Raw genomic sequence first — 71,767 nt, 5'->3', positions numbered from 1 at the left:
TAAGTGCAAGACAGAAACTATCCTTTTTATGACCGAGCTTCCCAAGTCACAAAGCATTTCTCCTGACATATGCATCAGAAGTGAGTCCTAAGTTGTGAAGCCATAGCTGCCTGGGACCCCCCTCCAAAGGACCTCTTAAATAATCATTTGTAGGGCTTGGTCGGTACACTTGAATGTTTTTAAGCTCCCCAGATGTTTCTGAGACGCATCCTATATATAGAACCACCCCCTCCGTGCCTGATAATTTTGTATTATTATTATGGGCAGCTGACTCCAGCTGGACAGTCAGTGCCCTGGGGGCAGGGCCCCCACCTCCAGCTCCCTCGTGACTGCCACTGTGACAGCACAATGTCTGCCTACACGAGGCAGGAGCTCAGGAGCTTTCATTGGACAGAAGGATTCAGAGCAACTGCCACCTAGAATGTCCGCTGCCAAGGAGTTCACAGGGAGGTAAGGGGAGCACAGTTTGTGCCTGAGAGCTGGTCACCCTGGCCACTCTCACCAGCAGGCAGGAAGGTTGCTGGGCCCACTTGGTGGGCAGCCCCTGCTGCCAACTGGGGCACCTCAGCTCAGCCTAGAACGGAGGTGTCAGGAAATAACACTCTCCTCAAGCTTCCTCTCCCAGTTCTCAAACGTAGAGACCCAGCCTAGGGCCTAGAATTCACTGAGGCTTGGTGGCTGTCCAGCGGTCAGCATGGATCACCGAAGCCGACCTCGGGGCATAGGCCTGAGCCGAATCCCTGGGGCTCAGTCCCGAACCTCTCGGATCCCGTTCCCCTTCCACGTGGAACAGGAGGCCAGGGAAGGAGAAGAATGGGAACAACGAGAGCAACCTCGTCAGAGGACACCTGTCTACGGCCCCCCGGAAAGTGAAGAATTGTCAGACAATGTTATGGGTAAGAACAAGCTTCTCCCCCCCTCCCCGCCTCAGAAAAGAGAGGTAGCTTCATATTTTCCTTCTCTGCCCACAAGAAAGAGGTGTCAGGAAACAAAAATCAGAGCATAAAATGGGCAGAACTGGGGTGAGAGATGAGTCTGAAAGGGCAGATTTCCTATTGCCTCAAAGGGCTGTCACAAGGACCAAGGATGTAATTTGTGAAAGCAACTGGAAGCTAAGACAGGCTGTTGGGAACATTAGGTGTCATATAGAAAATCAAGTGCTTACCATAGCAAATGCTCACAGAGTGCCAGGTGCCTTGGGAAACAAAGATGAATTACACATCGATTTCAACCCCAGGGAGCTGTCTAGTAGAAGAAAGACAAACTGTTAGGACGGCTTCTGCAGAATTCAGAAAAATGACAAGAGCTCAGGGGAAGATAGAAAGGATGGGGGCGGGGCATAAGGGCTGTCAGTGGCCGCTGTCCTTCTGGTGTGTGTTGTACCTCTCCCCCCAATTCTCACCTGCCATCCTAACAAATGGGTGAGTGAGGGGGTTAACTGCTGGGAGAAAGGATTCTCCGGGAACTTATCAAGTCTTAATTTTTTAAAAATTATACATACCTTTAGACAGTCTTAAGTCATCAAACTGACTTTACGGCTGGAAGAGTCCTTTCTCACTGGATGAGAATAAATGGTCTCCAGATAATGCTTTTCAGGTTAGACCTTTCTTCAAGTTTTCCCGGACGTAAAAGGGATCCAACGGGAGGGGGAGTCATCGCTGTTGACCCGCTCACTGCAAGGAAAAGGAGAGTAAATGTTAAAGGTATAAAATGCAATCCTTTCTAAGGCAGAATGGTTTGTTTCAGCTTTCGGTGGGTAGGAAGACTGGCTTGCGGAAGCGAGGCTTCCGGCAAGAGGTGGGCACCGAAGGGTGAGAGGATCTAAAACAGTGCTGAGTGCAGAAGACCAATCACCAGCAAGGGCCGGAGGCCATCTCCAGCTAAGCTTTGTAGAAGAGATGGGCCTGCAAGGATGAGCAGCGTCTAAAACAATGCTGAGGGCGGACGGGACACGGTGCCACAAATTGGTCTTCCGGAGGTTAGGAACCACCTGGCCGCTGGGGTCTGGCCCCAGAGCGCAGGCGCAAATACCCGCGGGGTGAGGGAGGAGGTGAGGGCCTGAGGGAGCAAAAGAGGGGGTAGGGAGCCAGGGACCTTCAGCCCTCTTCCCATCAAAGTGTTCCAAGGTATACAATGGGCTGGACTGGGGTAAGGGTTGAGGCTGGAAAAAATCAGGTTTCCTATCTGCTTCAAAGGGTTGTCACAAGGAGCAAGGACATAATATGTGAAAGCAACTGGAAGCTAAGACAGGCTGTTGGGAACATTAGGTGTCATTTAGAAAATCAAGTTCTTATGATAGCAAATGCTCACAGAGTGCCAGGTGCCTTGGGAAACAAAGATGAATTACGCAACGATTTCAACCCCAGGGAGCTGACAGTCTAATGGAGGAAACAGGATGACTTTTGCGGGATTCAGAAAGAAGACAAGAGCCCACAGGAAGCTAGAAGGGATCCTGGGGAGCTTAAGGGCTGCCTAAGACTCCTGTAATGTGATGGGGTAATTATCAGAAGATGGAACAACGCTGTGTTGGGAGAAAGTCTGGTTTTCTGGTAACTTATCAAGTTTTAAGTTAAAAAAAAAAAACTTTGAGACAGGCTTAAGTCACCAAACTGTCTGTTTGCTCTTGCCTGCTTGAGAAGAGTAAATGGTTAGACCTTTCTTCTCCAAGTTTTCCAGGGACTTAAAAGGGCTGCAGCTTGAGCAAGTAGTCCTGGCACTTTTCACAAACATCGCTTCAAGGAAAAACCGAGTAACTGTGAGAAGTACAAAATTTAAGCCATTCAAAGGCAGATAGGTTAGTTTCACTTTGGGGTTGGTGTGCGGTGGTGAGGCTTTGTCGAAGAGATAGGCGTGGAAGGATATCTAAATCTGTACAGAGGGTTGGCGCGCTTCGACCCACTCGCGCGACGCCACTGGGCGGCTTCCGTTCGCAGAGTTCGGCTAAACTCCCCGGCCCTGGCCCGCCCAGGGCGCAGGCGCAAACTCCGGCTGGGGGCGCGCAGGCGGGGCTGGAGTCCACGTGGCGGGGGGAGGGGGAGTGGGTGGAGCAGGGAATAAGGGGGGGCCGGGGCGGGGTGGGGGCGGAGCAAGTCTCGCGAGGCCGCGCCCCGGCTCACGCGGACTCCGGGCGCGCGGTTGTAGCTCCCTGACGGCGGGAGAAGTCGCGCTCGCGCCAAGGGACGTGTGTTTGCGCTCGCGTGGTCATGGAGGCGTCGCTGCAGCAGCCAGCCGCGACGACTCCGGCCTGTGGCCGGAGCCGAAGGCTGCTGCTGCTGCTGTCGCTGCTGTTCTTCTTGCTGCCAGCCGGAGCTCTGCGAGGCTGGGAGGCAGAAGAGAGGCCCCGAACCCGCGAAGAGGAGTGCCACTTCTACGCGGGTGGACAGGTGTACCCAGGGGAGGCGTCCCGGGTTTCGGTCGCCGACCACTCCCTGCACCTCAGCAAAGCCAAGAGTAGGTGGTGCCCCGCCAAGAGGGAGGGTGGGGGGTAGCAGAGGGAGGCGGGAGGTGGAGAGGGCCGGAGACACGTGCACCCTGGTAGTACCTGGGAGCCTGGCTTGGGCGGCACCCTCTGGGCGGCCTTAGGTCCCTGGGCGGGCCTGCCTGGGGGGCGGGGTAGGGGGGTGGAGAGGGGTTCCAGCTGTGAAGGGATGGGTTCCACGAATCAGATTTTGGAAAAAGTAGTGGTTACCCCAAAGCCGCAGATGAGGGAAAGAGGGTGGCCCTGGCCCAGAGTTTGTAGGCATCAGGATGTTGTGCAAACTGAAGCACTTCCTCAAACATTAAAAAAGTACCAGCAGCACATCGCGTCTGTTTTCAAGTACTATTTCAGGGAAGAATACATTGAAAAGTTGAATAATGGTTCACAGAAAGTTGAATTAAACAGAAAAGTGGCTAACCAAAATGCTCAGGAAGGCAAACCTTTCGTTTTCCTTTCTTTCTTTATTTTTTTTATTGCATCTTATAAAGACTATTAAAAGCCACCTTCCCCAAAACCTGTATAGTTAGTGGGTATTCTTTGTGTTTCTCAAAAAATGAAGAATTTGTTACAGGCTGTACTTGGGAGGCTCCTTGTAAGAAAATGGGGGGGAAAATGGTTGGAAGTAATGCATTTGGGTTGATGATAAACCTTGTGGCAAATTTGTGTCCTGCCAATTTGGCTTTCTGTTATTTGCATTTCTGTCCAGTGTACACAGCTAATGGCCACTTTCAGGAAGGACACGTCAGACTAGATACTGAGAAACTTGTGGCCTACTGCATCTGGATGTTAAGATTGGCCAAAAAGAAGTGGCCAGGGGCTAAAGGATAAAGATTATCTCTTGCTTGCTTTTAAGTAATCAGCTTTTCCTGTGATTATTTGGCATTCTGTGGATACATATTTGGTTCAGTTATAGCATGTTCCCTGCCTGTATTCAGTAACAAAAGTAATGCTTCACAATTATGAATCCTCAGTCTTAAATGGGATGTTGTTATAACTTAGGATGGAGTGGGAGCCATAAATGAGAAAAACTGTTTTGCCTCCTTACACATTTGCAGTTCTTTCCTACTGAAAGTTAACTGAAAGTTACTTTTAGATTTTTGTTTTTAAAGAGCCAGTCTTGCACTTTTAAAATCATAGTATTTCCAAGTCCTTTTGCTTTTACTTGGCTTGGGGAGTTATTTTGAAATATGGCAGCCTGTTAAGTATTTACTGGCATCACATAAATTTCCCATAAGAAACGAATCCCATCCAAGTCTGCTCATGGAAGCAAAAAAATGGTAATAATAGATTTCCCTTTACCAGTAAACCTTTTCAGAGTTTAGATACCTGCTACATTTCTGTGTCATATGTAGGCTTATCTAGAATTAAAGATAGGAGGACTTTTATTCATAAAATGGAATATTCTAGAACCATTAAATTTTAAATTTTAGTAACATGAAAAACTGTTAATGATTTACTTTCCCCCCCTTTTTCAATTTTAATTCCAGTGTAGTTAACATATAGTGTTATATTAGTTTCAGGTGTACAATACAGTCATTTGACAGTTCCATATATTACTCAGTTCTCATTACTGTTCCCTTTTTAAAAATGGGTGCAACATGATCCAAATTTATGTGTTTAAAAAAGAATGGAAGGAAAGACATCAAAATGTTAACAGTAGTTAAATTGATGGGGGGGCAGATATGGGAAGAAGGTATTTAAACATTCTTCTTTACTGCTCTGCATTTGCCAGAATCTCTGTTAACTCTGCTATTTATATTTGGGACAGTTGTTATTTTGTAACAGATGCAGGGGGTTGCTTTGGGAATTCCATTTATAGATCTTAATAAAGTAATTGCAGTCTGCCTTAAAAATTGATGAGTTTTTTTCTTTGAACAACACTTACAGTATTTGCAGATGACATGATACCATATATAGAAAACCCTAAAGACTCCATTAAAAAAACTATTAGAACACTGCAGTTCTTAAGTCAAAAACCCCAAATTTCCAAAATCACAATTTTCAGAAAAAAAATTATTTTTCGGATTTGGTTTTCCCTGTATGCTAAAATCATTAAGGAGTGTCATTTTAACAGATCATTACAATTATAACCTCACACTTGAGTAGCATTTTCAGTAATGTATATAAAGCATATACAGTTAAGTTCCCTTCTGTCCAATTCTCCCTCATAGCCTTTACCTAACTAGATGAGGATATTTATATGAGGTAGCCTGCTGGCTCAAGATAAATAATCATGTGTTATATATTAGCTTCACAGAGAAATTCATCTTAAGTTTGTCTTCATTTTCAGAGTGATCAAAAATGCTAGCTATTGTAAGCCTCACTTTCTAGGAACCTTAGTCAAACTTGGAATCAAGTATTGACTTCAATGTATGTAATGATTCTGAAAGTTTAAGTGCCATGTGAACGTGTTAACAGAAGATCAAGGTACATTATTATGAAAGTGTGTTGGCTAGAATTACAGCATGCCCTTACAGGAGAGCAGCATGAACTATTCAATTTCCATCAGTCACTTGAAACCTGTTCAGAGCCCTCTGGGAAAATAATCCCATGGTCTGGGATTTTAAACTTCTCACCTGACATTTGCAGATTTCCTACTCCTTGAGTGTGGCAGCAGGTCTTCTGTGTGAATGTGAGAAACTGGACAAACATTTAAAAAATGAATACATCTAGAAGACTGCCATTAAAGAAGGAAAATCTAATTATTTGAACTGTAGGAAGTTGATTAACTTGGAGGGGCTATAATGAAGTATCCAGTAGGATTTAGTGCAGGGATGGAATGTAGGGGGTCTGTGAGCATGCATAGAAAAACAAAGTATTTTCACTAACCTACAACTGAAATTTAGAATTTCCTTTATGAACATCAGCAACAAATCGCACTAGCTTCAGCAGTACTTGCTTGTACCTGTTGCCAAGAGAATCACAAATATTTTTATGCCCCATAATTGCAGGTATCCTGCAACAAAATTTACACTCATCACTGTCTTGGACAGTTATTAGACCACTTCTAGATCTTGCAGTTTAAAGATTTTATTTATTTATTTATTTAAGCGGGAGAGGGGGGAATCGCACGCTCTCACGTGCTTGCCCAGAGAGCCAAGGGAGGGTCAGAGCGAGAGGGACAAGCCGACTCTGCGCTGAGGGCGCAGCATGAGTGGAGTGGGGGGGGGGGGGGGGGCAGAGATCATGACCTGAGCCGAAATCAATAGTCAACAATCGGCTGCTCAACTCAGCAACCCAGGCGCCCCATAGATCTTGCAGTCTTAAAGTGTTAATAAAAGGGTATATGTATTACTATATCACCAGTTTGTTTTCTATTATTTTGATAATTACATTTCAATATACTCAGCTTCCTTTGTAAATCCATATATTTTGTTTTATGCATTCAATAACACTATCCATAGAAAAAGTCCATAAGCTTCACCAGACTGCTAAAGAGATCCAAAGGTTTAGAATCCTTAATTTTCAGTGATTTCCTAAAGATGTCTTTCTGTCATCCCACCAATTTTCTCAGTGTTGTAAAGCATCATGTATTTCTCTTTCTTAGTTTCCAAGCCAGCACCTTATTGGGAAGGAACAGCTGTGATAGATGGAGAATTCAAGGAGCTCAAGTTGACTGATTATCGTGGGAAATACCTGGTTTTTTTCTTCTACCCACTTGATTTGTAAGTAATACATGTACAGGTCCTAAAATGTCAGTCATTATCAATCATTATTCAAGAACATCAAGTACAAATTATTTTATTTAGCTCTTGGTTCTTAAAAGGCAAGCTGAGATGAATTTTTTCAAGAAGGTAACATCTACCATGTATTTCAGAACCAAAACCCATTGGTTTTTTTTATCCTTAAATCTACATGATTATGTTATAATATAATCATCAAAGAAAGGAAAGCTACAATTATAGTAAGCTATACCTACTAAGGCAAGAAAATGGATATTTTAGAAAGCATTTAATAGCAAGACTTATGCCACAAATCTGTTTAATGTATCTCTTTTAACTAGAAAATTAACCCTCTACAATGATGATGCCACTTAACTATGGTTTTATCATTTTTATTCTTTGCTGCATCTCTTGCTTTCCTGTGGTTTGAACATTTTCCTGAAAATACTGCATATGCTTAAGAAATAATGCCTATTAATATAAATTATGGTTATTGGGGGAATTTTCTCTTTAACTCTGATGGTAAGCACTTTAGATAAAAAGTTGACTCAAATAAATACTTTTGCAGCTTCATTCTTATCAAGGATATAGTTTTATCTGGAGTGTTTTTCAAATTCCACAAAAGTGAAAAGGAGACTTATCCTGACTTTTATCTTTTTTCTATTTGAATATGTTTTTTGGTTATAAAAAAGAGAACTTCTATTTTGCCACTGTATATTAAGGTCTTTTTTCCATTAGGACTAACCTAGAACTGTGTAAATAAAACCTTAAACTTGCAGGGAGAATATACTTAAGCTCATCTCTATAGATTGTCTCTAGGCCAGAGGTCAGCAAATTTTTCTGTACAGGGCCACATAGTAAATATTTTTTGCCTTGAAATCTCTATTGCAACTACTCAACTTTGCCATCGTAGCATAGAAACAGCCATAGACTATACACGAATGAATACTGTTTTCTATTGAAAGTTTATTTACAAAAAATAAGGTAGGCTGGGTTTGACCTGTGGACTGAAGTTTGCTGACCCCTACTCTAATCTAAATAGGAAAAATTCTCAGAAAAATTAGTTCACTGAGACTAAACCAAGTCATAAATGTGGATAATACATAATCTTTTAAATTAGTATGAACTTCCTTCTTTCTAATCAACTTGTACTGTGGCCTGACTAGCTAAAATGTATGATATAACTTATTTTCTAATAGAAACTAGAAGTCCAGTTTTTTTAAAAGATTTTATTTATTTATTTGACACAGAGAGAGACAGCGAGAGAGGGAACACAAGCAGGGGGAGCGGGAGAGGGAGAAGCAGGCTTCCCGCCGAGCAGAGAGCCCAAAGCAGGGTTCGAACCCAGGACCCTGGGATCATGACCTGAGCCAAAGGCAGACACTTAACGACTGAGCCACCCAGGTGCCCCCAGAAGTACAAATTTTAATATATAAAAATGATAGGCCTTCTAAATTCATGTTGTTACAAAACCAAAAAGTTAACACATCTGTCAAGTAAATAGGACGCTAAACATGAGTTTTGAAATTAGTCTAATATAGCAGACAAATATCCTGTTTCTTCCAGTGTTACTTAAAACTCCGTAATGAATAAGACATATCTAAAGCATGATGTCACCAGTGGCCTCCTAGGGCAAGAAGCTAAGATCGCTTCTTTCTGTTTCCATGTGATGCCAGATTAGGCCTGGTTAGAAAGGAAGAATTCTGAGACATTTGTCACGGTCTGCAAGTGTGAAAGTCAAAAACATAACCCTTTAGTTTTTTGCCAGAACTTTTTCTCTGTCTTCACTAAGAAGTTGAATAAATGTATCTCTAGGTAGCATTTGTTGGAATAATAGGAAGGCAGGCAGGGGCTGACCATTCCTACCTTTGGGAAAGTATTAAAAATACATATCATAGCCCAGGTTTCCAGGGATATAATCTAGATTAGAACTGTCTGCCTGCATGCGGCAGTCCTACATTTGAACAACCGAAATCTCTGAAAAGCCTGTATTGGGCTTCAGTAGGAATTTGTCCCCTCAGTCTGTGTTCTTCTGACTTTCTTGACCATGACCTGAACACAGTACAAAATCCATTTTTCATTGCCACCCAATACATTTACATATACATACAGGGTAACATTCAGTCTATAAGCACCAGTACAGCCGTGCTCATTAAAATCCTGAAACACTTCCATACCAAATGGTAAATAGCCACTTTCCCAACCTCCTCCCCAAGTTGCCCCTCCCATCTGGTCCCTTTCAGAAACCTCCAGAGCTAAAGCCAACTTTGAGTTAAGGTTGTTCAGTATTTTTAGTATCAATCCTGAACACACACACACACACACAGATATGTATGTGTATGTACATATATGTTTCATGACTTACCCTTCCTGTATATAAAGTATTCTCATATTTTCTATTCCACTTGTTTAAAATGTTAGTTAGAACTCCATAAACTGGCTTAAGGAGTCCCTACCATGGTTCAGAAAATACTACCCTAAGGTAATCTCTAAACGTGCCTTTCTGACAGGACTGGGAGACAAGGTAGAAGAGAACCTTTCAAGAAAGGGAGGGGGGACGCCTGGGTGGCTCAGTCGGTTGGGCGTCTGCCTTAGGCTCGGGTCATGATCCCGGAGTCCTGGCATCGAGTCCCGCATCGGGCTCCTTGCTCAGCGGGGAGCCTGCTTCACCCTCTGCTGCTCTTCCTGCTTGTGCTCTCTCTCACTATGTCAAATAAATAAATAAAATCTTTAAAAAAAAAAAGGGAGGGGGATGGAAGAGCATTTTCTCATCTCTGAAATAAAGATCAGTGCATCTAGCTCATAGAAGTGGAACGATGGAAAATTTGTATAGATCCTTTGAAAGCTGTAAAGCACTATATAAATATAAAGCATTGTCAAATAAAAGCTAATGAAATAGGACGAGGTGCTGCCGTAATGGAGAAGGGAACATTGGTTGACCACGGATCCATTAAGTTATAAAAATAACATTTATTGAGATGTAACTGGGAACTCTGTAATATATATTTTTTAATTAAATGATATTTGATCAAATAATCTTCTAGACACCTGCATTGTGACAATGTTCATATATAAAATTGTTCTTAATATGCATTTTTATATATTAAAGGTGTTTGTAAAAACTAAGTCATTTGAAACTTAAAGTGTATGCATATTTTGAGAATACTGAAATTTTTTTTAACTTTCAGCACTTTCGTGTGTCCAACTGAAATCATCGCCTTTGGTGATAGGATTGAAGAATTTAGATCCATAAACACTGAAGTGGTAGCATGCTCTGTCGATTCACAGTTTACCCACTTGGCCTGGTCAGTATCTTACACTTAGTTTTGTAGGGAAAAAAAAATGAATTTACTTTTCAGTTATAGGTAGACAACTCTCATTGTGATAGGAATATAGGGGGTTTTTTTTTAATTTTATTTTAATTATGCTTCACACCCAATGTGGGGCTTGAACTCATGACCCTGAGATTAAGACTTACACGCTCTACCAACTGAGCCAGCCCAGCACCCTGGAATATAGTTATCAAACAGTTTGGGAATAGATATATTTGAGAGCTACCAGTTCAATGAAGTTATGGTAAAAATGCTTAAGGATTTTGTAGGACATTTCCAAATTGGGGAAAAAAGCTCAGTGCAAAAGACATAATATCCATAGTAAACACCATAATATCCATAGTAAACACCACTGAGTTGTATGATTCTTTTATTATGATAAATTGGGTAGCCTTAATCTGGAGGGAAAAAATTCTTTAAAATTCCATTTCTCTGTTACATAGTTGTCTAGTATTAAGTCAAACTCAAAATAGCTTTTGTAATTATTTTTCAAGAAGCATTGATTTTCTTAATTTTTAAATGTTTTTTTAACTCATTAAATGTGAAAAGATGTTTCACCTGATTAATTGCCAAGAACTGCAAATTAAAATGACAAGAGATGCCATTTTTTCCCCTGTCTGATTGGCTAAGATTTCAAATATTGAAAAATTTCATCCAGTGATGACAAAGGTGTGAAGAAATGGTCCTCTCATACATACAGTTGGTTGAGCATTTCTGGAGAGCAGTTAGGCAGTATGTTTCAGAATCTGAAATGTGTGTGTTGATGTAAATTTTTCATGTCCACAATTCTGTGTGCAAGATTTTATGTACAATAAAGATGGTTCACAATTATCTTAGTTTTAGAAGTTAATATTCATTTCATTAAAGTAAATTCAAAACAACTTTTTATCCATTTACAATTATATAGAGACATATATATACAACTAAAATTTTAAAATTTTAACTGGTGAAGAGCTACAATTTAATTTATATTCTCTTAAGTAATTAATTCTTTCAAGTATTTTTAAATGCAGTTATATATTTATTTGATTTCCTTTAAGTGTCTCAATTTTCAGATAAAACTTCCAAGAACTTAAGTAATTCTTGCAAATCTAATAGACAAATATGGCACGCCTTAAGTTCTTTAAAAAATGTTTCTTTACTATATTTATAAACAATAAAATTTCACATTATACATTTTAAATTGGAATCACAAAGTGAAAACAATGGGTTTAATTTGCGTCGTCACTTCTATAGTAATTCTAAATCTTTGTAGGATTACAACATAAATCCACTAAGGAAAAAGTTATATCCTCCCAAATAATTTGGGATTGGCTTCTCAAGGAATCTGAGGGGGATGCATTCTGAGCTGGATAGGTTTCATATCAACCAGAGATTTCTACTTGGATGTCAGAACTGGGGCTGCAGACATCTGGAGCAGTATTTCCCTGTTTGCTAGCTGCTCTGTCAGTCCCCTCCCACTGGGACACTGACATTCCCTGGTTTCAAGTAAAAGAATGCTTGTATCTGAAGACTGATGTGTCTGAGATTATAATTAACTTCCTTCCCTGCTTCAAATGGACTTTGCATTCCTTTGTCTCAGAATATTAAAATATCCAGTTGTATTCTGTCTCTCAAGGCTTTGTCTTGTGATCACAATTCTAAGGTTATGGTTATGACAGTGCATATCCTTTGATCCATCAATTCCTCTTCTAGGAATTAATCAAATAAATGTGCAAAGTTGAGAATACATAGATGTTTCCAGCAGTGTTGATAAAAGCAAAAGAAAAATGGAAATAGTTTAAATGTCTAGCAATAGAGATTGGTAAAATACAGTATGTCAATACTTTAAAAATGTGATACGTATCTCCATATTTATTGTTTAAAGGAAATGAATATATTAGGTCTGGCGTAAAGGCAAAAAATAGAGTGTGTATTAGCCTGTTTTTAGAGAGAGAATGTGTGTGTTGTGTGTTCATTCATATGTGTGTGATGGAGACAAACAGTGCTGTTTGAATACATTTACTTCGCTCTGAGTGGTAAATGTTTTGTGTGTTATAGGATTAATACCCCTCGCAGACAAGGAGGACTCGGGCCAATAAGGATTCCACTTCTTTCAGATCTGACCCATCAAATCTCAAAGGACTATGGCGTATATCTGGAGGACTCAGGCCATACCCTTAGGTACCTTTCAGTGGTTTTATATTATGACAGATCCAAATATATTTGTAATCATCCCTGAAATGGAGTTAGAAGATACAAGGTTTGATCAAGAAGATTTATTTGCTCTATTTGCAAAAATGTTGTAGATACTGTTTAAAATAATTGGTAAGTGCCCTACTTAAATTATGTGAGTATCATAGTCTGTTAAAGCTTGAAGATTATTTGGAGGTCTTTGACCAACCCTGTCATTTTACAGATAAACAGATTCATAGAATTCCATGAATTTAGCCAAAGTTATATAATCAGTTAATGATAGAGCCCACACTTGAACCCAGGTACCCAGACTCCTTGCCTATTTCTTTCTCCTCTTTTCTAAAATGACTCCAGTAATGGTTTTTCCAAATGCAAGTATCCTAGTATTTAGCAAACTTGTGCCTTAGGGAGTGGGACAAATTAAGGAAGTGCCACTAGAAGTCTTTGGTAAAAGGACAACTTTAGCTTAAAAGAGTTGTAATTTTATTATAATTATATTGTCAATTTGCTTTACTGTGCTAGTAGTTTTTTTAAAATGTTTTATGTGAAGGTGCCAGTATTTTATAATCCTATGTTTTTTAATAACAGCTTTATTGAGATATAATTCACATACAACTCACCCATTTAAAGCATACAACTCAGTGGTTTCTAGTATAGCCAGAGAATTGTGCAACCATCACCACAATCAATTTTAGAACATTTTCATTACTCTAAAAAGAAACCCCATACCCATTAGCAGTTACTCTCCCTTTCCCCCAATCCCCCTCCCCTGGCCCTGGACAACCACTTACCTACTTTATGTCTCTCTGGTTGCCTATTGTGGACATTTCATGTAAATGGAATCCTACAATATATACTTTTTTTATGACGAGCCTCTTTCACTTAGCATATGTTTTCAAGGTTCATTCATATTGTATCATGTGTCACTACCAATAGTTTCTTTTTTTGTACTTGCCGAGTCTTTAATGTTTTCTCCTTTCATAGAGTTTATGACTAAGTTAATTCCCAAAAAGTAAATATGCCACTATAAAGACTGAAGCTATTAAGCTATTTTAAAGTTTGGAATTATTTGAACATTAACCAGGTAACCCCAAGATCATGACCTGAGCTGAAATCAAGAGTTACCTGCTTACCCGACTGAGCCACCCAGGCACCCAAGGCATATTTGTTTTTGTGTGCTGTGTGTTGGTATGATGTATGTTACCAAAAAGTAAGTTCAAAATTTCACATTAGACTCACTCCAGAACAAACTTCATCACCAATGACAACCGTTTTCTACTGTAAAAGTAGCTACATAAAAGAACACCCATATGAATAATAATTAAAAGTTTTACCCGAGTTTAGCCAAGTTGACCTAGTCAAAGGGGAGTGAGCTGTAGTTGGTTCAGACATCATGGTGCTCATTAAAAATATATATTGCGGGGCACCTGGGTGGCTCAGTCATCAAGCGTCTGCCTTCGGCTCAGGTCATGATCGCAGGGTTCTGGGATCGAAGTCGGGCTCCCTGCTCAGCGGAGAGCCTGCTTCTCCCTCTCCCACTCCCTCTGCTTGTGTTCCCTCTCTCACTGTGTCTCTCTCTCTGTGAAAATAAATAAATAAAATCTTTAAAACATATATATATATATATAGTAAGATAAGCAGGAACATTTTAGTAATGTTTAATATGATTATAAAACAAAATTTCATGTAATAGATAAGTAATTCCATGTATTTCTATCAAAAATAAATTTCATTATTATTTATAATACTTGTATGCAAGCAATTAGCCCTAGTACCTGAGATCTTTTTCTAAACCAAATATTGGGTTGAAATCCATATTGACTGAAATAAAGACAGTAAAGTCCTTTAGAGATTTTTGTTTTTCTCTGGTCTGCTTTAACTCTTGCAATGCCACTCCATCTCAACAGCAGGTCTTTTAGGTGAAACTACTCCGTTATTCCCTAGGCCAAAAAAGTGAATCACATACACAGATTTAGAGGGAAAGGTAACTTTGCTTGTATTGGGACTTTGTCTTTTCCACCTCTGAAAAAGGAAATACAAAGGTGTTCTAAACAGTCAGTGATAAGAAAGATGGATCACTCTTTCACCCAGAGGAAGACTTTGCTGTGTAGATGCATCATTTCATTAACAGTGCAGTAAAATCCCAAACCTAGTACTCGTGAAGATTTAAATGGAAGTACAAGAGTACATTGCATAGAAAAAAACAAATTTTTTAAAGCTACCATTTGACAGTGATAATCCCAAATTATACAGCAGGTAAGCTTGGGTATGGGGACAGGGGTGTATTTGTGCGCACGCGCATGTGTATGTGTGTGTGTGTGTACACCAGTCAAGCAGGTAGGTAGTGTGTTGTTGGTTGTGTAGGACATCCTTCCATGTGGACGGCATAGGGATCAGATTAACTAATGTTTGTCTTAATTGAGTTGAAATGACCTCACCTGTACCACTCTTGTGTTTTACAGGGGTCTCTTCATTATTGATGACAAAGGAGTCCTAAGGCAGATTACTCTGAATGACCTTCCTGTCGGTAGATCAGTGGATGAGACACTGCGTTTGGTTCAAGCATTCCAGTACACTGACAAACATGGAGAAGGTACCCTTTCCTTTTAAGCATCTTAGCCTTTTGATTTTTTCATTTGAGAGATGATAGCATGATTAATTTGGTTTCTTAGTCAAAAAGTAATTTGGATGGTTCCAAAGTCCTCTGATTATTTTCAAATTATTACCTGATCTTCTTAGCAGATCCAATTATTACTTAAAGTGCTTTTAACAAAATATCACTAATATATCCTACTTACAGAACAAGATGCAAAAATATTCATTATTTGCACAGTCCACAGAGAAAAGTTTCTGCTACTGTAATTTTTCAAATTATGTTTCTGTAAACTTAAAACATGCCAGTCTGGCAATATTTAGTGATGCAGGTTTATTTGCATGTGTACATTATTTGACTTAGCTTTTTCCCTCACAGCTGTCCGGTGTCACACTGGTAATCTATCAGTTCATCCTTTTACTCCAAGTTTTTGCAGTAGCTAAATGGAAGAGGTCAGATTTTGCTAAAACAGAACATACATTATATATTCCTTTCAAAAGTGTAACTCAGTGCCTGAGTAAGGGTGCATTCTAAATAAAGGGGAAATGCCACTTTCCTAGTAATTTGGCATACTGTGGCATCAGTACACAGTACTGCAGAAAACAGAAGATAAGCTAATACTGGAAGTTTTTGTAAATTCAGAGAAGTTTTTGCCATGCCCCGACCTGTCAGTACACCAGATTCCCAAACCTTCCAACTTTATTAGGGGAACACTCAACTTGGTTTCTTATGTTGTAAGTGTAACTAGACATAATTGGCAAAAATGGACATAGATTAGCTGCTTGCTGATAAACTCCATGACTGGAATTCTTGGTGCAAGCGGGCAGGCGAACAGTAGTCAAGTGTTTGGTGGCCTAGAAATGTTCTCATTGTTATAGGCTCTTTTCAGTTTCATTTTGGAAAAAGAAAAACCAAGAGTTGCTGAAGACAACTGAAATCTGTTCTTAAACTGTCTTTTTGCCCATTTTTGTTCATTTCAGTCTGTCCTGCTGGTTGGAAACCTGGTAGTGAAACAGTAAGTCAAACTGATTTTTAAAATGTCAACCTTAGAATAATCTTTCTTTGTAATAGAACTATCTTGATTTTTGTAAATGAAGCAAACATTACTAGACAGAAATCATAAGAGTACAGGCATTCTTTGGACCGTAGAGAGAGTAGCTGAAACTGGAGAAAGCAGAATATGAGACTTAATGCTGTGAATTTTAAAGCCAAGCATCCAGAGAAATATACCATCAAAAAAAAAAAAAAAAAAAAACCCCAAAGGGAACAGTAGAGGTCTGAGAGAATAAAGTCAAAGGTCTTAGGGATCATGTATGGCATTTCTTCCTATATTATGGGCCAAGAAAATAGTCACAAGCAAAACCTTTCTGTATATAGTAAACTTTTAAGAAAATCTGGCTTAATTAACATTGCAGCTAATGATTCTCTCCTTATCAGTTGAAGGAAGATTGAAACAGGTTTATCTTTTCATTTAGGGAGGCTGTATAATTTATAGGCAATCCCTGAAGTAGTCTCTGGCCAAAATACAATTTGGAAACTCGCTTGAACCTTTTTTAAATAACATGTTTATCTTCTAAAAATCAACACTTCTATACAAACTGTAGTTAGGAAATTGACAAATACTAGAGCATCAGAGGAAGAAATCATTATCTTAGGATAAAAGAAAAATACAGATTCCTAAGACTTTCTTCTTTAGCAAATCAACAAAAAGTACCATTAATCATAGACAATGAGAGGTAGAAAGTCACTCTGTAACCTAACTCAGATTGGGGATTGGGTAAAGTAACATTTCACTGATTTTGAACCAGTTTTTGACGAGTTTGCAAAACAGCTTTGCCTTTGTGGGTCAAAGTTAAGTTTACAGTACAAATTTATTTACCTCTACATATATCTGATGGATCTCCAAGATAAATATGAAGGTAGGTGTTAAAGGTACTTTGAGCACTAGGTACTTTAAATCATACATGAGGCATTAGGTTAGCTTACAATTATTGACTGAGGCTTCCAGATAGAAATAGGAATCAGAAGCTGCAGAGGCATCGCCTGAGAAGCCTTAGAAGGCATTTCTGGATGGGTCTTCAAAGTAGGGGGCATGTTCTGCAGGAGCTGTAGCAAAACCAGCAGTGAGTGATGAATAACCTCACCATCGATCACATGCTTGTATTGAGAGATCAGCAAGAGCTTGCAAGAGGTACAAATTAACTACACAGGGTATTAGGGGATGAGTGTTTTACATTTCAGAAAACATGTTGACTATCCACTTGACTAATTTTTGGAGGGGCCACAAACCCCTTTGAGAATCTGATGAAAACCATGAATTCTCCCACCAAAAACATTCACATATGTATACTGTGTTTGGGCATTCCTTTTCTTGTTGTCAGCTTTACTGAGGTATAAGTAGATAAACAGAATTGTAGATATTTAAACTATACCATGTGACGATTTGATATATGTATACATTGTGAAATGATCACAATCTGATTAACAAATCCATCACCTCATATGGTTACATTCTTTTGTGTGTGTGGAGAACACTTAAGATCTACTCTCTAAGCAAATTCCAAGTACCCAAAACAGTATTGTTAACTATAGTCACCATGCTGTACATGACATCCTCAGAACTCACCCGTCTTAAAACTAAAGGCTTGTACCCTTTGACTGACATCTCCCCATTTCTCCCACCCCCAGTCCCTGACAACCACAATTCTTCTCTGTTTCTATGGGCCTTCCTTCAACAGACATTTCTTGACCACCTGCTATATGGCAACTATTCAAACTATTATGATAGGCAGATGGTACTTATTAGTGAGTACCACAGGCCGAGGTCCCTACTCTCGGGGTTATATTCTAATTCTATCTTCCCCTTCCCTAAATTCTACTCATCTTTCAAGACTAACTTAAATGCCACCTCCACTCTGAGGCCTTCCTTGATGCCATCTCAGCCTCCATTCAGACACAGCCTGCGTTATACATGATCACCCTGTGCATTGCGTCAAAAACTTGTGTACACACACATCTTCCCCACATGCTTGGACAAGTCTCAAAGACAGGGACTTGAGTGGAGTTATCCTCGTACCCCTCACTGCCCAGCACACTGCTGGCACACAGTGCCATATTATTCCATAAGTATTTAAAAATTGAATTTCAATGCAGAGAGATTATAAATTGGCAAAGACAGAATACTTCTTGAAGTGATACCTGAAAAATTATGTAATATTTATTATAGGCTGATGAAAAATTCTGAAGAAAATGAATATAGAACTATTGTAAACTGATTACAGTGGGTTACTTTTTATATATAGGGCCAGATGTACTTTACCTATAACTATCACATAATATAGTTAATAGGAGGTCAAATCATATAGGAAGTGTCAAAAAAAATATAATAGGGTTCTAAGGCTGTGATCCTGTTAAGGAGGGAGCATTTTTTTTCTTTCAGAATGTTTGTTCGTTCACTAAATAGTTATTGAACATACTGCTTCATATATTTGAGTAGTTTTTTACTCTGCAGTTTGAGATTAAAAGGTTGCATTCTGGACCTCCAAAAAGTCCATTTAATGGATAAAGAAGATGTAGTATTTATACAGTGGAGTAGGGCTCAGCCATAGAAAGAGTGAAATCTTGCCATCTGCGGCAACATGGGTAGCCCCAGAGGGTATCATGCTAAGTGAGAGAAGTCAGAGAAAGACAAATACCATGTGATTCCATATATATATATCTCCTTAAAAAAACAAGACAAAATGGAAACGGAGTCATAGATACAGAGAACTGATGGGGGGAGGGGGATAGACAAAATATGTGAAGGGATTTAAGTGGTACAGTCTTCCAGTTATAAAATGAATTAAGTCATGGGGGTGAAGAGTACAGCACAGGGAAAATAGTCAAGAATACTGTAACAACTTGGTATGGTGACAGATGCTGACTGGACTTATTGTGGTGACATTTTATAATGTATATAAATACTGAATCACTATCATATATACCTGAAACTAACATAATATTGTATGACAATTATTTTTAAATAAATAAATAAAAATTTAAAAATCCACTTGAACACACTGCCGCCTCTCAGGTTATTTTGGCATACCAACATTTCATCAGCAGATAACTTTAAAAATACATTAACATCTGTAGCCACGCTCTCTTAATGTGTTCAACTTAATTAGATCAAACCTGAAGATGTCATGAAAGCCTGGTGGCCAAGAGAAGAGCTGTAAGTAAATTTTGGGATGCTTGAATACAGATGTTAATTTATTAACAAATTTGCCTTTTGGGATAGGTGAGATTAGTAGGTAGGACAAATCCAGTCTTCCTATATATAATTTGGGACACAAAAATCATCTTTATCTTCTTTAGTCAAGAGATGAGCAACTGATATCAGACTACTACCAATGTACTTTGGCTTTTAAAATAAATAATTTGCAAACATCAATTTGAAGAGATATGTGTACCCCTATGTTCAGTGCAGCATTATTTATTATAGCCAAGATATGAAAGCAACCCAAGTGTCCATCAAGAGATGAATAGATAAAGAAAATGTGGTGTATATACCCGATGCAATACTACTCGGCTTAAAAATGGTCTTTTTCCATTTGCAACAACATGGATGGTCCTAGTGGGTACTATGCTAAGTGAAATAAGTCAGACAGGGACAAATACTATATGATTTTACTTATATGTGGACTCTAAAAAACAAAACAAATGAACAAAACCAAACAGTATTAAATATAAAAAACAAACTGGTGGTTGCCAGAGGGGAGGTGGGTTGGGAAAGGGCAAAACAGATGAAGGGGATTAAGAGGTACAAACTTCCAGTTATCCAATTAATTACAGAGATGAAAAGTATGACGTAAGGAATATAGTCAATATTGTAATAACTTTGTATGATGACAGATGAGAACTAGACCTGTTATGGGAGTCATTTCATAATGTATAAAAATATCAAATCACTATGATGTATACCTGAAACTAATAAGATATTGTATGTCAATTATACTTTAATAAAAATTAACATTTTTAAAAAATGAATAATTTGTTTTTTTAACAGATAATTCCAGATCCAGCTGGAAAACTGAAGTATTTTGATAAACTCAACTAAAAAATACTTCCTCAGGTTTCAATGCTTGAAAGTTCTCAATAAAGTTCACCGTTTTAGTACCATATTGTGTTACAGTGGTTATTTTTTGAAGAATATAGAACTCCCTAAGGTATTTAGTGTTCAAGTTAAATACTGATGCCAAAAGATAAGCAGTTACTCTCTATCTTCCCAAAGCAAGAAATGTCAGATTGAATCAAACTGGTAACAAGAGTAACTAATATTTATATAATACATGTCATGTGCTGGAGCCTGCGGGCTCCATCCCATGACCCCAAGATCACAACCTGAGCTGAAACCAAGAGTCAGATGTTTTACTGACTGAGCCACCCAGGCTCCCCAGGCTGTATCTTCTTGATTAATAATTTCCATTCCATTCCATCAATAGTTTTCTAGCCTCTGGTTCAATTTAGGTATGTTTACAAGGAAGACAGTTATGGGTTCAGGTCTGTTCCAAAAAGCCAGTCATTAATGTTTCATTCAGTATTCAGCGGCTTTTGATCGTCTAAATACCTGGCATTTATCAAGTAACCAAAGATAAATTTCTGCCTTCAAGGAGCTTAGTATTTGATGACTGAGGCAGGTGCTGATAGTGTAGTAATTGGGGGGGTACCTAAAAAATACATCCTAAGTCACCCCTTTCATATTAACTGGATAATGTAAGCAGCCTATGAATAAAATGGCATTAAATGCACTCCTTCTCAATGCCTTTTACAAAGTATCCCTTTAAACAGTTTACTTTTGAAAGTCTACAGATCCAAAATTGTATCCTAAAAATGATCTCATGTGGCCATTTACAGAAGACAGGAAAAGTAGTGTTCAGAAAGGAGAGTCCTGTGTCCTGCTGGAGAGGGTGGGCCCTGGGCCTGACTGGGGTCAGCTGCAGGAGACCTATTCCCAGAACACACTGACCTCCCATAATCTAGAGCAGGGCTTCTCAACTGGGGACAATTTGCCCCCAGGGGACATGGTAATGTGTACAGATATTTTTGGTTGTCATAACTGTAGGAGTGCTACTGGTGTCTAGTGGGAAGAGGCCGGGGTGGTGCTACACATACTACAAAGACTTCCCCGGCCCAAGAAGTCAGTAGTGGTAAGGTTCAGAGACCCTTCTCTACAGACAGCTCCCGAGTACTTGCGGAAAGAAGGCCAGTGCGGTTTAGCAGCTGCTTGCGCCGCAGAACAGACTGTGCCCCCACAGCAGCAGCTTCTCCAAAGTAATACATCAAGAGGTAACTTCAAGCTTCTACGAAGTACACTAGGCAATGTCTTTCAGGGCACTGGTACATAGATGACATCTGTAATTCCCTGCATCTCCCTCTTCTGCTGAATATTTCCCAGCTAAGCCTTAGCAGTGTTCGGAACTTTACAATGACAGTGGCGGACTGCTCTGTCAGAGATTTTAGTCTCCAGAATCTCATGCAAGGACTCCTTCCCCACCCCCATCATTTCTTCTCTGTCCAAGGACATCTCTAATCCTACATCCTAAACTTCCCATCTGTCAGTAAACTTCCAGGTTGTATATTTTATTGTCAAATACATTAACCACTATTTTATTATTTCATGATATTTTGTACCCTAACGCACCTATCTGATAGCATGGAATGGCATCCTTGTATTTTGTTACCCATGAACTTGCTGACAACACGATGTCAATGAAATGTCTTTGATAGAGTCGCTAATATATGAATGTGATGAAATGTGTATTTGAGGTAAATAGCTCTACAAAGGTCTCCATGTCAGGGGAGTTATATGCATATATACATACATACATATGCAGACATACACATACACATATACACACACACACACACACCTTTAATTAAATTTGTAACTAGCTTTTAAAAGGAAAGAAAATGTTTATCATAGTTATGTATTTAGTCTTAGATAGCAAAGCAACTTTTACCAATTCCATTATTAACATAATAACACAATTTTGGCATAATGTTATACACATATAAAATCCTGAAAATATATTTTTAAAGATCCACATTCCTAAGGCTTAAGCTTACAATTTTTTAAATTAAAATCTAAAGCCAAGTCAAAACCCAAATTTACGGGGCACCTGGGTGGCTCAGTCGTTAAGCATCTGCTTTCAGCTCAGGTCATGATCCCAGGGTCCTAGGATCAAGCCCCGCATCGGGCTCCCCGCTCTGCGGGAAGCCTGCTTCTCCCTCTCCCACTCCCCCTGCTTGTGTTCCCTCTCTCACTGTCTCTGTCTCTGTCAAATAAATAAAATCTTTTTTAAAAACCCAAATTTACCTAAAGCATGCATTTGTTCATATAGAAAATATGACCTACACATGTGCAAGGTACTGTGCTGGCGATGTGGATAAGAACACATGAAACAATCCCATCAAGAAGCCCACAGTCTCCCAAATGAAAGCCTACGAAAAGAGCAGCACAATGTGATAAATACTAAAAACACCAACACTGGTCGTAGCACTAAGGGGAGCATGAGCAACTACAAGGAAAGACAGGGATCAGAGAAGGTGTCCCATAGGCAGGGAGTTCACATTTCCTACTCCTCCACTGAAGGCCATACCACCTACAAGTACTGTCCTTTAAAAAAAAAAATAAAAAAAAAAAAAACAGTATTTGTGACCCAAACTCAAGAGACAAAGCACTAACTGGTTTCCCTCACTCATGATAATCTATTGGGAGATAGCATGTACTTTAGACTTGATTGGTTAGGGTTAGAGGTGTGTGGCCAAGGTTACATGGAAGTAAAAATTGAATCTCATGAACTTCAAGCTCTGGCCATTTGTACAGCTCAGTCAGGACATCACAAACTGGGTTTACAAGTTTTCTATTAAAGGTAGTATGCTGCACTGTAACCCAAAGCCACAAGATGGCACCAGGCAAACCGAAATGACGTAGTAACTTGCTGCGTCCTAGAACCCTGTAACGCTAAACTGAAAGAGCAATGACTCTCAAATGGTTTTTTGTTATTGTTGTTTGGGTTTTTTACAACTCTAATTTAAAAACAAAACTTGAGCACTGGGTGTTATACGCAACTGATGAATCCTTGAACACTACATCTGAAACTAATGATTAGCCAACTATGTTGGCTAATGGAATTTAAATTAAAACAAACAAAAATTCTGACCAATTCAACCTAAGTACAGCTGAAGTAGGCATCTTAATGCGTACTAAGTGTACTCCTTCCATCAATTACCCTGACCCAGTGAATACATTTTACAGTGTGACCGAGTGCATCCATAAATGTATGCACCATGAACGTGCAGAAAAAGTTTCACATGATACTTAACCATTACTTGGCATGATGCATTCTGATCTTTTATTTTTGTAATGTTGGTCACAACCCACTAAATGTCATGACCCACAGTTTAAAAATTAAATAAATAAATAAATAAATATACAGTTTTCTTATATATGATATAGATATAGGTACATATAAAATCAGGATAAAATAAATGCCTGGTATATCAATACCTTGTCACATGTAACTTTCATTTTACTTCCATTAGGGTTTTTTGTTCATTTGTTTTAGTCTTACTATTCCCTCTATTAAAGGTGTACAATTTCTGTGACACAAACCAAAATATCCTACCCTTTTTTTTTTTTTGGTTACTCTAATCCTTTCTCTGAGGTATTAATTTCTCAAAGCCTCTGGATTACTGAATGGTTTTTAGAAGGGCCTGTTTTATTCTGAGGCTCCATATTTTTTTAGCATACGCATCTTAAATAGAACTTGATTTTTAAGATGATATGCAATATATTCATTAAAATAGTTCACTAACTGAAAAGCTGAATCATGTGAAGAATAGAGGCCTAAATCAGGGGACCGTGGAATGAGGAGAGCACCCCTCCTTTACAGAGTAGGAAATAGAACTCAAAGACATGAATCCCCTAGCCCGCTCCCAGAAAAAAACCAGTTGCAGACCTATAGGCAAGAGCTCACAGGAATGGACATTCAGGCCAACACTGCTTTACCCACGTCACAACACACTGCCTTCCGAAACCCATGCAATGGATGTAGGGGCCCCCAAATCCCCCTCAGATTGATCCCCTTGGATCAAAATAATTTTATGACAACAGTTTCATCTGGAAGCAATGTGATGAGTCAAAGTCCCTTAAATCCATTTTGAACTTGCTAAATCCTTATTTTTAATTCCTCTTTCCTGTTACCTATTTTACAGTAATTTGTTATTTATTGCCGGCAGTAGGCGGCGGGGGGGGGGGGGGGGGGGGGGGGCGGAATTCACAAGTCCATTTAGAGAATCAATCACAAATGTAGTAAAAATTTATTCTATAAGGGAATTAAATGCCAAAAATATTTCAGCAATCCTCATCTCTCATGGTTGGAGACCTGACTGTATCCTGAGATTATATATTTATATATATATATTATTATGTTATATATAATACATATACATAAATATAGAATCAGTACTTAAACCTTTATCATAACAGCTGTATGAAATGTGTAAAAGGGCAGGACTCTAGACCAGTTACAGGAGGGCTTTGGGAACTCACTTTCATCTGCAAAATGTGGGTAACAATGACAGTGACCTCAAAAGGAGACTATAGGGATTCACTGAGAAACTACACTTGAATGTCATTAGTACAGTGCCTGACCCATAGCAAGACTCCAATGTTAGCCATATATAAAAATTCTTATTTTATGATGATTACATCTTATCACCGATTTTTTGCAGCACTTTGCCAACATACAAGTTGCCATGGGGTTCTGTAACCAAATAAAGAATCCCTAATTACTCCCAAATGTTTATATGAAAGCATAAAACCTTGAATTTGAGCTTGAGACTCTGGCCCAGAAACAGAAATTGGTAACAAACTTGGACTGTTGGTATTAAAATGGAGGCAAATGTAAATTAACCTTCACTGTCCCCCTCTGGCACTTCCTTTTGCTTCCCTCTTCCCATCTGTAAGGAGGTACAATGCTATAAGGTTATTGTTCAGAATTTGCTGTAAAGTTAAACACATGTTCCTACAAGTTAACATTTTCTACCACATCAGCAGTGACAACAAGCAATTACACTCCCATTAAAAGCAAGACTGCCAATAGTTGAAAGCTGGAAATGTCACTCAGATCTAACATGAGATCCTACATTTGGTTTTCAGAAACATAACACTAATATTTGATTCTTCCTAGCAAAAGAGGGCATAAAGATTTACTCTTTGGACAACATACTACACTGCTTTTTCACAGTACAAAATAGAATAGAGAGTAGGACCCCAACTTTGTAAGTTATAAAAACTCTTCGTGTGTGCAATTTGTTAAAAGCTATTTTTTAAGATTTTATTTATTTATTTGATAGAGAGAGAGCGAGTGAGCACAAGCAGGGGGAGGGGCAGAGGAAGAAGCAGGCTCTCTGCCCTGGGATCATGACCTGAGCCAAAAGCAGATGCTTAACCGACTGAGCCACCCAGGCGCCCCTGTTAAAAGGTTTTAATAAGAGAAAAGGTCCATGGTCAAATGAGTTTCATGAAAGCTGATTAAATAAAGTTAAACAGGTGTTCTTATGGGCCTACTTTTCAAAGTGTCTTTTGTAACCTAATATGCATTAAAAACTACCAGAGGAGGGGTATCTGATGTAGTGTTTCCCAATGGGACTTGTTGATAAAATGTTTTTAAAAGAGTATCTCATTGGGCTCCTGGGTGGCTCAGTCGGTTAAGCGGCTCATTGGGCTCCTGGGTGGCTCAGTCGGTTAAGCGGCTGCCTTCGGCTCAGGCCATGATCTCAGGGTCCCAAGATCAAGCCCCACATCGAGCTCCTTGCTCCGTGGAGTCTGCTTCTCCTTCTCTCTCTGCTGCTCCCCCTACTTCGGCTCTATCTCTCAAATAAATAAATAAAATCTTTAAAAAAATAAAAGAGTATCTCATTAGCACTACCATCCGAGGAATTCACTCAGGAAAGAGAGAACACTTGGAATGACTCAGCCCTTTCCCACCCAGCTCACATTTTGAAACTTTTCTTTTTTTTTAATTTTTATTGTTATGTTAATCACCATATATTACATCATTTGTTTTGTGTAGTGTTCCATGATTCATTGTTTGTTCATAACACCCAGTGCTCCATGCAGAATGTGCCCTCTTTAATACCCATCACCAGGCTAACCCATCCCCCTACCCTCCTCCCCTCTAGAACCCTCAGTTTGTTTTTCAGAGTCCATCATCTCTCATGGTTCGTCTCCCCCTCTGACTTACTCCCCTTCATTCTTCCTCTCCTGCTATCTTCTTTTTCTTTTTTCTTAAAATATGTTGCATTATTTGTTTCAGAAGTACTGATCCGTGATTCAACAGTCTTACACAATTCACAGCGCTCACCGTAGCACATACCCTCCCCAATGTCTATCACCCAGCCACCCCATCCCTCCCACCCCCGACCTCTCCAGCAACCCTCAGTTTGTTCCTGAGATTAAGAATTCCTCATATCAGTGAGGTCATACAATACATGTCTTTCTCTGATTGACTTATTTCACTAAGCATAACACCCTCCAGTTCCATCCACGTCGTTGCAAATGGCAAGATCTCATTCCTTTTGATGGCTGCATAATATTCCATTGTGTATATATACCACTTCTTCTTTATCCATTCATCTGTCGATGGACATCTTGGCTCTTTCCACAGTTTGGCTATTGTGGACATTGCTGCTATAAACATTGGGGTGCACGTACCCCTTCGGGTCCCTACATTTGTATCTTTGGGGTAAATACCCAGTAGTGCAATTGCTGGATCGAATGGTAGCTCTAATTTCAACTGTTTGAGGAACCTCCATACTGTTTTCCAGAGGGGTTGCACCAGCTTGCATTCCCACCAACAGTGTAGGAGGGTTCCCCTTTCTCCACATCCCCGCCAACATCTGTCGTTCCCTGACTTGTTAATTTTAGCCATTCTGATGGGTGTGAGGTGGTATCTCATTGAGGTTTTGATTTGGATTTCCCTGATGCCGAGCGATGTTGAGCACTTTTTCATGTGCCTGTTGGCCATTTGGATGTCTTCTTTGGAAAAATGTCTGTTCATGTCTTCTGCCCATTTCTTGATTGGATTATTTGTTCTTTGGGTGTTGAGTTTGATAAGTTCTTTATAGATTTTGGATACTAGCCCTTTATCTAATATGTCATTTGCAAATATTTTCTCCCATTCTGTCGGTTGTCTTTTGGTTTTGAGGACTGTTTCTTTTGCTGTGCAAAAGCTTTTATCTTGATGAAATCCCAATAGTTCATTTTTGCCCTGGCTTCCCATGCCTTTGGTGATGTTTCTAGGAAGAAGTTGCTGCGGCTGAGGTCGAAGAGGTTGCTACCTGTGTTCTCCTTTAGGATTTTGATGGACTCCTGTCTCACGTTTAGGTCTTTCAACCATTTGGAGTGTATTTTTGTGTGTGGTGTAAGGAAATGGTCCAGTTTCATTCTTCTGCATGTGGCTGTCCAATTTTCCCAACACCATTTGTTGAAGAGACTGTCTTTTTTCCATTGGGCATTCTTTCCTGCTTTGTCAAAGATAAGTTGACCATAGAGTTGAGGGTCCATTTCTGGGCTCTCGATTCTGTTCCATTGATCTATGTGTCTGTTTTTGTGCCAGTACCATACTGTCTTGATGATGACAGCTTTGTAATAGAGCTGGAAGTCCGGAATTGTGATGCCGCCATCTTTGCTTTTCTTTTTCGATATTCCTCTGGCTATTCGGGGTCTCTTCTGGTTCCATACAAATTTTAGGATTATTTGTTCCATTTCTTTGAAAAAAGTGGATGGTATTTTGATGGGGATTGCATTGAATGTGTAGATTGCTCTAGGTAGCATTGACATCTTCACAATGTTGGTTCTCCCAATCCATGAGCATGGAACGTTTTTCCATTTCTTTGTGTCTTCTTCAATTTCTTTCCTGAGTATTTTATAGTTTTCTGAGTACAGATCCTTTGCCTCTTTGGTTAAATTTACTCCTAGGTATCTTATGGTTTTGGGTGCAATTGTGAATGGGATCGACTCCTTGATTTGTCTCTCTTCTGTCTTGTTGTTGGTGTATAGGAATGCCACTGATTTCTGTGCATTGATTTTATAGCCTGCTACTTGACTGAATTCCTGTATGAGTTCTTACCAGTGACCTCTCAGTCACCCCACTGTTGGCCTTTACCCAGTGCTCATCTTTGTCAACTCCCATGACACCACTGATCATTCCCTCCACGGAAATGGCTTTGAGAGGCAGGAAGATGGCATAGTTAGGATCTGAAAATCTGGCTGGCTGCTCTTGGAGCCCTCAAGCCACCATTTAAAAAATCCAACCCGCCTAGTACAGGCCTGGTCAGCCCCCAGCAATTCCAGCCACCCCAGCTGAGGTGCAAGATGTTCCAGTCCCAGACATGCTCCCAGCTGCACACAGCTGCCTAAGTGATCACAACCAGCACCACGTGGAAAAGAACCTCCCGGGTGGGCCCACCATCCCGTGGAATCAAATATGCCTTTAGGGGGCACCTGGGTGGCTCAGTCCGTTAAGCATCCAACTCTTGATTTCAGCTCAGGTCATGATCTCAGGGTCACGGGATCAAGCCCTGCATTGGGCTCCACGCCCAGCTTAAGAGTCTCTCTCTCTCCCTCTGCCTCTCCCCCTCCGCCCGCGCTCTTGTGCATGCTCTCTCTCTCTCAAAAAAAAAAAAATGCCTTTAGAAAGATAAAAGGTCTTTCTCTGCACAAACTTACAAAAAGAAAAATAAAATGTTGAACTCTCTGGGGTGACAGTGTGGGGAAGACTTCAGTTCTTCAACAGTCAAGCTCCTGGCCCTATTCAAAGAGATGAGAGAAAGCAGATCATATCACAGAGAACACAGGGAGCGAAGGGAACATGCGGAGTGTTCAGATGCCACAAGAAGTGGATCCACAGCATCACATGGGTACACACAACACAGTGCAAAGCATACTAGCATGAACTCTTCCAAAAAACCAGTGTCAAAGACACCATCCTCAGAGATTGCCCACTGAAGAAATACTTAAGCAAAAACAAAGAACGTGGTAATAAACAAGTAAATTTGGGCTATCTCAGCATGGACAATTCAGTACAAAACTATGTCCAGCCCATACTAGGAAATTCCATGCTAAACACATAACAATGCTGGGTCTACTTAAAAACTCGCTATTTTTTTTAAGATTTTATTTATTTGAGAGAGAGAGAATGAGAGCGAGAGAGACACAGCATGAGAGCGGGGAGGGTCAGAGGAAGAAGCACACTCCCTGCTGAGCAGGGAAGCCAATGCAGGACTCCAGGATCATGACCTGAGCCGAAGGCAGTCACTCAACCAACTGAGCCACCCAGGCGCCCAAAACTCACTAGTCTTTAAAGAGGGACAAAACACTAAATTAGAATCTAGAGCCTCCTGTATGCCCTTTGTAGTTTGCTTCATCTTATCTTCTTAAAGTCCTGTATTAAAAATGAAAATCTCTTTTTATTTTCATGTGCCTATTGGCCATCTGGATGTCTTCTTTGGAAAAATGTCTGCTCGTGTCTCCCACCCATTTTTTTGACTGGATTATTTGCTTTTTGGGTGTTGAGTTGCATAAGTTCTTCATATATTTTGGATACTAACCCTTTACCAGATATGTCATTTGCAAATATCTTCTCCCATTCTGTAGGCTGCCCTTTAGTTTCGTTGTTTCCTTCGCTGTGCAGGTTTTTATCTTGAAGTCCCAATACTTTTTGCTTTTGTTTCCCTTGCCTCAGGAGACATGTTTAGTAAGAAGTTGTTATAGCCGAGGGTCAAAGAGGTTGCTGCCTGTGTTCTCTTCTAGGATTTTGATGGATTCCTGTCTCACACTTAGGTCTTTTATCCATTTTGAGTTTATTTTTCTGTAGGGTGTTAAGAAAGTGGTCCAGTTTCATTCTTCTGCATGTAGCTGTCCGGTTTTCCCAACACCATTTGTTGAAGAGACTTCTTCCTACTGGATATCCTTCTCTCTTTGTCGAAGATTAATTGACCACAGAGTTGTGGGTTCATTTCTGGGCTCTCTATTCTGTTCCACTGATCTATGTGTCTGTTTTTGTGCCAGTACCATACTGTCTTGATGATTACAGCTTTGTAATAGAGCTTAAAGTCTGGAATTGTGATGCCTCCAGCTTTGCTTTTCTTTTTCAAGATTGCTTTGGCTATTTGAGGTCTTTTCTGGTTCCATACAAATTTTAGAATTGTTTATTCTAGCTCTGAGAATTGTTCTTACCATATGAAAATCCATATTGGCAGGTAACAGATTTTGAGTTAAGATTCTGATATATAAAATTACTTGAACTAGTAATTTGAAAAGATAATAAGCAATTTTTTAAAGTTCAATCTCAGCAGAATTCAAAGAAAGGCCATTAACAAATGTCATTTTTCACCTATCAAAATGACAAAGATGTTTAAAAAGGATAAAATTTGGCAAATTTTAGGGAAATTTATTCGTAAATGAAGGTGTCCAACTGTTCTGGAAGATTATGTGAAATGGATATTCAAAGCCTTCAACATGTGCATACTATTTGGAACCAGACATCACTTCTCTACAGTTTTCCTAAGGAAGGCATTTCAAGGTTATGTATTTCAGCTATTTCGGATATTTAGTGCAAAACTGCTTAGAATAGCAAGAAAAGTTCTAGAAAGACCTTCAGTGAATAGAGCAATAATTGCTCAAATGTATAATCTATACAAGAGCATACAGTAGTCTCTTAACTGCCCTGCATTTACCACATTCGCACAACTCCCAGGGTCACCGAGTCACAGGTGAATATGCAAAATGCTGTACCGAAGAGCCCAGACAGAGCAGCTCAGGACGGTAGCACAGGCAGTGCAGGGAAACAAAACGCAGAGCGAGCAAGCTACAGCAGTGCAGCACGGACTGTTCTCCAAGAGTCAACAGGACGCCTCCTGGGGACCTGGGTCTGTTCCCCTGACTACGCCAGAAGTGCCTGCTCATATACACTGTGACTCCAGGAAATATTATAATAATGTGAACATTTTTTAAAGATTTATTTATTTGAGAGAGAGAGTGCGAGCAGGGGCCGAGCCAGAGGGAGAGACAGAATCTCAAGCAGACTCCCCGCTGAGCGCAGAGCCTGACACAGGGCTCAATCTCACAACCCTGAGATCACAACCTGAGCTGAAATGAAGAGCTGAGATGTTCAACCGATTGAGCCACCCAGGCGCCCCAATATGAAATTTGTTTCTTCAAAGAAAGCTCTCCAGCTAATTCTGTAGCAGAACCAAGTCTGTGATCGCTGATCTAGAACCAAGACTAAGGATCGCTTCCTTCCCAGGAGCACCTGCTCTGGGATGACTCTTCTTCTGTACAGCCTGGGTTTTGTCTCTTGCGGACTCAACCAACCTCCCATCCCATCAAGAAAGACACTGTCTCGGCAACACTCATGGGAATACCTCCCTTTGGGTTCCTAGGTGACCCTGTGATACTGGACACAGCCTCCCTTGCTAGATTCCCAGGAAGCAGTACAGTGTTCTGGTAAGAATGCCCACCGCCTGGCTCTGAGTGCTAGCACCACCACTTACCAGCTGTGGGACCATGAGCAAGTTACTTAACCTCTCTGTGCTTCCGTTTCCTGAGTGGACTAACCTGAGGGGGTTTCAGAACCTACCTCTAGTGTACATGTCAAGGGCTTAGGACTGTGTTCAGTAAGCATCCACAGCTGTCATGATTACTGTTCCTGTTTTTGGATCAGATATATCCTGGCCAGCCCCTAGCCGAGTGTGCTGAAGAGTTGTCCGGCGAACAAAAGAATGAACACTTGGCTCCTGTGTGCCCTCATCTGGATCATCTCTGAACACCTCCTCTTAGTATGGCTTTAGATCTAAAGCTTCCCACAAATCATTCCAAATGCCTTACCTTTTGTTGGATCCCTTTACCCTGACTTTTCATCTTCCCTCTGCTAACAACAAAAGCTGGGAAGCAGGAGCACCTGGGTGGCTCAGTTGGTTAAGCATCTGCCTTCGGCTCAGGTCATGATCCCAGGGTCCTGGGATCGAGCCCCACATCGGGCTCCTTGCTCAGCGGGGAGCCTGCTTCTCCCTCTGCTGCTCCCCCTGTTTGTGCTCTTTCTCTGTCTCTCTCTGTGTGTCAAATAAATCAATAAAATCTTAAAAAAAAAAAAAAAGGCTGGGAAGCAGAGGGAGGCAAAACACAGAGGAATCACGTCGGGTTGATGGGCTTAGCACAGGGGAACTGCCACCAAGGTGAGGCTTAAGGAGCGCCCTCCAAATACCTTGGCAGGAAAGCGCACATCCGGACAGTTTGGGAGAAGTGTAGGAAAAGAACTGTTTCCAAGTGCGTACCAAGGCCTTCTGCCCCCATTTCTCGACCACACAGGAGGCAACACGGTAGGGTCACAATTTAAATTGTCTTGAGACTATTTATTGTTTCATAACTCCTCCTCCCTCTGCCCCACCCAGCTACCCTCTCAGTCTGCTTTTGTGATCATCCTAAAGGCTGAAAACATTCTTCTCTCTGGAGGACAAGTATAAACACTGCAGCCAGGGCACGTGACCAGGCCTCCCTCAGGTTCTATGTCAGTGTGGAGAGCTGCTCTTCAACAGCATGCTTTTCCTAGGGCTCCTAGTCCTTTCTCAGGTTCACTGGTACGCTCATGGAACTGAAATGCCGCTTCCCATCTAAATACAACATGGACTCTGAAACACAGAAGAGAGAACTGTGAAGAAACCCGCGGAACCTTACAAAATCATCATACGGACACAAGACTACTTGGGAACACAAAGACAGCAACGAGCATGCAAAACGCACTGGGCATGCCCTGTGGGGCCGGGGCCGGGGCCTCGCCAGGCTCCTGAGGGAGTGGGCCTTGACTCTCGCCCCTCTCCTCGGGCCGGGCCAGTCTCTGACCACCAGTGGCTGCTTGCAGTTGGCCCCAACCCCTCCGACAACAGGCAGGTCGGGCAGTGCAGTGACAGGCACCTGCAGGCCAGGAGGCATCCGGGCCTGCAGGGCTACTGCCCCTCAAAAGCACAATCTTCTAAGGACATGCTCTTGCACTAACAGGCATCGGTATACTTCCTACAACAATTTAAAAGAAGAAAAATATCTTTGAAAGTTCTTCCATTCATTAGGTACAAGCAGACATTTCTGCTCACCTCCGTACGTTCTGGGGAAAACCAAGGGCACCTCTTTTTCCGACATGAACGTGAAATGAAAGACATTGGTGGTCATATGCTCTTTACTCTCAAGAGAGGCCACTTCACTGTGTACTCGGACTTGAATGTAATTGTCCTGAGTAAAGCAAACCTAGGAGATTTAGACATGACAGTTAGTCAAGGGCACTGGCAAGTGGGGGGAGGCAGTCTTAAGAGAAACAGTGGCTTTAGCAAAAAAACTTCTCTTCTAGGCCTAAATGATAAAAAATTGTCTTTCATCTCTCATCGCACACCTACCTGCGAAGAAAGAAACAGCAAGGATCCAACATCTACGGGTTTCTGAAACATGATATCATCCACTGCTACTACAAACGGTCGGGAGCCACTAACAGACATAAGGCAGAATTGGGGTCAAGCACAAAATGCAGATGATCTCTTTTTCTCCCCTAACAATCAGCTGCAGCAAAATTTAAATGATCAAAGAATAAACCTAGGGAAGGGGGAAATAACCCTACCGGTGAGAAATGGTAAGTGATACCCCTGGGACCAGATCACCCCCTCTACCTTTTCCCTCCTGTCTATCATCACCTCTTCTCAGGTCATTAACGTACTGACAAAGGCAGAGCAACAGCCTTTGAAAAGTAACATCAAAGGCAGCTGGTATCACTGTAATATTTATTTAATAGCAGAGCATATGCCCCAACACACACAGACTGGTCCAAAATGCTTCAATTCAATGGGGTAGTACACATTGCTTCTCAGAAGTTAAAACCACCTTCAATCTAACTCACCCAAAGTTACAAGCAGTAGCCCATCCAAGCTCATATGCTTTCCTCATCAGGAAACCACCAAAGATCCGATTGAAAATGTTGCGCTCCTATTGGACATAAAATAAGATTAACAGACACAAGCTCACGGCCACCCTCAAAGCCAGAAGGAAGGAATTCACAGTGCTGCAGAACGGAGGTCAGTTTCACAGTGTGTCCGATTTTACGTGAGAACCACGAAAGCGAGCTATCCTATTTAAAAGATTTTTCACTAACTGACAATACCTGTGGGTGGCAAACTTCCAAGCTCTTCAGTTTTGAATCCTCCATCCACACCGCATTGGGGGGCAAAACTCGACTTTGAAAACTTACAGTCCTGTACAAATGGAGATTGAGTAAACCTTGTCAATGCCATGGTTTTGCTGCCGAAAAGTAAAATATTTGCAAACAACTACCAGTATGCTGAGGCAGGCGTAACTGTGGAGAGGGCCGAGGTGTACATGCTTTTGCAACCTGCAATCTCACCGTGCTAACTTACTTCGGATCCAGCGTGTGAAGAAACATCTCATGGATAGTACTCCTTTCCTCAGCACTGGGAGCCATTTTCAGTAATGACTTGGCACTGAAGGCAACCCTTCTCCCCTTGTTCACTGGAACACAGGACAATAAGGAGCTACAATTAGTGTGTGTGGCGGGGGGGGGGGGGGGTCACCGAACAGCACTAGGGTTCCTGACCTGGGCTGCCTAGGACCCTACAAAGGCAGCATTTCTAGATTTTGAAAAGCCCACGGGAAATTCCACATATATCCCAGAGAAGGCTGCTGAGGCTTCATAATGTGACTGGCGATTCTTTGCCTCCAGATGGAAATTATACTGGCTCAGTGTGGGAGCACTTAAAAGACCACACGTAAAGACCATCCTGACCTACAGCCCTGACCAGCAGTTATTTCACTGATCCATTTCCCATTTTATTAAAAATGAGAAAGCAAATTATTTTACTTAATGAATATTTTCTAATTGATAAAACTGTTCCAACTACGGACTCCAGTGGAAAAAAAATAAGATATTTTTAATTTCAATAAATTCTTGGCATGAGTAAGACACGTGACTGGCATGAGGCGTCCATCCATACTCTTCCACAACCTCCTCTGCAGTACAGGTAATGGGCTTTTTAAACTGTAACTTTACATTATAAACAAATTAATATACATTCTCCTTGTCTAAAGAGCTCTTCTTCCTCTGGGCTTTCAGGGATGAGTGGATTTACAAACGCCGGCCTAAAGAGAAGAAAAGAAAAGATTACAGCTTAAGAGGTGTCATTCCCCAGTAAATATGGAAGGTGAACAATTACCCACTCATTTCAAGAAGTCCTTGCTGCTGGTCTTGGGTAATGCTGCCTGACTGCTTCCCATAATAACCCTGGAACAACTGGGGAGCTTTCCAGTTACGGACCAGTCTGTACACTAGAAAGTTCACATTTATAAAAAGGATACTGCCTTTCACCAAAAAATTTCACCTGATCGCGGTAACGAGGAAACAGTCAAAAATAGGCCATAGAACATTCTACAGGACACCTGGCCTGGACTCTTCAAAAAATGTCCACATCTTAAAAGACAGAAAACGGCAGGGGGACTCTTTTTAAAACACATGCTAACTACATGCAGTACATGATCCTTGATCAGATCCTGACTCAGGGGAAAGGGCTATAAAAGACATCCTAGGGACAAGTGGCAAAGTTTGAATATGGATAGTATATTAGATAGTATCACTATATCACTTAAATTTCTTGGCTACAATAAAGGCATCGAGTTTGTGTAGTGGAATGACCTTATTATCAGGAGGTACATGCTGAACCGTCTATGGGTGAAGTAGTCTCAAAATTTACTTTCAAATGATTCAAGGAAAGAGCATCCATATGTGTACTTACAGAGAGAGGGCCAGAGAATAAGGCTGGAGGCAAAATGGTAATCGGTGAATGTAGGTGAAGCCTTTATGAGTGCTCACTGCATTATTCTACCTCTCCATAGATGGCAAAGTTTTCAAAACGGAAATGATAGAAACAAACATACTGAAATGGCAGCTCGGAAAATTCAAAAGCATCAGCTGTGAGAGAACCTTTAAATTCCGCCCTTTCCAGGGCTGGCAAGGAGCCCCAGGCCAGCCAGCAGCAGCAGGTCAGCTGGGCTGGCAGCAGGAGTGAAGAGTGGGTGGCTGCATTCTACGCTCACATCAGTCACCAAAGGATGGTTTGATCCTAACTTGCTCTTCCACATCAGCTCCCCATGAAGCAGGAGAGACTTCTCATTGCAGACTCCTCCTTCAAGGTTCTAATCCAAATTAGACTCCCCACAGGCCCCTAGACTGTCCTGTACCAACAGCAATCCTGTTCCATTGCCTCCCACCCAGCGCCACCCCAACAGTTTGACAAGATTTCTCCATTTCGACGCCTTGGGCATGACTGCTGGTTAGGAACCAAAAACACAACTTAAGAGGAAAAAAGTAGAGAGCCAAAGCAGTCAAAATCTGTAAAGTTCAATCTGACTTGGAATTGATGGTATAAACTCATGAGGTTGGGTGTGTGTTTGTTGCTTTTTAACAGACATCCTAGCTCTGTCCACTGAAAAGGCTTAGAGACAGTGACAAACGAGTAACAACGTACAGTTCTGGTGCCTGGATTCTGGTCTCTAAACACCAGTGCTCGCTAAGGGGAACCCCAGGGCTCTGTGGAGAAATGGCTGATTCCAGGCCTCAGGAGGGAAATGTATAAGATGAGCCCAAGATATCCCACTGTACCAGAGAACAGGAAGACTAGTGGGGAAATATCAAAAGAGCTTTTCACAGAAGCAAGCTTAAAGGGGCTCCCACTGCCCAAAGATGGTACACTCTGAGCACCAGGAAGAACAAGGGCTGCAATTTACTGAAATACATACCATTAAAATCCAGGAATTCACAATGACACTTTTAAAAAAGCCAAAAAGTAGACAAACCATGTCATCACTAGCTAGTCAAACAACTGATTATTAGGAAAATGTGTAAATAAAGGGCAAGAATGAAACATTAATCCTCACTTTCCTTTACAAACCAAATTGCCCTAGCTAATAAAGGAAAGCTCTTCTTTCCAGAACTCCAGGTAGTAAATATAGAAGAAAGGACAGGATTTAAGAATCGTTTACACCCCTTAATGATTAAAGCAATGATTAGCAATGGCGTTCAAAGCACTGGAGAAAGACTGACAGGGAGCTAGCTATTCACAGGGTGACAAAGTATACTCGGGGTACACCCTGTACCCTACTAGGGTATAGTAGAATAATCTGCCTGCAGATTATTGCTGATCATACGAGGACTGAGTAAACCCTATAATGAGAAGACCAGTTTAGTCACTACTGAACTGCCATGCACCAATCTTGGCATCGCTATGAGTGGGACAATCCGTACCTCCTGATGTGATACAACATGAGATACATTACAATTTGAGATACGCAGATCTCATCACCTACAAGATGCTCTCATCAAGTAAGTTGAACCTGAATCTAATCAAGGCTTTAGATCTAACTTCAGTTTAGAGAAAATACTAGGGATAGAGAAACAAGTAAAAAAAATACCATGAGGAAGCCATGAGACAAATCCAGAAAGTTGGACACCGTACGGAGGACTCCACCTGGCCTTTCAACAAATTGATATAAAACACTAAGGGGGCAGCAGGGACACACAACTATTTTGGATTAAAAAGCCTTAAGAGGGCACCTGGGTGGCTCAGTTGGTTAAGCGACTGCCTTCGGCTCAGGTCATGATCCTGGAGTCCCGGGATCGAGTCCCACATCGGGCTCCCTGCTCGGCAGGGAGTCTGCTTCTCCCTCTGACCCTCCCCCCTTTCATGTGCTCTCTCTCTCTCTCTCTCTCTCTCATTCTCTCTCCCTCAAATAAATAAAATCTTAAAAAAAAAAGCCTTAAGAGATCATACAATTCTGTGAATACACTAAAAGTCATTGAATTGCACACTTTCAATAGGTGAATTGTATAGTATGTGAATTATAGCTCAATAAAGCTATTAATAAAACAACAGGCTTAAGGGACATAAAAATCAAATGTAATATGTGAATTTTGTTTGGATCCTGATTCGAACAGATCATTAAAATAATATCTGGGGAAAACTGAATATGAATTGACCATGAGAATATATTACGAACTTACTCTTATTTTTGTTAGGCACGCTAATGGTAATGTATTTATTTAGGAAGATATCCGCATCTTTAAAGAGATGCCTACACAAAAGTATTCAGAGATGAAAGGTCATTATGTCTGGGATTTGCTTTAAAATATAACAAAGAAAATAATATAGTATGAAGAAACAGATGAAGCAAATATGGCAATAAAAAATGTTAAAAATTCTAAGTCTGATGGGTATATGGAAATTCTTTACGGTCTTCTCTCTAGTTTTGCTTTAAAATATAACAAAGAAAATAATACAGTATGAAAAAACAGATGAAGCAAATGTGGCAATAAAAAAGGTTAAAAATTCTAAGTCTGATAGGTATATGGAAATTCTTTATAGTCTTCTCTCTAGTTTTAGGTCTCTTTGAAATTTTCAAAATAAAGAATTAGGAAAAAAGAGCAGTTACCCTTTATTTTCAGAATCACGAGCCACCATTACAAATGTTGCATCCAAAACAGGACAAAATTCATTGCCATGTAACTAAAGAACAATGGAAAGAAAATACAGATGTAAGAAATGCATTTACTGGGAAGACCTACTACAATTCTAACAGCTAGCATGCATGCTTTGAGAAAGGCTGCAATTAGGAAAAGAAAAGTGCATTCATTAACCACCATCTGCAGAATTAAGCTCTGGGGAAACGGCAGCGTGACCAAGGAGCCTGTGGTGTGGAAGAGGAGACAGACTTCCTAAAGTTCAAACAGCATCCAGGTGAGAAGGGCTGGGGTGGCCACGACCGATGGGCTTTGGAACCGCGCATGACTGAGATTCAAGGGCAAGGGTCACAGAGGGACCCTCTGCATCAGCATCATTTAACTGTCCGGCAGCGTGCAGGACCCCGGTGTTCTTCACGCCCGCTGGTCCTCACGACAGCACACGGAGCCAGCCGAACGGACCACTGGTCTCACAGACATTAGTGTTTTCCGTGTGCCAACGCCGAGGTGAGGATCATGATAATCCTGTGGGTTGAGTGACATATTTACAGTTGCACAAGGCTTTGAGGTTTTAAGGGATTTCTTATCCTCTAGGAGTCTGTACTTCCAGAGAAGCTATACTGTGAAGTCCCGTCATCAGCTGGGGGCACACCAGGCTCACTTGTCCACAGACCTCATCCCTCGTCCTCCTCCCTGCTACCCATTCAGGCCCCTATCACCCTCCTGCTCGACCTTCCTCCCGCATCCGCTCTAAGCCTGCGGGCACTACATATAAAGCCTTCCACAACACAGCCCAGATTCCTCTCCGGTTGTTCACCGAGCACCCCCCTCACACCTGCACCTTTCGCCCCAGCCACAGCTGACAACTCGGAGGTCCTGGAAGTACCCTCATCCTGTCCGGGCCTGTGCCTGATGCCTTCCTCACAATCGCCCTCCACAGGACACTCCTCCCCACCCCTGCCCCATCCCTCCTCCCCAGGCAGAGGCCATCATTCCCTCCTTGGTTTGCCATGAGAATGGGAACGAAATCCTCCCCAGAAAGTGGCTCTCAATATAACAGAGATGGACAGCACCCTTATTGGGAGCATTTGGGTATGTGTCGAAGAGGTTTTGGTTGTCACATGACTTGAGGGACGTCGCTAGGGGGGCAGAGGTAACCTAGACACCTCACAATGCAGGGGACTGTCCTGCATCACTAAGAATCTTCCTACAGGCAATGCCGATTGTGTCTCTGTGGAGAAATGCTGCACGATGCTTAAATACTACAGACCTCCTTTGACTTACAATGAGATTACACGCCAACACACCCATCATAAACTGAAAATATCATTAAGCTGAATGTGTTTAATACATGGAACCTGGAGAACATCACAGCTTAGCCTAGCCTACTGTACACGTGCTCAGTAACACTGACATTAGCCTACAGTTGGGCAAAACCATCCAACACAAAGCCTATTTTATAACAAAGCATTGAGTACCTCAGGTAATTTATTGAATACAGTTCTTTCAGAATGGCTGAATGGGGACAGGCGGGTTGCAAGCTATGAGTCAGCTACCCTCACAATCATGTGGCTGCCTGGGGGCCGCAGCCGCTGGTGTGCTGCGTATCACTCGCCCAGGAAGAGATCAAAATTCAAACTTCAAGGTACAGTTTCTACTGAACACTCCCTCACACATCGTAAAGCTGAAAAATCAGAAGTCAAACCACCCTAAGTTGGGGGACTGTGTGTATATCACAGTCATTTAGATACGTCACTGACTCCCTATTGAGGACAAAGACCGTTTTTGCTCACATTTGCATCCCTAGCCCTTAGCACAAAGACCGGCAGATAGCAGATAATTGCTGATAGATGAATTAAGACAGAAAATGATTGAGCACTACTAGAATGTAAACTCTAAGAGAACGAAACTTCATGTAGCTCACTGCTGTATGCCCAGCACAGAATAGGCACTCAAGGAACAATGGCTAAGTGAATGATAAATGAATGGATGTCCGGAAGTGGGCTAAGCGACTCACACCCAGATGCTGTTGTTAAGACATGTATAGCCTGGTAGAAGACAAAAAGATATGTTCATACGCAGCTTGGTGGAGAAGAGGTTCACAGGTGCCAGGAGAAAGGGTCAGAGCAAGGGTACTGAGGAAGGAGTCATGGGGAAGGAACAGGAGCTGTGAGCTAGAAGGATGAGGGAGGCATCCGAGCATGAGGGGATCTGGAAGCACAGGTGGAATGTGGATATGTGGAGCCAGAGCATAAGCATTTCAGGCAAAGAAAAAAGCATAAGCAATGATACTCATCCAACTCACTGTTTAAATTATGGTTTATTATAATGAACACCTAATAGTGTCAAGCATGCAAAAACGAACAACTCTCTACTCCTGGAATGTTCAAAATGTCCAGCAGCAAGCTCTAGGAAGGTATATAAATGATAAGTTCGCGGGAATACAGTTGGAAAGGTAGGTGGGAGCTAGTTTATGGAGCACCCTGGATCCTAACTAGTCAAAAGAGTTTAGGCTTTAATGCACAGAGAATGGTCACAGAAGGTTTTTGAGAAGGAAAGCAATGTAATTTAAGGTCGGCTCTGAAATGTCTAACTGGTAAAAATCTGTACAGTTAACAGAGAGACAACAGACTAGAGGCAGGCAGACTCGCTAACTAGGCCCCTGTGTTTCATTCAAGGCCTTACTGCTTCTTGTGTGACAAGAAAGAACTCTGGTGAGTTGTCCTGGGTGATGAATTTGCAAGACTTGGCAAAAGGCTGTGTAGGCAAAGGGGAAAATGGAGCAGGATCAGGACTGGAAAAGAAGCTAATGTACTCAGTTTGTAACACACTGGATTTGAGGTAGCAAGAGCACATGTAAGGGGAGAGATGGCACAGGCGCTCGGAAGATAGGTGTGAACATCAATCCCAGAAAAGATTTGGGACCACGTCCATAGTAATGATAATAAATTAACATTGCCAACATGTGATTAGCGGTCATTGTGTGACAGGCAATTGTACCAAGTGATTAAAACGGTTGGGTTGTTTTTTCATTCATCCTTACCAAATATAACATGGTACTATTTCTGCGTCCATGTTACACTTGAGAAAACAGAAGCTCAGAGAAGGTAAGTAATTTACCCACAGTCACATGGCCAATAAGCAGCAGAGCTGGGATTTAAACCTACGGGTACCCAAACCAAAGGCAAAACACCTACCACCAACCTTCCTCTCTGGAATAGAAAGGATCACTCAGGTCTTGCATTATTCGTCAAAATGGCCAGTGAGAAACACAAACTTAAAACAGGAGTTTGTACTTGTCTGATATTAATTTTCATTGACTCTCTCCTTGAAATAACTCCTGCATCTCTTTTTTTTTTTAAAGATTTTATTTATTTAGTTATTTGAGAGAGAGAGAATGAGAGATAGAGAGCACGAGAGGGAGGAGGGTCAGAGGGAGAAGCAGACTCACTGCTGAGCAGGGAGCCTGATGTGGGACTCAATCCCGGGACTCCAGGATCATGACCTGAGCCAAAGGCAGTCGCTTAACCGACTGAGCCACCCAGGCGCCCTCCTGCATCTCTTTTCAACCTATTTGGCCAAGATTCAAATTACTAAGATTCCCCAGAAAGCAGGTCCTATGGCAGGAATCAGAGCAGGGTAGGAATCAACCATGAAGGCTCAGTAGGTTAGGTGTCCAACTCTTGGTTTCAGCTCAGGTCATGATCTCAGGGTCCTGGGATCGAGCCCCGTGTCAGGCTCTGCGCTCAGCGTGCAATCTGCTTGAGATTCTCTCTCCCTCTCTCTCTGTCCCCATCCCGCTCTCTCTCTCAAAAACAAATAAATAGATCTTAAAAAAAAAAAAAAACAATGTGCACAAATCATAGCAGCATCCCCTACAACCTTAGTGTGTTTTGTTCTAAAAACGGTGTTACTGTCAGTTACAGCAACATGGGAGTTAAAGAATCCAACTGCTTGTATATAGCATCAAATAAAAAACTACCTAACCGTCCTGACAAAAAACTTTAATTACTGCAGAGCAAGCTTCAGACTTTTTCCAAAAGGTGAAATGCTTCATCATTCCGGAAAATAAAAAATGTTTCTGAATAATGGTCCTACTGAATACCCTGGCATAAGTGAAGCCATTCTTTTTCTCCCTTTTTTATTATTCATTTATTTTTTGAGTAAAGTTGACACACAGTGTTTCATTAGCATCAGGTGTACAACACAGTGATTCAACAAGTTTATCCATTATGCTATGCTCACCATTTGTACTCTGAATTATCTGATTTCTGTGCTATTATCCTCTTTGAGGAAACTTTTCCTGTCAAATTTCTTGATTTCTTTATAACACCTACTCTGAGTTCTGCTCATTAGAGAGGCTGTTCCTAACTGCTGTACTGGTCTAAGTGACTGCTACGGGTTGAACAGTGAACAGTGTCCAGCAAAAAGATATGAAGCCCTACTTGGAAATAGGACGAGGCCATACTGGATATTAGTGATGTTCTTATAAGAAGAGAAGAGGGGCGCCTGGCTGGCTCAGTCAGTAGAGCATGTGACTCTCGATCTCGGGGTCCTGAGTTCGAGCCCCATGCTGGGCATAGAGATTACTTAATAAAAAAAAAGAAGAAGAAGAAGAAGAGAAGAGACACAGAGACGCAAGAGGAAAAGAGCATGTGGCAGTAGAGGCAGAGATTGAAGTGTTAGAGCTGCAAGCCAAGGAATGCCAAGGACTGCCAGCAAACCACCAGAAGCTAGGAAGAAGCAAGGAAGGATTCTCGCCCTACAAATTTTAGGGGGGTCATGGTCCTGCTGAGGCCTTGATTTTGGACTTCTAGCTGCCAAACTGTGAGACAATTTGTTTTAAGCCACCTACTTTGTGGTACTTCTTTACAGCAACCCCAGGAAACTAAGAGTGACGAGTACCATTCATGCCTAATGTAACTCAGACTCTTGTGAAATTCTCTGGGGCAAAACCAGAAACAAGAACCTTAATATGTAGCTATATACGATTTGAAAGTAATAAACACAGAACATAAATATCAAATAATATATCAGTCTTTATACAGGAGGAAGACGTTACTAACCTACCGTTTACGGGGTGCCTGGGTGGCTCAGTCAGCTGAGTGTCCGACTCTTGATTTTGGCTCAGGTCATGATCTCAGGGTCCTGAGACTGAAGCCCTGGTTGGGCTCCCAGCTCAGCAGGGAGTCTGCTTGAGATTCTCTCTCTCCCTCTGCCCCTCCCCCGACTCGCTTTCTCTGTCTCACTCTCTCTAAAAATAAATAAATAAAGCTAAAAAAATAACCCACTATCTGCATGAAATGATCTTTTTTTTTTAAAGGTTTTATTTATTTGACAGAGAGAGACACAATGAGAGAGGGAACACAAGCAGGGGGAGTGACAGAGGGAGAAGCAGGCTTCCCGTGGAGCAGGGAGCCCGATGCAGGGCTCGATTCCAGGACCCTGGGACCATGACCTGAGCTGAAGGCAGACGCTTAATGACTGAGTCACCCACGCGCCCCATGAAATGAACTTTCAATTCTTTTTCTAGAAGTGGTGAGCTATATACCTGTCTATTGATAGATAGGTAAATATGCTGCTCTTCCACTAGGCTTAGCTGGCTATATTGGAACAAGCAGGCAAAATTTAGATGAATACACACCTGAAACATTTGCATCTTCACTTCCATGGATGTTTTCCCAACCCAGCTAACATGGCCACTGAACTTAATGTCTTGTTCTGGGCTTAAGCTCATCTTCTGCATATCTGCAAAACAAAAAAATCAATCTGAGTTCACACCATACCCAAAATTTTCTGTATTACAACTGGAAAATTTCACTTGAAATTCTAGCAAATTCCACCATATTTCCTCTTTTCTTTTTTTTAGTCTTCAAAACTAAAAACAACTTTTTAGACATAGAAGTTTGTTTATCTTTTTGAAAACTGCAGACAATGCAAAGAATATAAAAAATAAAACTGGAATCATGCAAAACCCTTCCACTCAAAGATTATTATAATAAATATGTATCTTGGTATACAGCATTCTAGATGCCCCCATAAAAGGAAAATACTTCCTCTAATTTCAATAATCTCTTATAATTACTGAGAACTCTAATGACATATAGAAAATAATATCGCTTACCAATCTTGTCTACCAGGGCTGTAACTATTGACAAAGGAGACATCTTAGCTTCATGAATTCTGGTGTGCATGTAGCAGATAAGAACTGTAAGAGAAGAGAACCAAATAAAGGAAAAGCAAAATGATTTCTCATCATTTACAACTGACTCCCTGAAATTATCTTGTTCTGAAGACCCAACCCCCCATATCCCCCTAGCGGTCTTATCTGAGGACCAAAGACTTTTCATACACTGAAGAGATTTGGGGATTCTCTAATCTGACTGCCCACTCAATTTTAGATTTGGTGAAGAAACCAAAGCCTAAAGCCCAAGCCCACCAGGCGGCCTGTCACCATTGCACAGAGACGCAGTGCCTCAATTACAGAAAGACCCCAGCACATGAGTCTGACAGCGTCAGACACCTTCAGAAAAGAGAAACAAATCACAAGGACCCGGCTATTTTCCCTCTCTTTCCTAATCATAAAGCAATTATTTCGCTTAAGTTATTCCTCCTTCCCCATAACACCCTGGGGGAATGAGAGGCTGAAGGCAAGAAAGACCATTTAAAAGCCTCTGTGGTACCCATAAAATAAATAAAACAAATTGTATGTGGCTGATCTATGGCAGTATCAATGGAAATGAAAAGATCCTAGAGTTAAGAAGAAGGTACACTTGACAATACTGTAATAACCCCAGTGAAGTGGTGAAGATGGTACATCATTCACTGAAAAAGAGAATATGAGAAGAGCAGAATGGACTATTTTCAACATGTTAAATTTGAGAAGCCTATGGCGTATCCAAATGGAGATGTCCAGGAGGACAAATTGGTCTGGAACTCAGAAAAGCATACTGAGAACAGGTGAAGCATTGGGAGTAATTGAGATTACTTATAGTAAGTGTACAAATAAGCAAAAAAGGGCAGAAAACAAAACCCTAGGGGATAACTAACATTCAAAAGATCACCAGAGAAAGAGAAACCCACAAAGGAGACTGGGAAGGAACAGCCAGAGAGGCAGGAGGAAATGTCCCCAAAGCCCAAGGATGAGTTTGACAATATTAGGAGCCACAAAGGGGTCAGGTAAACCTTGAAGAGCACCCATTAGATCATGAAACAAGGGGGCCAATGGAGAGCTTGGCAAGAGCACTTCAGTGGCACAGAGGAGCAGAAGTCAAAACACGTGAGACTGGGAAGGAAACAGGACGTCAAGATAGAGAGGAAATAAGAGCAAATTACTTTTTCCAACTCCTTCCAGAAAGTTAGCTCTGAAGTGAGGGAGCAAGTTCAACAGTGTTGTAAGGGAAAGGGATTTTACCTACTTTTCCTTATAAGATGGAAGAGCCTTGAACATGTTCATAAGTTAAAGGAAATGTGAAGTTGAAAAAAGGCTTGAGATATGAGAGAGAAAGCATAGGTGATAAGGCAAGTTGCTGGAAGAACTGGAAAGAACGGAATCCAAGTGAACAGGTGAAAGGAATTTAACAGGAGCCAATGAGGAAAAAAACAGGGTAGAGGCAGACGAGTTTGTGCATTTAGGGACACCTAAGTAAACCAAAGTCAACAGTGTGGGGGGGGTTTAAAGGTCAGTGAGAATGTTTACCCAAGTTTATTTATTTTTTAAAAATTTTATTTATTTATTTGAGAGAGAGAACAAGCGAGAGAGAGAGCATGAGCTGGGGGAGGGGGGGCAGAGGGAGAGGAAGAAGCAGGCTCCCTGCTGAGCAGGGAACCCAATGTGGGGCTCAATCACAGGACTCTGGGATCACGACCTGAGCCGAAGGCAGATGCTCAACCGACTGAGCCACCCAGGCGCCCCTAACCAAGTTTATTTAATCTGAAGAAACAAGCAGCTGGGTGTTAAGCCTAACAATGGACTCATATCTATATTGTAGAAGTCATTAGAGCCTTTCTTTAAACCCTTTCCAATAGTTCAGTCCAAAAGTCATTAGTAAGAGCAAGCAAGGTGGCCCAGAGTAGGATGTTGGAGCCCAAATAGGGTCAGGAGGACATAAAGAGAGGAGGCAACAAGAGCAATGGCCCAGCATGTTGCAGGCTGAGCACAATGAGGACGGTGACCCTGCAAAAGGGAACCTACTATGAATCCCAGTGAGATGAGGGGAGCATCCAGGAGGGGTCCATGAGGGGACAGGGGTGGCAGAGATATGAAATTAGCTTCATGCCAGGGAAACCGATAAGTAAATGGATTTAGGATAATGGAGCCAGCTGGAAAAGGAATTACAAACATGAAAAGGGGAAGAAATGAATGAACCTGTGGTGCTGAACCAGACTTGGAACTGTCAGCGTGAACCCATCATTTTCATAGAGGGATAAACATAGATGGATAAACAGACAGAAAGACAAACATGGAAGTAAATGTATGTGCATGTGCATAGATGCCCCACCTCGTCCACTGAAAGGGCATGGGAGCAGTGACACCCCATCAGCAGGGACCACTCTCAACACAGATATCTTGGTTTCCAATGACCGTTCTCCATCAAAAAGAACCAGAGCTCCTTGGAGATTTGGATGATTCTAAGACTGAGCCAGGGAAAGTACAAATAAGCCTAGAACGTCTTCCTGTGCCAGAAAGTGAGGAAGTGCTCAAAGAATGATAGGGACACATAAAAAAAACAAACAAACAACAACAACAAAAAAAAAAAAATAGGCCAGTCTTAAGGGATTGGGACAGTCCTGGCACAAAGTGAGCAGCACAAGAGATGAAAGTGACATTATAATCCATTCAATGAAATAGAAATCCTTGAGTCCATACTGATTTTAAAATAATAAATTAGGGGGGCGCCTGGGTGGCTCAGTTGTTAAACGTCTGCCTTCAGCTCAGGTCATGATCTCAGGGTCCTGGGATCAAGCCCCACATCGGGCTCCCTGCTCAGCGGGAAGCCTGCTTCTCCCTCTCCCACTCCCCCTGCTTGTGTTCCCTCTCTCATTGTGTCTCTCTCTGTCAAATAAATAAAATCTTTAAAAATAATAATAATAACAATAATAAATTAGGGGCGCCTTGGTGGCTCAGTCAGTTAAGCGGCTGCCTTCAGGTTCAGGTCAGGATCCCAGGGTCCTGGGATCAAGCCCAGCATCAGGCTCCCTGCTCCGCGGAGAGCCTGCTTCTCCCTCTCCCTCTGCATGCCACCCTGCCAATCTGTGCTCTCTCTATGTCTCTGTCAAATAAACAAATTTTTTTTAAAAATTAAATAAAATAATAAATTGGAGGTCTGACAAGAAATGGACTGTTTATAAGGTCTGAATTTACCTGCCTACAAGGTACTTATTCATTACAAAGGGGGAAAGAGTAACTCTACAGAGAAGAAGCCTGGCAGATACCACCTTCATCAAGGAATCAAAGTTAACATCCCAGTAATGGGACAAATGAGAATTATGCACCAGTTGATGAGAGGCAGTAAGAACACATCATCCTTTCTGTGATGTTCCTGCCAAAGATGCATGTCTCAAATCTAATCTTAGGAAAGCATCAAATAAACCCAAATTGAGAGAAATTCGACAAAAGAACTGGCCTATAACCTTCAAAAGTATCAAGGTCATGGAAGTCAGAGACACACTGAGGAGCTATTCCTCACACAACAACTAAATGCAACATTTGATTCAGAACTGGATCCCCTCTGCTACAAAGGACCACTGGGGAAAGTTGAATGGGGTCCGAGGATTAAAGAGTCTAAAGTAGCAGGGTTAATTTCCGGATTCTGATGGCTGTATTGTGGCTATGGAGGAGAATGTCCTTGTTTGTAGGAAATACTAATGAAAACCATCAGGGGTGATGTGCATCACATCACAACGTATTCTCTTACACGACTCAGAGAAGAACAATTCTTTGTACTGTACTAGCAACTTTTCCATAAATTCAAGAGTTTTTGAAAAGTTATTAGAAAAAAGAATTAATGAGATTACAACTGTTAAACAGGAATCTGCATTTTCAGGGAAAAAAATTATGACAATTCAGAGGTAAAAGAGGCCCTTCTTTCATTCCTCTTTTAGAATATCCTCAGCTGCGCAAGTTAAAGAATTAAAAAAGCCCCTCTCCAGCCAACGGATTCAATGTATAGCTTTAACTATCTACTTAGAAATGCTAAAATAATACCAGTACCTCCTAAGCTGTCAAGGTCCTCAAGAATCCTGCCAAATCTGTGAAATAAAGAAAACTGTGATTAAATGAAAACCATGATCATCACCCCTTAAAAATGAAGAACACAGTTTGGGTAGATGAAAGGTTCTAAAATTGAATGGGGTGACGGCCACATGACTCTATGAATATACAAAAAACCACAGAACTGCACACGTTACCTAACTGAATGGTATCATGTGGGAATTACATCTCAAAGTCACAATAATGAAAGGAAATAAAATAAAAACAAATGACGCAAATAAAAAGAGTGCTGTGTTACCTTATGGTGTTTTGAACAGTCAAATACTTCTCTCGTAATTCAGGCTGACTACCCAAAGGCAAGAGAACCTCAATATGACTGTCTCTCATTCTCCTGGGTGGCAGTCCTTTCTGTGACTCAGCCAGAAAACTCTGAAGTACTTTTCTTTCCTCCATTGCTTTCACATGGTCTCTGAGAAGAAAGGATGCAAGCTTCATGAAACACAGAGGCAGTTGCTATTCCACATACATTCAGGCAGGTCAGACACCATCAAAGGAGGAAAATGAAGGTCTGGACCTACCTCATTCTCTCTTCCTTCCCTCCCTCCCCACCTGGCACTTGGTGGAATTAAAATGTTTCTGTTAAAATGTCTTGGGCTTGTAGATAAAAAAAAAAAAAAAATACTTGTAAGTGATACAGATATACCCAAACAAACCGTATATTCACCTCACCAAAAAGTGTATTCAAAACACAGAATATGTGCCATCCAATTAAAAATGCAGCGATGGACACAAATATACATGTGGACTAAGGAACAAAGTGGCCACTGAACTCCATCTTCCCATTTCTCACCTTGACAATTCTCGCATTCTCTGTGCCCCAGCTCGCGCTCGCTCGCTCTCTCTCTCTCTCTCTGCCTTCAATTTCAGGAAAGAGAGACAGAGGAAGGAAAACGGAGTATATGCAAAAAAGTATGGAAGGCAGAGCAAAAGGTAAAGAGGAGGAGAACGTGAAAAGGAGATGGGAAGGGAAGGCAAAGAAGAGACGACTGAAGTGGGACAGAAGAGAAAAGGGAGAGGAAACTACAATGTTGACAATATCATCAATTCGGACGTCTTTCTAAGCTTCACTTACGAAGTATTATTGCCAGAAAGGTTTAGCTTACCGAAAATAGAGGGGATAGAGGAAAAAGTTAAATGGCACCAGGTCAATCCTAAATATGGAACATTCTACATGACAAATGGCTTGGCCTCTTTAAAGTCAAGCTCATAGAAAAAAAGAAAAAAGGAGGGAGGATACCTATCTACTCTTCTAGATGAAGGCAGACCAAAGAGTCATAACCACTAAAGGCAATATACAATCCTTTATTGGATCTTGGTATTCTTTTAAAAGCTGTAAAAGACATTTGGGGAACGGGTGAGAAATTCTGAATAGATAAGTAATATAATATTAGGGAATTAGTGTCAGTTTCATTGTGTAAGAGAATATCTTGTTTGTTAGAGACACACAATTGCTGACTTTGTTACACAAGAGAATATATTTATTTATTGGAGATATATGCTGAAGTGTCATGATATCATGATACCTGTAATTTACTTAGAAATAGTTCAGCCAATATATGCATATTGGCAAATCTGGAGAAACATAAGTATCCAATCAAGATGGTTGGGACACAGGTATTCATTTTTTCTACTTTTCAGTAAATTGAAAATTTTCATATAAACAGTTAAAAAGAAGTCATTAGATAATTTCTACACCAAGAATAGATTACTTCATGACTAGTGACTGCTTTTTCTTTTTATCTCATTTTAGTCTCAAAATTCGGTACACCAAGAAGGATATTATCCTATTTCACAGCAGGGAAATACTGAGAGACCAGGTTAACTGTGAACTGACAAGAAGCAATAAAGGAGTCAGGTTGCATGAAATAGAAAAACCGAAAAACTTGGGTTTAAGTCCCAAACCCTGATACTTAATCATTCAATCTCTCTGAGTTTCAGTTTCATCATCAGTAAAAAAGATAGGAACATACACCATAAGCATGTCACAAGTTTTGTTGAGAATCAGTGAGGTAATATACCTGAATGCACTTTTAAAAATGTAGAGTACGTGTAAATCACATTATTTTATGACAACAATGCATCCAATGATGAGTATGGTAGAATGTTGGTCTTCTCCCCAAGTAAAAAAAAACACCTCTCAACCCATTTCCGAACACAGGACCCCCTCCGTCCCTACAATGAGACCATCAGCTGCACCTACATACAGCCTAGCCTATAGGGATAAAAGAAGGAATGACCACAAAGCATGCCTACCTCCAGTTTGTGGATACTCCTACTATCTCCCGCAACTTATCACGAACTGAAACAAAAATAAAGAGGTCACTCCAAGAAACAAAGAAAAATTGGAACTGGATTATGGCAATAAGTTCAAGAACTAAGAAAAGCAGTTCATGCACTCAGAAGCTTTAAAGAACGATTAGTTTCCATTTAATGCCACAACAAACAGCTCAGAGAAGGGATCCTCTGCTTCCTAAAAACTTGAAACAACTGTTGTCTCCTTCGTGCAGAAAAGAATACTCCTGTGCCAATCACTAGGATTTACTTACATAAACAAAAAAGGGTAACTCCAATTATTCATCAGGTGGGGCAGTACCACAGTCAGTAGGAGTCCCCTTATGATGGAGATATTATGACCCAGACCATCACCTCACTTCTGGTAGGCAGTAGTAGATCAGACTGCTTAGTGCAGAGACCAACACTGATATCCAAGTCTCATTCTGATTTTTTATACCATCCTAACTGTCAGAAAAGTTTAAGCCACAAAAATGAAGCAAAGATGTAAATCAAGGATAAGCAAAGAAAAGCAATTTAATTTTAGTTAATGCTCAAAGAGTGCAAGAATGAATTAATGCAAAAACAAAGCACTTAAAAAAAGTTGATACTAATTACCACACACACCGTGATTCACATGTATAGGTGAACATGCTATATGGATAAAGGGAAAATAAATTAGATAAGCTGTGGAAATTGAAGACTAAAAAATAAATCTATACGATTTCATATAGTGTGCTAAGTTCACGTTTTTTCTAGCATTTACATGCATTTATATAGGATTTATAAAATACATATTCCAGTAATAGGAAATGAACTATAGCAATCCTTGGTCCTTCAATAACTAACTGATCAAAACAAAATAAAGTTAGATAAACATGCACTTTAATGAAAAAATAGTTGATTTTTCTGTCAAACAACTGTTGTACACCATAAATTTGGTACAAACTCTAATTACAACTAAATCATAGGGGCGCCTGGGTGCCTCAGTCAGTTAAGTGTTCTGACTCTTGGTTTTGGCTCAGGTCATGATCTCAGGGTTGTGAGATCGAGCCCCACACCAGGCTCTGAGCTCAGCCTGGAGTCTGCTTGGGATTGTCTCATCCTCACTCTGTCCCTCCCACTACTCTCTCCCTCTCTCTCTAAAATAAAATAAATAACATCTTTTTTAAAGATTTTTTAAAATTTATTTATTTATTTATTTGACAGAGAAAGAGCACAAGCAGGGGAAGCGGCAGAGGCAGAGGGAAAAGCAGGCTCCCCGCCGAGCAGGGAGCCCAATGCAGGGCTCGATCCCAGGACCCTGGGACCATGACCTGAGCCAAAGGCAGACACCCATCAGACTGAGCCACCCAGGTGCCCCAAATAAAATCTTTAGAAAACTACTAAATCATGGAGAACTGCAAAATATACAGGCATACCTCATTTTATTGCACTTCACTTTATTGTTCTTCAGTGTGTTTTTTACAAATTGAAGGGTTGTGGCAACCCTGCATCAGTGCCACTTTCCCAACAGCATTTGGTCACTTCATGTCTCTGTCACATTTTAGTAATTCTTGCAATATTTCAAACTTTTTCATAATTATTATACTTGTTATGCTGATCTATGACCAGTGAGCTTTGATGGTACTATTTTAATTGCTTTGATATGTACACTTTTTTTTAGACATAGCACTATCACATACTTAACAGACTACAGTGTAGTGTAAGCGTAACTTTTAAATGCACTGGGAAACCAACAAATTGATTTGACTCACTTTGTTGTGATATTCTCTTTATTGCACTGGTCTGGAACCAAACCTGCAATATCTCCAAGGTATGCCTGTAACCACTAGGAAATTGTGGACTTATTTGTGACTTTTTTTCCCTCCTGAGCTCCTTGAGTAAAAGAATGGTCAGAAAGCATACCAAACAGTACACTCACCGATCCTCACTGACATAAAATCATTATTACCAGTTTAGTCAGTGTAAGAAGAAAGGTGGGTATTGAGGGCCAAGAAAAAAAGTAGAAATATATATATAGATATAGATATAGATATAGATGACAATATGAGGATCAGATTATACATATATATAATAAATTTGTACCTTTTCAAGAAGCCATAATTTTATTTTTTAAAGATTTTATTTATTTATTTGAGAGAGAGAGAGAATGAGAGAGAGAAAGCACGAGAGGGAAGAGGGTCAGAGGGAGAAGCAGACTCCCTGCCGAGCAGGGAGCCCGATGTGGGACTCAATCCCGGGACTCCAGGATCATGACCTGAGCCGAAGGCAGTCGCTTAACCAACTGAGCCACCCAGGCGCCCCACAATTTTAATTATAATGAATACTCCTAAACTGATATAGACATCCATAGTTTGCATATCAGACTAGTAACTGAAATTAACCTCAACTAAGCATGGATTAACAGCTTCTCTAACAAAACTATAGATTAGGAGCATTTAGTTGCTACAAATGAAGGGCCCATGTCTTACTTATACAGATGTCTTTTGTGCATGCTCTCCCCTTTAGTACTGATACAAGGAAGGTGGATATCATTTAACTGAAAGAGCTCCATCTCCCAGTCTCTCAGGAACAAAAGCTCAAATTCCGAATGTGGTTTCTACCCAAAGCTATACTGAGTATTTTATACATGAGAAGTTCTACCTTTAGTATGTCTCATCTATATGCCTCCCAAATAAGACAGGGTTTTTTACCACGTGGGTCTAAAAGGTAAACAGCCATGCTTGCCTTCATGCATATGGATGACTCTCTGTTTCTCTGGATTCTGGGATCCTTGAGTCAGTCCTCTGCCAGGAATAAGCAGCCCCTTGTTCAAGGAACAAAACCTACAAAACAAGATAAAACACACTGGAGTAGGTTCCATGGCTTCTTGGCAACCCCAAAGACCCGCCCCTCCTCCCAGAACACTTGGCTAATCCATATCCTTAGTAAATACTTTCTTGTAAGGGTCTGTACTTGTTTCTCCAGTGTATGTATATTTGCATATGATGCTATTCTATAAATCATCTCTCCAACTACAGTAAACATTTCATGAGAGCAGAGACCAATTAGCTAACAATCTACAAAATAAATAAAAGATATCAACCAGGTTTAATGGATTTACTCTTGCTTTTTTATTAGCTTCAGAAGCCCAGAATCAATTTGGTAAACAGTTGAGTAAATTATTTATGAACATTTATTCTTAATTATGAACATTTATTTTGTTCTTTATTCTTACAACATAAGCTCAAGCCAATTATAAGTTAACGAATTTGAACCAGACTCAAAGAGAATATTTATTGGACTGGGGCAGAAATCTCCTAATCCCCAAACAAAATAAAAACTATTTGCCCAAATGTGCCTAGCCTAGTCTGCCAAAATAAGTTAAGCTGGTTTTAGTTCACTGTTTTAAGTGTTGACTCCTAATCACTCACCATCATATCAGGGATAACACACATACAGTATCAGAGATTGGCAAAGCAATTTGCTGATTGCACAGCTGAAGAAAGCAAGGCACTGAAGAGGTCAAGAACCCCAAATACTGTTACTCATTCTAGTTCAAGTTACTAATAAATTCTTACTACCTCATGCCAGGACAAGTGAGGACTAACACCCCCACCCCCCCAAAAAAGTTCCTTCATCTGTAAAATGGGGTATAGTATCTTATCCTACAGGACTGTCATAAGGAAAAAGAAGTTCCTATACACACATGCACGCATAAATGCATCTGCAGGCAAGCTTTTTTTTTTTTTTTCACAATCTCAGGCTACTTCCCTTTTATATATGCAGCACTGAAGTGGAGGGAGTGGAAGAATGGTTTAATCACTACCCAACATCTCAGTACCTCAGAGTTACTGGCTTATCCCCTGATAAGCTCTCCGGAGTTTTACAGCGAAATCCCTAGGTAGGCCTTTAGAAGAAACTGTCGAGAAGCTTTGGGACATTCAGGCCCTAGGACTCTATGATTGAACCTTTCCAACAAAAGAAGACCAAGGAGGCCAATCTCTTCATGGCTTGCCTAGGAAGTCACAGAAGTCACCTAAGGTGTGAGCAAAGTGTCTTAGCTCTGTTCTGGGTCCCAAGTTTAGGGTAGGTGTCCAGGAAGAGCTTTCAGTACACTAGCAGGCAATGCCACTCATATGCCCTCCACTCTGGGGAAATGCCTCAATTTAGAAACTGAACAAATTCAGGTGACTCTTTGGTGAGTCTGGGGGGAAAAAAGAAGCTACAAAGATTGCCCACTTGTCAAATAGCCTTATCATTTCAAACAGTCTGTATTCATTTATGAACTCTTCCACTCACTAAACACTAACAGAGTACCTGCTTAAGGTTCAATAGAACTCACAAGAAAGGAATGCAGGTTTATGGGAGTTCAGGGCAAAGAAAGAGACTTCCAACGTGGGGGAGAGGAGATCAAAAAAGGTTTCCTTGGGAAAAGGCACATGGCAAGACCATGTAGCTTTTTTTTTTTTTTTTAAGACTGATTGATTGATTGCTTTGACAGAGAGAGAGCGCGCCCTGCACAAGCAGGGGGAGCTGGAAAAGAAGAAACAGGCCCACCACTGAGCAGGGAGCCCAATGTGGGACTCGATGTGGGGTTCGATCCCAAGACCCTGAGATCATGACCTGAGCCGAAGGCAAGACGCTTAACTGACTGAGCCACCCAGGCGCCCCAAGACTGTGTAGCTTTGCAGAAGGCCCCTCACATCATGTCCAATATAAGCAAAAGCCAACTGTGGCCCTTCCTCTAATTTAACAGTCTAAATAGTGTTAACAAAGCTTTTTATTTTTTAAGTGCTATGAGAGAGAGAGAGAACCTTTTTCAACAAATAGCAAGATCCACAGGGACAGTGAGAGAGAGAGAAAGAGAGATGCAGGATCCCCAAGAGAAATGATGGAGTTCAGTGTCAGTCAGCACCAGTATGGCCCACACTGAGCTGGTGCACCTGTAGCGGGATGATTCCAAACGCTGGAACAGGGGTGAGGCCTCTGGGAACCTGGCCAGGCACAAAGAACCTGGGGACAGCTGGAGTGCTCGGGTGAAAGGGGCTGGGGGAGAGCCAGACTTGCCCTAGAGTCCCTAGGCGTTAACTGTGCAAGCTGGCACGTGACACATACAAAAAGGCATCCTCCTTGTCCAAGTAGCCTAATCAAGCCCCCCACCTCGCCCCCTTGCTGCTCATCAAAGGTAAAATTTAGATCAGCACCGAAGGCCCTAGGCAACACAGTCCTGACTGAGGTCCTGACAGCCCAAGAGGTACCCTGCAATCTCTGCGCACATTACAATACACTTTACCCAGAGTCCAAGCAGATCAAGCACGTAACCCTAAAAATGCTCTCCAAAGGAGGGCAAAGGGCTGGGAAGTTAATGTGGAATCCTAAACGCTAGCTATCCGACAAGGGGCTACCCCCAAACCACACCCATGATGAGCAAAGAAAAAGGAATTTCAGGGAACACCCAACTTCCTCCCTTAAAGTGCCGCTTCGCTTTTAGTATCAAACTCTGCTCCAGAAACCTTTAAGGTGGGGGTCGCGGCGCCCCACCCTAAGCCAGACAGCACCCGTCCAGGCGCGGTAGCGGAAGGTGGGCGCCCCTTCCGATCGGGCTCCCCTTTCTGCCCCGCCAAACCCTCGCATTAGTCCCTCCAGCAGGCGGCCGGCTCCTTCCGCCCAGGCCAGCTAGCAGCCTGAAGCGCGAGCGTGGGCGACCCCAGGACGGCGCCGCACTTGCCCCCTGCTACCTACCGCAGCGCCGCCCGCCTCATCGCGCTCTGCGGCCGCGCGCGCGACCAGAGACCCAGGCCACGCGAGCCGGTCGGCTGGGGAAGTCGCGGGAATGGAGAGCGCGAGCGCGAGCGCGAGCGCGGGACCAGACCTAGCTCCCCACGGCCGCACCCTCGCGGAGCAGCCGCCCGGGGGCGGAGCCTTGCTGCTGGGGGTGGGGGCTCGCGGCGGACCGGGCGTGGTGCGCGGCGCCTGCAGCCTCTGTCATTGGCGGGAAGCCTGAGTTGGAGGACAGGCCAGCCCCGCCATTATCGATTAAAGGCACCACGCAGCATGCAGAGCGTGACGTGGAGGAAAGAGGTCCTCGAAGCTTGTCTCCGTTATTCCGCTTCGCCGAAGGCCGCGCAATCTTGACCCCCATGCCCGGGCTCCCGGTCTGTGGTTCTTGCCCTTAGCTGCGCGTCGGAATCTTCTGGGCAGCTTTCCGGAATACTGATGCCTGAGCCCCACCCTCTGGGGATTCCTATATAGTTAGGAGTCCGGTCCGGCCTTCAGGACGTCTAAAGGCACCCCGAGGTGATGCTTACGTATGCGAAGTTAGAAACCACTGACCTAAAGGGAAAAAACTGTTTCTATTCTAATTTCGGCCTGCCCCCTAGTGTTTGAAAGTTGGAGATTTTGGCTGGCCCAGAGCTATTCAAGGCCAAAGAGTTAATATGATTTTACCCTACGACCTGATTCTCCATTTCATTCAACGAATTCTTACTAAGCCGTTTGCAGTGCGCCAGACGCTGTTGTAGATGCTGGGGATGCAACAAAATAGACAAAAATCCCTGCCCTTAGGGGGCTTACCTTAGAAGGAAAACAAGTCAGCAAGTTCGCAAATAATTTCAAACGTGGTAAAGCAGTCTAAAGAGAAACAAAACAAGATAATGAGAGAAGATCCTTCCAGAATATACACAAATCTTGACTTTCCCTGAAGATGTTTGGAGGCAGGGACCATACTGCATGCTTTTTATGATACCTCATGCTTAGTAAAAATGTCCATTTTAATTAAGCTGGCTTTTTTTTTTAAAAAATCACTTCATAAATTACAAATGGAACATGGTCTTTGGCTTTGTCTTTCCTCTTTACCTACCTTTCCCTTTTATGAGACCCACATCCAGAAGACTCTCCTTTTGGCCATTAGGGATATATTCTTTCATTTTTGTTCATATTGTCTGTACCTCTTCAGTGATGGTTTTGAGACATTTTGTGTCACTTATGCTTTTTAACACTCTACCAACCTAACACAGTACAATAAATATTTTATTGAATTACACTATTTTTCTTCTTTTTACTTTTGGTTAAAGCAGTTAGAAATTAAAGAGAATTTTTCAGGTTACAAAGATGGTATAATAATGGATAGGGACAGCTTATAATTTTTGTGCAATCCAGTCACCTTCCAACCAGACACATTCTCATCAGCATATAAATGGTGTCGATTTGGACCAGAACAGCTGAAACCAGGGACTCAATGCCACGAAGATGCCTTCTTTCCATCGCTTATCTTCACTTCCCTTTGCACACTGGCCTCATTCTTTTTTCTCTGTATTATAGCATTCTCCACATAGCAAAAGAAGTTCCTGAACTTTACATCTTATAACCATAGCCACATGCATAGAGACTGACCCAAATTTCTGTGTCCCGAGTAAAAAAAAAATTCCTGAAAAGAAAGGGGATTGAGAAGTATAAATTTCCCATTATAAAATAAATAAGCCACAGAGATGAAAAGTACAACATAAGAAATATAGTCAATAATATCTTAATAACTTTGTATGGTGACAGATGGTGACCACACTTATCGTGGTGAGTGAGCACTGAGTAATGTATAGAATTGCTGAATCAATATGTTGTATGTCTGAAACTAATATAACATTTTATGTCAATTAGACTTCAATGAAGAAAAATTCCTGAGAAGGGATTCACTGGCCCAAGTGGGATCAGGTACACACCCCTGGAGAGGTCAACTGTGGCAGCAGCACAAGGTCATATGATTGGCCCATGTGACTTACCAGGAATCCCCTCAGCCAGAACCATGGTCAAGTACTAGGTCACAATCTACTAACATGGCTATTTCCCATAGATAGGGAAATGGAGCACTTCTTAGAAAAGGAGTGCTGAGCAACCAACCCCATAGATGTCCACTACGTATGTAATTTAAACAGGAAGAAAAAATGATCGCATCACTTAACCCACTTACCTCAATTCTAATCTCACAGAACCCCTGTTAAACCCAGCCAACCCAGCATTCATCCATGTGCCTACAGTTTTCTCAAATGGCAGATGCATAAAATTCTTAAACCAGGGGCACCCGGGTGGCTCAGTCGGTTAAGCGTCTGCCTTCGCTCAGGTCACGATCCTGGGGTCCTGGGATGGAGCCCCATGTTGTCGTCCAGCACCCTGCTCAGTAGGGAGCCTGCTTCTCTCTCTCTCCCTCTGCCCTTACCCTCAACTCGTGCTCACTCTCTCTAGGGCTCTCTCTCTCTCAAATAAATAAATAAAATCTTAAAAAATAAATAAATAAATAAAAATTCTTAAAACAGTTTGGCAACCCTGATTTTTGTGTGTGTAATGTTGTAAAGCATATAGGTTATACCAAATTGTGGTTAGCAGGCATAGAAGGCAAAATGGCCCAAAATCAGACCAGGAAACATCCAGCAGTTGTATAGTGGTGAGATCACTGTCCTTAAGTAACAGATTCTTCACCCAAACTTTTTGTTTCCTGTTTTGTTCCATTAGTTCTATTTTGATTTGGTGTCAGGGTAACAGAGATAGTACCAAGAAAAACCATGCATTGACAGATACATAAGATATCATCAAGGTCACTATTACAAGTAGAAGAATAAAATCAAATAACAAAACTTAAAATGTTGTCTGCTCAGTCATGCAATATGAGTGAAAAGTATCTAGTAACCATCTTTCCTTGGGTTGTTGAACCATATAAATTTTGGATATCTAATTTAGGGTAGAATATGTTTTTGGAAAACTATGTCATCGACTTTCAAACAAACTGATTCTTGCTACGATTTCAATTAGGATCGAGAAACTACTTTTTAAAAATTAGTTTATTTCCTGGATTATAGAGATTACACAGAGGGATCCAGAATTGGGAGGTACAGGAGGGAACAATGGAAAAGAGATTTTCCCCCCAAACCTTAAAAAACTGGAAAGACTACTGAGCTGTTACATGAAAGCGCTTAATATTATACCCACTTGCGCCAAGAGAAACAAAACTCAGTGTAGGCAATTTTGAAACAACGGTGATTTTTATCAGTTTCCCTACCTTCCCTCAGTTCCACTTTTATGACTGCTCATCAAATCCAAGGGTTGAAAGGTTTGTGTCTTTAATGCTCTCCTTTTCCTCTAACAATTTCCCCTTGTTTAAAAATAGCAAATTTTTACAACATGCCATACTATTAGTGATATGGGATCCGAGGGCCTCCTTAGGATGGGTACAACTTCATTTCAGGGTGTCATCTTCAGTAAAAATGCCTCTTTCAATAAAAGAGGGCTTAAACAGTACAATTTCAAAGGTGCCTCCCCTACCACTGCCTAACCTGATCATTCTTCACCTTGTCATGCCCACCCTCTCTCCCACTCTATCCACTTTCACCAACCAATTCAGTTCTTTTCCGTTTGTTCCTCAGTCTGCATCCTATTTCTCTCCATTCTCCTGTCCAGCCACGTTGCATATTTTCTCACACCACCCCAAGTGCTATCATCCCAGGAAATAGAGCCTCCCGTTAGTCCCCAGGGGAGCCTGTTCAGCTGGGCCAGCGTAGAAGCCAATTCTGCCATTCCTCAGGCAAGGAAAACCAACAAGTACCTCCAATACAATTACAGCTGCACTGGGATGTATAACCATGAAGGGAACAAAGCTGTAAACATATTTCATTCTCTTTGCAAAAGCTCATGCTTCAGAGTGCATGCAAGCTTTTAAAACTTACTTTGCAGTAAGATTTATATATTTCATATATGCTAAAATCATGCTGGCTGTTTGAATTCATAAAACATGCCTTGGGGTATAAATTTGTATTTTGTGCTTTTTGGAGATGGGCCACACCAAAACAGGGCAGTGCCAGTCATATTAATTTACTTTATCTTTAGAAACACTGATGTTACTCTAGCTAGTTTATCTTTATGTGTGTTATTTATAGGATTGTTAGACTGCTTTGTTTGGTTTATATAAGTAATTAGCACATTGCACAAGACACCACATATGGCTTCTGTTTGGCCTCTTCTGTGAAGGGAGGAAATATCCTTATTTTACTCCTAAAAGCCTCTTCATGGTGCCCATTTCTTCCTTGACTCTAGTTCCTACTATTACCCACAATCCATCACTCCCCGTATGTGGCTCAGGCTCCTCCATCTCCCTCACCCTGGCCCTGGCAGTTCTCACAATACTTCCCTGAGGAGATAGATAGTAAGAGTGAGAGAAAGAGACAAAGACGGAGAGATAAGAAAACGGAGGAGGAGCAGGAGGAGAAGAGAAAGAGATTAGATAGAGATACACACAACAGTACTGTTGACGGCCCTGAATATGCCCTCTAATAGCAAACTCAAGCTCTCAGTGTGTGTGTGTGTGTGTGTGTGTGTGTGTGTGTGTGTGTGTGTGTGTGTGTGTGTGTGTGCGCGCGCGCGCGCGCATCTGTTGGGACACTAGAGAAACAGTGGCCCCAGCAGAAATCTCAAATGATATACTTCCGTGACTGGAGCAGCCCCATCTCTAACTGTTGTCTGTGGCTTCGCGTCCGGGACTGTAAGGGTTGAGAAACACTGCGGGCGGCAGGTGAGGGAGTGGACGAGAGGGAATTGGAGAGGGGTTCTCTGTTGATGGGGCATATCCACGAGGCTCAGAATACTGTTGAATCATTCCTGAACCAAGAGCCCTACCGAGACCAAGCTGCTTGCGGTGCTGCCTCCCCAGGCTGCAGCCCACCTGCAAATTCTCTGCATTCCACACAAGCCAGTCCACACTGAAAGAGAATGAACATCAGCCAGATTCAGTCCCCACCATTTCTCGGGCTTCCCCTCTCTAACACTGACACCACCACCATTTCGTCTCCTCTCCTCACGCCTCCCCACTTCCTCCTTCAATACCACAGACACCCACAGAAATTCAATGACATTTGAGAGATTAAAAATAGAGAGAAGTATAAGGCACAGTCCTGGACCAGGAGAAGCAAACAGTCTGAGCGAGAGAGGAACGTGGAAACAAATCAACATAATTTAATAACATTAGTAGAGGCATATGCAAAGTTCCCCTGATACAGCAGGAATGAATTACTTCTGGACAATGTGATTTGGACAGTTTTTCCTCACACACGCTATTTGTTTCCTATAGCTGCTCTAACAAATTTACCACCAACTTAGTGCCTTAAGACAACACAAATTTATTACCTTACAGTTCTGAAAGTCAGAAGTCTGACACAGGTTTCGCTGCGCTAAAGTTAAGATATTGGCAGGGTTGTGTTTTTTCCTGGAAGCTCTAAGAGAGAATCCATTATCTTGCTCTTTCCAGCTTCCAGCGGCCACTTGGACCACTTGGTCCATGGCTCCTTTCCACCCTATGTGAAGCCAGCCACACTGCATCTCTATGCCTTGCTTCCATAGTCACATCCTCCTCTGACTCTCTCTCTTCCACTTTCAATGACCTGTGTGATTACATTGGACCAACCAGGATAATCTCCCTATTTTACTGTCAGCTGATTAGCAACCTTACTTCCATCTGCAACTTTAATTCCCCTGTGTCATGTAACTTAAGATATTGACACATTCTGGGGCTTAGGATAGGGACATTTTTGGGAGGCCATGATTCTGCCTATTGCACCAACCAAAAAACAAACAAACTCTATAAATATATAAATACACGCACCCTAACCTGAGTTCCACACACACTCCTCCCTGTCCCATCGTATAGCAGCACCTTTACTTCCTCCTGCTGAGTAAGGGCAATCACCCCTGCCAAGATGATGACTCCTCGGCCACAGGAATCCCAAGCCCTGGCAGTAGCCATACTTGTAGTTCAATGTGACCCTTGCTGTGTCCATTGGCAAGAGTGTGACCTTATGTGGAACAGAACCTCAAACTCTGCAGAGCCCAGAGTTGCAGATTCAGAAAGCATAAAGTCCCCCATTGGGTCATTAGGGATGATAGTAATTGAAGCTACTCCTGCTTCTGCCCTTTGGTTCCCAGACTTAACCTGTTTTTCCTAATAGAGGCACAGTGCCATTCAGAGGTCCCTCATTCAGGGCTTGTGGTAGACAGAACCCTTGATTCCCACTCCCTGATATCCATGTCCCTTTTCTTCGGTGTGGGTGGAACCTGTGAATATGATAGATGTTGCTCCCATTATTGCGTTATGGTATAAAGCAAATATAAGGGGCGCCTGGGTAGCTCAGTCAGTTAAGCGTCTGCCTTTGGCTTGGGTCATGATCTCAGGGTCCTGGGATCGAACCCCACATCAGGCTCCCTGCCAGTGGGGAGCCTGCTTCTCCCTCTCCCTCTGCCTCTCCCCCTTCTTGTGTGTTCTCTCTGTCAAATAAATAAAATCTTTAAGAAAAAAAAAAAGCAAACAAAAAGGCATTTTGCAGATGTGATTAAGGCCCCAGTCAGTTTGGCTCTCAGTCAAAAAGAAGAGTATCCTGAGTGGGCCTGACCTAATTAGGTTAGTCCTTAAAAGACTTCCTTGGAGATAGTCTCCTGCTGGCTTTGAAGAAGCAAGCCACCATGAGTTCCACACCTGCAAGAAAATGAATTCTACCAACAACTGCTTGAGCTTAGAAGACCCAGAGCCTCAGATAAGACCCCAGCCCTGGCTGACACCTTGAGTGCAGGCTTGTGAGACCCTGAACAGAGGCCCCAGCTAAGCCATGACCAGACTCTTCACCATAGAAACTATGAGATAATAAATGTGTGTTGTGTAGGCTGCTAAGGTTGTGGTATTTGGTTACTCAGTAATAGAACATTATAGCTTGACTTTTTATTTTTTTTATTTTTTTTAAAGATTTTATTTATTTATTTGAGAGAGAGAGAATGAGAGATAGAAAGCACGAGAGGGAAGAGGGTCAGAGGGAGAAGCAGACTCCCTGCTGAGCAGGAAGCCCGATGTGGGACTCGATCCCGGGACTCCAGGATCATGACCTGAGCCGAAGGCAGTCACTTAACCAACTGAGCCACCCAGGCGCCCTATAGCTTGACTTTTTAATACCTAAATTCCCCTCAGGCTTATGATCCTATGCCTGATCTTATTGTTCAAATTTGTCTGTAATTCTCCACTTTCTCTTTGAACTCTGACCCTATCCCACAGGGAGTCTGCTTCCTCCCTCATTCCTCTTCTTTCAACCTCTTAGCAGAACCACCTGCAAATCAGTTCTGGGGACGGCTTCTTATAGTCTGAGCTCGAGAAAGTAAAGGTAATGAACATGAGGAATTTTTCTGATGAACTCTCTCTCTTATTCTTTAAAAATTATCAATAGGTGAATGGATAAAGAAGAAGTGGTAATATAGATACAATGGAATATTACTCAGCTGTAAAAAATAATGAAATCTTGCCATTTGCAACAACGTGGATGGAGCTAGAGAGTATTATGCTAAGTGAAACAAGTCAGAGAAATACAAATGCCATATGATTTCACTCATATATGGAATTTAAGAAATACAGCAAACAAGCAAAGGGAAAAAGAGAGAGAGAGAGACAAACCAAGAAACAGACTTTTAACTCTAGAGAACAAACTGATGGCTACCGGAGGGGAGGTTGGTGGGGGGATGGGTTAAAAAGGTGATGGGGGCGGCGCCTGGAGTGGCTCAATCTTTAAGCGTCTGCCTTCGGCTCAGGTCATGATCCCAGGATCCTGGGATCGAGCCCCACATCGGGCTCCTTGCTCGGCAGGAAGCCTGCTTCTCCCTCTCCCACTCCCCCTGCTTGTGTTCCCTCCCTCGCTATGTCTCTCTCTGTCAAATAAATAAATAATCTCAAAAAAAAAAAAAAGGTGATGGGGATTAAGGAAGGCACTTGTCGTGATGAGCACCAGCTACTGAATGGAAGCTTTGAAACATTACATTGTACACCTGAAACTTATATGTCTGTTAACAAACTCAAATTTAAATAGAAACTTGGGGCACCTGGGTGGCTCTGTCATTAGGCATCCGAATCTTGATTTGCACTCAAGTCTTGATCTCAGGGTCCCGAGTTCATGCCCCAGGTTGGGCTCCATGCTGGGTGTGGAGCTTACTTAAAATAAAGAGTTGAAATTAGAGCTACCATTCAATCCTGCAATTGCACTACTGGGTATTTACCCCAAAGATACAAATGTAGGGACCCGAAGGGGTACGTGCACCCCAATGTTTATAGCAGCAATGTCCACAATAGCCAAACTGTGGAAAGAGCCAAGATGTCCATCGACAGATGAATGGATAAAGAAGATGTGGTATATATACACAATGGAATATTATGCAGCCATCAAAAGGAATGAGATCTTGCCATTTGCAACGACGTGGATGGAACTGGAGGGTGTTATGCTTAGTGAAATAAGTCAATCAGAGAAAGACATGTATCATATGACCTCACTGATATGAGGAATTCTTAATCTCAGGAACAAACTGAGTGTTACTGGAGTGGTTGGGGGTGGGAGGGATGGGGTGGCTGGGTGATAGACACTGGGGAGGGTATGTGCTACGGTGAGCGCTGTGAATTGTGCAAGACTGTTGAATCACAGATCTGTACTTCTGAAACAAATAATGCAACATATTTTAAGAAAAAAGGAAAAGAAGAAGATAGCAGGAGAGGAAGAATGAAGGGGAGTAAGTCAGAGGGGGAGACGAACCATGAGAGATGATGGACTCTGAAAAACAAACTGAGGGTTCTAGAGGGGAGGAGGGTAGGGGGATGGGTTAGCCTGGTGATGGGTATTAAAGAGGGCACATTCTGCATGGAGCACTGGGTGTTATGAACAAACAATGAATCATGGAACACTACATCAAAAACAAATGATGTAATATATGGTGATTAACATAACAATAAAAAATTAAAAATAATAATAAATAAATAAATAATAAATAAATAGAAACTTTAAAAAATCAATAGAGCCAATATATTAATTTAATCTATTTATTGAGCACCTACTATATGCCATGTGCTGTGCTTGGAGCTGAGGCTACAAAGATCAAACAGGAAGAATTCCTGACCTCCAGGAATTCACTGCCCAGAAAGAAAAAAAAAAACAGAAATGTAATCAAATGCACTGTGATAATTGCTCCAATGAATAATGTGCCACAAGGTCTCAGCAGAAGCAGTAAATAATGGATTCTGCTGAAATGGAATACTGAAGGAGTCTTGGTAAGGTGATAGGATAGTGGCCTGGAAAGCCACAGAGAGGAAGTGACATTTGAGAGAGTTCTTCCGTGAGAAAAAAAAGACACTAAATTATCCAAATTGAATTTTCCAGTTTCATGACCAAACCCCTTATAAAAAGACTGAGAAAGTTTTCTAAGAAATTAAAGGGGACAATGTTATTGGTCCCTCTAACTCACCTTAACACACATACCCGGCTACTTAAAATATGTCATTCGAATTAAAGGCACCCATGGAAGCTGGTCAGATACCATTGCTCATTTCCTGGCCAGAGTTCCCTGAATGACCAACCCAAACAAATCTCGTGCTACAGGCAACTAGGGCTATGTGTCCTCAACAGAAGGGAAGTGCATAAGCAAGACATCAGTTTTTGCCGCATTCTCAGAGCACTTAGGTCCACACCCTGGGAGAAGTATGGACCTCTGTCAGGATGGTTCCGAGCCGGGCCCCAGCTTCCTGAAGGAGAGTCACTGTTGGCTAATATAAATTTTATCCCCGGGTAGACAAATCTCCAAACCATCTCCTCCGCATGTCGTATTTGTTCAAATCAAGACCCACATATCAAGTGCCTATTCTATGAGAGAAACTCTGCCTCATGCTGGACGCATAAGACTGAAAACAGCAGTCACCACTCCAGAGGGGCTCATGTCTTCCTTCTTGACTCATTTCACCGATGAGGAAACTGAGGCTCTGAGCTTACTGGTTTCTTCCTCTGGTCTGTTCATGCTATGCTCCTTTTGCTGAGTACCTTCCGTTTTTTCTGGATTGGCAGAATCTAACTGAAGTCCTACTTCTTCTAAGAGGATTTCCTGACTCCTGTAATCATCATTAACTTTCAATTGCTCTAAACTTCTATTCCACTAAATCTGAATCTGACAATTTATCACTTAATTACACTTTGCTTTGTATTATTTCTTTAATGACTTGAAGTATCCGTCATGGTACTCCAGTGATAGAGTAAGGTTTTTTTAAGATTTTATTTATTAATTTGGGGGGGAGCAAAAGTTGGGGGGCAGAGGGAGAAGCAGACTCCCCACTGAGCAGGGAGCCTGACATGGGGCTCGATCCCAGGACTGTGAGATCATGACCTGGGCTGAAGGCAGACACAACTGACTGAGCCACCCAGGCGCCCCTATAGTAAGGTTTTTGAAGGCAGGAGTCATCTTTGGTTTTTTTGTTGTTTGTTTTGGAGTCATCTTTTAAATTTTGAGTCTGGGCCCAGAGTTAATTCTCTTTTTAAAGATTTTATTTATTTATTTATTTATTTATTTATTTATTTATTTGAGGGGGGAGAGGGAGAGAAAAACTCTAAGCAGACTCCATGAGTGCACAGCCAGACACGGGGCTCTATCTCACGACCCTGAGATCACGACCCAAGCTGAAACCAAGAGTCAGATGCTTAACTGACTGCACCACGCAGGCGCCCCTGGACACAGTTAATTCTCAATATCTAGTTAAGATTTGATTGATCAGAAGATGCAAACCAGCTCTTGAGGAGGTTAGTTACGGAGGGAGAGGAACTATATGCTCCCACCTTCAAAGGCTAGTTTGGTCCTAATCCAGCCTTTAAAAACCAGCCAGACTGAGCTTCAAGAATCTTCCTTAAGGGCATAACATAAAAACAAAAGGATCCACATTAAGGTCATATTCAGAGTCCAAATTAAAGATTGGGTCCATTGCAGTGGGGGAAAAAAGCATGATTTATTGTAGGAGAGAACAATGTAATCTGTGATAAATGTCAACCTCAAAAGCTACCCTCCCCAGCATCATAAATTCAATCTCTTCAATTATCCATGCATTAATCTAAACCCTTTGAGATGTTTTTTAAATTAAAAAAACTTTTTTTCTTATTACTGTAATTATTTTCTCCCCCGCCCTATCACCACCCCTATTCTTGGAGTCTGGCGCCTCCTACGAAAGCTTGATTAACAGAAGAGGACATTTAGTAGGGAAAGAGACAGCGACTCTTTGTAGCGGTATAATGCCTGAGAGCACAGGAATGTTGGCAGTGGGAAACATCTGATTTTTTTATAGCTCATCCTCTCTGAGGGAGGACCATGATAAGGGCTCCTTTCTTTTCTTCCCTCTTCTACCGGATTCAAGCCCCAGGAAATCGTCAGTCTTTTTCTACCACCCTAGTCTGTCTCATCCAGAAGGAACTGGATGACTGACACCCACTAAGGAGAGGAAGAAGTCCAAAGGGCTGGGTTTTCCCAATGGACTGGGAAAATACAATTCCCCTACTTTCTTCTCCTTTCTTGTGGGAAGTCAGAGTGGACATTTCGGTCTGAGTTGCTTTGCATCTATATTCTTTTCTCCTGTGACAATAGAATTTTCCTCCTAGTACTTCAGCAGAACTATCCCCCCCACCCCCGGCTTTGGTACACTAGGTTCTTCTGGAAAGGAAAGACAAAGCATCGTTCCAATTTTAGTGTATGTGCTGCCAAAGCGAGCACAGGAAAGACAAAGCAAAGCAAAACAAAAGCCCCCTATCTTGAGCAGCTTATTTCCCACCTGCCTATATGGGGCAAAGGCTGTTCACGTTTTTATACCCTCCCTTCCATCCTATAGTCAGCCAGAACTCGGCACATTATAGGAAAACATCTGTGATCTCTCTGGAAGTCCAGAGAACTCATAAGGGAGAAAAGAGTCTCAATAGCAGAGCCAGAAAAACTTGTCCAGAGTCTTAAAGTTTCGGTCTTATTTACTGCTGTGGCTCCCACCCATACCTGGCATAGTGCCTGATACACTGTAATTTAATTATATAATAATATGGTTTGGCCAAATGACTAAAAAGTAATATGATAGCTACCATGTATTGACGATTTATCTCAGTGCTTAACCTATTGAAAATACATGATGAATATCTGTTCAACTGTGAGGGAACAGTAGCAGGGACAGTATTATTTATGGAGTACACTTATTGCTCAGCTATCTTATTTAATCCTTAAACAACCATAGGAGACCAGTATTCCCATTTTATAGATAAAGTATTGGGGTGGAGAGACATTAAATATCTTTCTCCAAAAATCAAAATGGCTAGCAAGTGATGGCTAGCAAGTATTTCCCAAATAGCTATTACCAGACATGCATGGGTAGATCTGGGGGAAGTAGTCTCATGATCCCAGCCATGTATAACAGCAATCACTGCTAGAATCAGGCAATTCTACAGACTCAGGGGAACCAAACAAGGAAATGAGAAATTATCTAGAAACCTAGATGATCATGGGGCCTCAAATCATAATCCTTAAGTTCCCCTCTCATGTATATATTCAGCACTTTCCAGGCCTTCAGCCAATATTTCTCTCTTTCTGATTAGTTTCCCCAGGTGGAAAAAGGTATTCTAGGGATGCCTGGGTGGCTCAGGCGGTTTAGCATCTGCCTTCAGCTCAGGTCATGATCCCAGGGTCCTGGGATGGAGTCCCGCATCGGGCTCCTTGCTCAGCAGGGAGCCTGCTTCTCCCTCTGCCTGCAGCTCCCCCTGCTTGTGTGCGCTCTCTCTCTCTCTCTCTCTGACAAATAAAAAAAATCTTTAAAAAAGGTATCTTATAGTTATTTTTACTTTGGTAAATTATAAAGTAACAACACATGGTTCTAGCTTAATTGATGGGTTACCATCAAATGGCTTCTCAACATATCGCAAAATGTCCTGAAATTTGTCATCTCAGAATCCTATCTCTGAATGTTAATTTTCCTAAACTGGGACTCTTTTCTATCTCAAGCCAGTAAATAAGGAAATTCTATTTCTACTTCTTTCCACTGAGCTTGGCAAAAATAGATTCAGAACTTTTTACTATTTCACTGGATCTGAGTCTCTCTCATTTATTGGCTAGATCCTTACACACATATCATCCCTTTTCACCCCCTGGTCCTGTCCACCATGAAAGCAGTAAGTGATGAAGGGACAGAAGCAAGCATGAAATTCAAAACCAGAATGATAAGCATATAAGCTGGTACTGGCTACAGGGCCCTTATTTTCTGCAACTGGGGTAGACCATTCCTACTGGCCTGTTCTCAGAATGACATTAACATAATGATACAGCAAGGTCAAAAGTCAAGATCAGGAGAAAAGATCTATCAGGCAAATACTTACAAAAATAAAGCTGTATCTGCTGTATTTATTTCATAAAAATGGACTTTAAATTTTTTTTTTTAGAGTGGGAGAGAGAGTGGGGGGGAGGGGCAAAGGAAGAGGAGAGAGAGAGTCTTAATCAGGCTCCACGCTCAGCACAGAGCCCACTGTGGGGCTCGATCTCACAACCCTGAGATCCTGACCTGAGCCAAAGTCAAAACTTGGACACTTAACTGACTGAGACACCCAGGTGCCCCGTGGACTTTACATTTTAAAGGCCACTAAAGATAGGGGCGCCTGGGTGGCTCAGTCGGTTAAGCGTCTGACTCTTGGTTTCAGCTCAGGTCATGATCTCATGGGTCATGGCACTGAGCCCCACACTGGGCTCCAGGCTCAGCAGGGAGTCTGCTTGAAGATTCTCTCCTTTTGCCCCTACCCCACTTGCATGCTTGTATGCATGCGCACACGCACGCAAGCTCACTCTCTCTCTCCCTCTCAAATAAGTAAATCAATCTTTTTTAAAACCCACTGAAGATAAAGAGCCACAAATGTGAGAATAAGGAAAATTCACCATGAAAATATAAAAATTCTGAACTTGCTTATACCCAATAACATAGTCTTGTTTCAAAATGGATTGTTGGGGCACCTGGGCGGCTCAGCTGTTAAGCGTCTGCCTTTGGCTCAGGTCATGATCCCAGGGTCCTGGGATCGAGCCCCGCATCGGGCTCCCTGCTCTGTGGGAAGCCTGCTTCTCCCTCTCCCACTCCCCCTGCTTGTGTTCCCTCTCTCACTGTGTCTCTCTCTGTCAAATAAATAAATAAAGTCTTTGAAAGAAAGGATTGATAAATTTGATGACTTTTAAAATGAAAAACTTCCATATAACCAAAAAAAAAAAAAAAACCACTATTTTTTTAAACCAAAGACACTATTAACAAAGAAAAATATCCTAGCCACAGATTTGGTACATGTCTGGAGCAAAAATAACAAAAAGGAGGGGTGAGGAGTTAAAATAATAAATTATATAAAAGGGTGATTACAAATGAGTAAGAAAAAGATGAAGAAGCCATTAAAAATGGACAAAGGTCATGAATTGGCAATTCAAGTAGAATTAAGAATATATGGCCAAGAAATATGAAAAGATCAACATCGCATTAATCAAATTCAAACCATAATAAGATACCATGTCATACCCATCAGGTATG

General features: G+C 41.6%; 2 protein-coding genes and 1 non-coding gene across 9 annotated transcripts; 2 read left to right on the top strand and 1 right to left on the bottom strand.

Moving 5' to 3' along the window:
- The first annotated feature begins 424 nt into the window (after window positions 1-424).
- On the top strand, window positions 425-20,403 carry PRDX4 (peroxiredoxin 4). 4 transcript variants are annotated; one of them, XM_027609500.1, is made up of 8 exons: window positions 3,108-3,450; window positions 7,026-7,143; window positions 10,329-10,445; window positions 12,513-12,635; window positions 15,110-15,240; window positions 16,221-16,255; window positions 19,407-19,453; window positions 20,288-20,403. In XM_027609500.1, exons 1-8 carry the CDS (start codon window positions 3,204-3,206, stop codon window positions 20,289-20,291), a joined length of 822 nt encoding a protein of 273 aa, XP_027465301.1. In that variant the 5' UTR covers window positions 3,108-3,203; the 3' UTR covers window positions 20,292-20,403. The 4 variants fall into 4 exon arrangements, with proteins under 4 accessions (XP_027465304.1, XP_027465301.1, XP_027465303.1 ...); XM_027609503.1 differs by lacking the exons at window positions 3,108-3,450; window positions 19,407-19,453 and adding an exon at window positions 425-896 and having other exon boundaries at window positions 20,288-20,400; XM_027609502.1 differs by lacking the exon at window positions 20,288-20,403 and having other exon boundaries at window positions 19,407-19,457.
- A 12,262-nt stretch (window positions 20,404-32,665) lies between these two features.
- Window positions 32,666-57,288, bottom strand: ACOT9 (acyl-CoA thioesterase 9). 4 transcript variants are annotated; one of them, XM_027609295.2, is made up of 16 exons: window positions 57,121-57,288; window positions 54,124-54,221; window positions 52,021-52,047; window positions 51,376-51,421; window positions 49,361-49,531; window positions 49,063-49,100; window positions 44,974-45,057; window positions 44,494-44,597; window positions 38,822-38,895; window positions 35,412-35,479; window positions 34,741-34,852; window positions 34,488-34,578; window positions 34,227-34,312; window positions 33,733-33,820; window positions 33,436-33,586; window positions 32,666-32,976 (listed from the first exon to the last, which is right to left on the bottom strand). In XM_027609295.2, exons 1-16 carry the CDS (start codon window positions 57,138-57,140, stop codon window positions 32,903-32,905), a joined length of 1,332 nt encoding a protein of 443 aa, XP_027465096.1. In that variant the 5' UTR covers window positions 57,141-57,288; the 3' UTR covers window positions 32,666-32,902. The 4 variants fall into 4 exon arrangements, with proteins under 4 accessions (XP_027465096.1, XP_027465097.1, XP_027465099.1 ...); XM_027609296.2 differs by lacking the exon at window positions 52,021-52,047; XM_027609298.2 differs by lacking the exons at window positions 51,376-51,421; window positions 52,021-52,047; window positions 57,121-57,288 and having other exon boundaries at window positions 32,667-32,976; window positions 54,124-54,215.
- Window positions 43,357-43,429, top strand: TRNAE-CUC. The gene has a single exon. It is a non-coding gene; the product is annotated as a tRNA-Glu (tRNA).
- Window positions 57,289-71,767: the final 14,479 nt, after the last annotated feature.

Source organism: Zalophus californianus, chromosome X, assembly GCF_009762305.2.
Source record: "Zalophus californianus isolate mZalCal1 chromosome X, mZalCal1.pri.v2, whole genome shotgun sequence".
Lineage (NCBI taxonomy): Eukaryota > Metazoa > Chordata > Mammalia > Carnivora > Otariidae > Zalophus > Zalophus californianus.
This window is presented reverse-complemented; position numbering and strand designations above follow the sequence as displayed.

Coding starts and splice junctions, on each gene's coding strand:
- PRDX4 (XM_027609500.1), top strand. CDS start 3,204: ATGGAGGCGTCGCTGCAGCAGCCAGCCGCGACGACTCCGGCCTGTGGC. Junction 7,144..10,328: donor TTCTTCTACCCACTTGATTT/GTAAGTAATACA, acceptor TTTAACTTTCAG/CACTTTCGTGTGTCCAACTG. Junction 12,636..15,109: donor GACTCAGGCCATACCCTTAG/GTACCTTTCAGT, acceptor TGTGTTTTACAG/GGGTCTCTTCATTATTGATG.
- ACOT9 (XM_027609295.2), bottom strand. CDS start 57,140: ATGAGGCGGGCGGCGCTGCG. Junction 34,579..34,740: donor CTTCACACGCTGGATCCGAA/GTAAGTTAGCAC, acceptor CCATTTGTACAG/GACTGTAAGTTTTCAAAGTC. Junction 33,821..34,226: donor GCTACTGCTTGTAACTTTGG/GTGAGTTAGATT, acceptor TATGTCTGTTAG/TGGCTCCCGACCGTTTGTAG.